The following is a 72,089-nucleotide window of genomic DNA, read 5'->3' on the forward strand; positions in this document are numbered from 1 at the left end:
TCAGCACTGTATAAAGTGATACCTTACAGATTGAATATTCCAAGAGTATGATGAGGAAAGAGGAAAAAGCAAATATTCCACAAAGAAAATATTTCAAGTAAAATTATTAGCAATTTTATCAAGTGATTAAACTTGTTTTAATGAGTTTAAATTCAAATTTTTTAGATTCATAAGTGAAAAATCTCAGCATTATTCCTTCATGTTATTAAGTTATGGTTATCACTGATGAAGGAAAGAGGCTGCTTTCTCATCTCCCTCTTAGTTGTATCTTCCTTTCCTCACCACTCAGTCCCAATACCATGGTCCTATTAACAATCTTTAGGCTCCCTCCCAGCAATATTAACCTGTGCTCCCTTCTAGATTATGAAAAGGATACTGATAACCTGTGGTCATTTGGTAAAGAATTTCTTCCAAATGATAGCATATAGTGATGCAAATTTAGAAGTAGATCTTACAAAAAATGTCAGGGTCTTACAGTAAGAACACAGACATGTGGAAATAAAATGTCAATAAGTGTAAAAGGTGATTTATAACTTGAAGGAACCAGAATTTTCAAAGTGTAAAAACCAATAGGAGAAACACAATAAGAAACAGTGATAGATTGGACCAGGGAAAATTTATTATAAAGACTCATTCATTCTAATTAGATACATCTATACAGATATTCGCAAAAATAGCAAACAAATAACAAAGTTGGAAACAACAAATCTACAGGAGATTCTTTGAAAGAATGCAGTCAAAATTAAGAATAAAAATGATCCAATCCCAGTATGTGAAATCACAGGCTTGAAAAAAAGCAATTTGCAATAGAGAATGTCAATGACTAGAAAATGAAAATTAACTTCACCAGTGTAAGTATGATTGTGTTATGATTTTATGATATTCTTTTCCATTTATTAAATAATTTTTTTCATGTGTGTATTGTGAAAATCATGTGTCATGAACTGCTACTCCAAGCTAAAATCTAATTCCCTTTTAATGGATCTTTCCAAGCAATAGAGAAACATGCTCAAATTTGCCTCTCCTTCTCCTTCACCTTTCCTTTCCCTTCCTTTCTTTCCCCCTTCGCCTTCTCCTTTTCCTTCTCTTCCTCATCCTACTTCATAAAAACCCTCAAAAAACTGAAAAAATTAAAAAATGTAAATAAACACCCTGAGTTCACTGCACATCCATCCACTTTTAGCACCCCTTTTACTCTGACTTCCCAAATCAGTTCCCTACACATCCATTCACTTTTATTACCTCATTTTCTCTGACTTCCCAAATCAGCAAATCTACTTGAACAGATTTTCTGCTTTTCCTGGTACCACTTTATCCCTCACACCATCTTCCAATTGTCTTCATATTCCCATCAATTAACTCTCAATAATGGCCCTGCATTGATAATTCCAATGGATATATTCTTTTTAAAATCATGAATTAATCCTTTCTTTAACTCAGCAAATGGGAAAATAAGCACTGATCTCTCAGTTCATGACCAGTCTGTATTGGCTCTGAGATGACCACAGGTAAAATTCTTGTCTTCAAATCTCATTGCCCCTTTTTGCAGCACCTACTGGGCTCTTTGACTTACCTAGCTGCTATCTTTGACAGAAAGGTCTCTGAATGGAACTTCTGAAATTCTCTTGGAGAGGTTGATGATTGAGACTGAAATTTTGTCCCAGAAAAGACAGTAAGATTTGAGTCAGGCATTGATTTCCCAGCCAGACTTGGATTCCAGATGATATAACCATGTTCTGTCCAACCAATATTATGTAAATTGAGGAGGGCAGCAGAAAAGACATTTATCACTTTCCTATCAATGCTCATTTATTGTTTTCCTATCTATTAGCACAGTTGCCTATTATTTCTACAACCATTGGGCCACTGTTTACTTGTGGGACACCACTGTGGGCAGAATGGAATTTTTTCTGGCTGATATTCTGTTCCCAAGGGTACAATGTGTTATGAAGTCAGATGAACCCAGTTTTATTATTCCTTCTCCATGAACTAATTTCTCTTCCACAGGTCTAACCTCCTGGAATTTTTTCCCACCTACTGTCTTAATTTTTACTCCAAAGTTTAACAAAGTTTAGCTCCATAAACTCACCAAGACTAAGTCTCATATCTCCAGAGCATTGAATAGAAGGAAGAAACAGTCTTGAATATCTTTGGGTAATTTCTACTTTCCATTTCAACAAAATGGAGAACTGTGTTCATCAGTAGTCAAATAATGACCACTACACTACTTTGATTGAAGAAACTTGCAAAAACAATTAAGAATGTCATGTTTGTTACACAATGAATATTTGTATTAGTCAGCAAAAAGGGTGTTGATGCAAAGTACCAGATATTCATTGGCTTTCATAATGGGTACATATTTGGGGTAAATGCTTACAGTTACAAGGTCCTAAAGAGTCCAACTCAAGGTACCATAAGAGGTACTTTCTCACCAAAGTCTTTTGCCACATAGTGAAGCAAGATAGTTGATGATCTCTGTGAAGGTTTGGTCTCTTTCTTCCTTTTAAGGTTTCATTGGCCCAGCTTCTTCCAATCTCAGCTGTAAGCTGGAGGGCTCATTTCTTTCCCAGCTTTCTAAGCTGCTCAGGGCTCTGGTCTCTTCAGCTGCAAACTATCGGATGAATGGCTCAATTCTTTTGTGACTTTAGCTGTTTGAACCACATGGCAGGACCAAAATAACCAAGTTCTCTCCTCTACCATGTCTTCTCCTGTGTATCTTATTGAGTGAGTGTCCATTTACATCATCCCAACAGGGAGCAGGAACACAAATCTGAGTCATGCCCTACTGATGTGGTCTACCCAAAGTCCTAATCTTAAAGGTAATTTAATCAACAAATGTCAGCTGAATCTAATACAACCAAAGGGTGTCATGCCCAGCATGACACAAACATAATTGGTATATATTTTGAAATTCATGAATAAGCACAAACTGTTGCAAAAATCATTTAAAAATGTTTACTAATAGAAGAAATATATTAAGAACATTTTATGCACCCTGGCCTTAAGCTAGTGCCCTTTAGGAATTATCTCATTTATTTTCCTTCATCATGTTAACTATTGCTCAAATTATTAAGTTTTTCATATTTCTATACATTTAAAGACTAAACAAGGAAAATAAACTTTGTATATATATATATATTTAAAGTTTTATTGTATTAATATAAATATTCTTTGTAATGTCTAAGAACCCAATGTAGGCATCAGTAAAGCAAAAGTTGATAAGTACTGACTTAAATTCATGGAGAGATGTGAGTCATAGGTGAGGTAAAAATCTCATAAGAGAGAGAAACATAAGGAAAGAGTATACTATTTACTAATAATCATATATCATTCAAGCTGCTAGCTTTAGATGGGGTTTCTGCATTCAGAGCACTCCAATCTGTATGAAATAATGTGTACTTTGCGCATTCACAAATTCAATGTCAAGAATTCTCCTCATCATCAGCTAGTTCTTCCAGACCCCATCATGTTTGTCTTTATTTTGCCAGCTTTGGACAGCTTCCCTTTCCCTCTTTTCATAGAACATATTTACAAGGACGCTCACTGTAATATTTTGGTGCTAGCTGCCAAATGGATACACAAATTCCTGTCAACTCTAAAATTAGAAACATAAGGTGAAGAATATTCACACAATGGAATGCAGTACACATATTAACATGGTTATCTTACAACCACATAAAACACTAGCCATATGCAATATAATATGTGGTAGTTTACATTATAGTTCACGCTTTGCACCACAGAATTTTTTGGCAAAATGTATAATGTACTCTATACATCATTGTAATGTCATGCAGAACAATTCCAATGTCCCCAAATTGCCCCATGTTACCCATATTCTTCCTTCTCCATCTTGTCTGAATCCCTGGTGACCACTGCCTTTGTATCAATGTTATAAGGTCTTCTATTGCTGGAATAATAATTAGTATACTTTAGTATATATTTTGATTATTCCCTTACATTTGTTCATTTCTCAAACTTAAGGATTTTGGGAATCTGATGCCCACTCTATTTCTGAATGAAATTGGTTTAGATCCCATGGGGCAGATGGATGGAACTGTCTAACTTGGAGTTGTAGATATTTTCTGTTTTTTCAAATAAACATTATCCATCATCATCCTTTTCATAATAGCCTTTGGAGAGTCCAATTAAATGAACAGTAAGTGTTGCAAATCTGCTGAGATTCAGGGCTGAAATGACATATATAAAGACTAAAGTCTAAGTCTCTGGGACATATATTTAATAAGTATTCTGCTAATTATAGGTCCAAATAAAAGGGACAGAAGAGCCATGTGTAAGGGAATTATAGACGAGTCTAACTCTGTTACAGATTTGAAGGACAGTTCTACAGGTTATAGACTTATTGAAAGGCAGATTTTCTCTTTTCAAAGTTTAAGTACATCATACCACTGCATTCTCTCCTCTGTGGAATATATATTCCAAGATAAGACCCACTTCAGGGTGCTGAATTTCTGAGATTGTCTGCCCTGACTTTAGGGTCTAGATGTCTCTGGAGCTTTCAGGAGCACCCCTGCCTGAGGCACAGTTTACTATGGTAGTCAATAAGATCCTCCGGAGATGTGCATAATTTTAAGCTCAGTAATGACCTCCTGACTCATTTTGAAAGTTCTTAACCAAAAAATTAATTTGTATTTAATATTTACCCCTTTAGCATTGCTTCAATATATATCCATCAACTGTAACAAATGTGCTACAATAATGAAAGATATTGTTAATGGGGAAAAGAGTGGGAGGGGAAAGTGTGGGGTATATGGGAATCCCTTATATTACTGATGTAACATTAACATAATCTATAACTTCTTTAAAAATAAAAGTAATAAAAGTAATACAGTTTATGATTTATTTGTATAACATACATGACCCAGTAAAAGTAATCTATAGTGTTATATGATCAGGACAGATGTATCCCACAAGTGAGGAAACTGTCTAGAAAAATCAGAGTTCAGGGTGACTGTATGATGTTTATTATGCAGGCATAATCAGTTTGCCAACTTCATTGAGCTATATACTTATAAATACATTTCTATGCAAGTATTGTATTTAAATTATTCTCAATATGAACAAGACTAAGAATGCCACCAATGAAATAATAGTAAATGACACAATGATGAGAATCATAATGTATAACAAATATCAGTTATACGGTAGGAAAACCCAGATAAAGAATTAAAAATAACTAAAACTTGAACCTAGGAGAGAGAATTTAGAGCAGAGTTAGACTGAGAATGAATGAATGGAAGGAAACTCAAAGGCCCTTCCTTAAATTAACATTTCAGAATGTACTGTTGGAAGCCATGCCTATACACGTCCTTCTCTGCACCTCTGGAATTACTGCAGATAAATCCATCCTTCTGTCTACCCAGATTTCCAAGCACTGCCTGGATTATCTGGATTCCCAGCATTATGCCAGTGAAACAACAGTTCTCTAAATCTATTATTCTGTGAATGGACATTAAGCCTGGACTCAGTGAGCTTTCTAGAAGGAAAAAAATGTTTATTTTTTCCTGCCTAAGAATGGTATCTTGGAGATCAAGGTCAGCAGAAGAGAGTTTATATTAACTGGAACTGAATTTATCAAATAGGATTTCCATAATTGTTTATTAAGTGTATGTACTGACTCACTCCTCCCAGAAATTCATTCGATTGTTGTGATTGAAAGAGGAAAGCATCATCATTCTAGCTTCATTCTTCAGGTATCTGAATATAAGCTTATTGTGTAGAAATATATTCATTGAATAGAATGTTTACAGAGATGAACCCAAATATCCACATTTCTCTGAAGTCATGTCTCTTCAGTATGGCTTTAAATCTCCAATGATCATGAGGTTAATTGTCTTTTTCCATTTGGTTCTGGTCTGGAATTAAAGTGTCTTTTCTGCTTTGTTTAAAAGAATATGGAGGAAGTGAAAATTTCCTACATATTCTGCTGCTCTCTCTAAGTACACTGTGTCTACCATTTGAATGATTCCATACTCACCTGATGCAGGATGAGAGAACATGTGGCACAAAGGCCAGGTTTATCAATTGAGCCTCTTTAATCAAGCCAAAACCCCAATGTGCAAGCGAGTCTAGCCAAGATTAGCAGACCTCACCAGCTGACTCATATTGGTGACACATTCTTAAGACCCAGCAGAGATAAAAACAACTCTCCACCATAGACTTGTGGTAAAAAAAAGTTTGTCTTTTATTTTCTAAAAGAAGTTTTAGATTACATAAATGGTACATAGAAAATATAGGATAGGAGAACAGATGTGGCTCAAGAAGTTGAGCACCTGTCTCCCACATGGGGGCCTCAGGTTCTGACATACTAGGTCCCATGTTCAATCCCTAGCCCCAGATACCTCAAAAAATATATATAGGGGATTCTCATGTGCCCCAAACCCTGTCATACTGGATAATTTGTTATACTACAATTTTTAAATGATACAGTAATCTATGTGAGCAAAAGTCAGGGAATTCAACATGGAGTCCTCAATATACTTTAGCTATTATTCTTCTCATATATTGACTATTTGTAGGTTTCTATAGATCTCCTGTTCCAGGGGTATTATATTTTTGCTTGTTTTTAAAATGACTGTCTTCCCTCCTCTAGAAGGCTATAACAGTACATAAGAATGCTGCTGTCCTTCACATATAGATTTGTATGTATCAAGTGCCTTACTAAAATCTTACATTTAAAATAAATAATAACCTGCCAATCTATAATTTGAACTAATATTCTGTTTTTAAAGGAGTTTGATTAACATATATTCACAAACCATATAATCCATTGAAAGGGTACTTTCTTTTTTTTTTCCTTTGCCATGTGTTTATTTTATTTTTTTCTATTTTCCAAATAGGTATTTTTATTTTTTATTTATTTTATTTTATTTTTTTCCAAATTCTACTTAATTTATTCATTATTTTAAAAAATATTACATTAAAAAAATATGAGGTCCCCATTCACCCCCACCACCCCACCACTCCCCCCACAGTAACACTCTCCCCCATCATCATGACACATCCACTGCATCTGGTGAGTACATCTCTGGACATCGCTGCACCCCATGACCAATGGTCCACACCATAGCCCACACTCTCCCACATTCCATCCAATGGGCCATGGGAGGACATACAATGTCTGGCAATTGTCCCTGGAGCACCACCCAGGACAACTCCAAGTCCCGAAAATGCCTCCACATCTCATCTCTTCCTCCCATTCCCCGCACCAAGCAGCCACCTGGCCACTTTTTCCACACGAATGCCACATTTTCTCCATTATTAACCACAATAGTTCATGAATAGAATATCATTAAGTCCACTCTAATCCTTACTATATTCCTCCTTCCTGTGGACCTTGGCTTGGTTGTGTCCGTTCCACATCTATGTCAAGAGGGGGCTTAGATTCCACATGGATACTGGATGCAATCCTCCTGCTTTCAGTGGTAGGCAATCTAGGCTCCATAGTATGGTGGTTGACATTCTTCAACTCCATGTTAGCTGAGTGGGGTAAGTCCAATAAATCAGAGTGTAGGAGCTGAAGTCTGTTGGGGCTCAGGGCCTGGCTATCATATTGTCAGTCCAGAGATTCAAATCCCCTAGATATATCTTAAGACCCAGCACCAACTACAATTCCAGTAAAGTAGCATGAAAGGCTTGTGAAAAGAGATCACATCTGAGTCCAGCTCCATCATGCAGAAACACCAGCTCCAAAGAAGGGCCAACTGACATGGCAGTGAACCCCATCTGCCATGACCATAGAACCTGTGGGTCTCTTTAGCCCTCAAAAGAACCAATACCGGGAAATGGACTTTGGCCCAGTGGTTAGGGCGCCCGTCTACCATATGGGAGGTCCGCGGTTCAAACCCCGGGCCTCCTTGACCCATGTGGAGCTGGCCATGCGCAGTGCTGATGCGCGCAAAGGAGTGCCGTGCCACACAAGGGTGTCTCCTGCGTGGGAGAGCCCCATGCGCAAGGAGTGCGCCCGTGAGGAAAGCCGCCCAGTGTGAAAAAGAAAGAGCAGCCTGCCCAGGAATGGCGCCGCCCACACTTCCCGTGCCGCTGACGACAACAGAAGTGGACAAAGAAACAAGACGCAGCAAATAGACACCGAGAACAGACAACCAGGGGAGGGGGGAAAATTAAATAAATCTTTAAAAAAAAAAAAAAAAAGAACCAATACCTGGGTTGTATCTACTTTATCTGTCTCTGAGACTCTGCTCAGGTGTACATAAGGGCAATCCTTCTGACAACCTCCAGACTCTTTTTTAGAGACTCATAGCCAAATAAACTCATTTGTTCTTTCCATTTCCCCCTTACATTAGGTCAAACAGCATTTTTAACTCCTGTTATTATATGTAGACAGGGATATTCTGCTGGCCCACATTGAACCTTTTATTCAAGGTCATTTTCTAGTTACATCATCAGCTGGTACTTGGTAGTGATCCCTCGGTGCCAGGGAGGCTCATCCCCAGGTGTCATGTCCCACGCTGGGGGGAAGGCATTGCATTTACATGCTGAGTTTGGCTTTGAGACTGGCCACATTTGAGTAACACGGAGGCTGTCAGGAGGGAACTCCTAGGCAGAGTGCTGCTCTAGACCTTGTTCTTATTTCAGGTGTACAGGCTCACAAGCATAGTCATTAGTATCAGGGGCTCACTGTTGGACCCTCATTCCTTCCTGGTCCTTGCCATTGCACCCAGGGGACTGCTGCTGCTCCCCTAGGGACCATGACAGAACCCACCCTGGCCAGGAACCCAGTAACCCCCCAGCTGTTGTTTTTAATTGTTTCCACTATGAGTATATCCAAACATTTCCATGCACCCTGGACACATGCCCTGTATAACTCCCTGTCAACCATATGTCCCCTGTCAATAACATCCCATACCAGTAGTCCTCTGCTGCCATTGTTGAACCACTCTGTGATCCAAAACTTCCTGAAAAGTGAAGCCCAATATAATGTCAGGTTCCCTTAATAGTAAAATGGAATATAGCAATGAGTTTAAAGGGTAGATGTAGAATACATATTGATTTGGAAAAATTCTACATCCTATCTTTTTCTTTTCTTTTATTTTTTCCTAATTATTGAGCTTCTCTTCATAAGAGCCATAGATCACAGCAATTCATATATACAATATACAGTACTCCCACATATCCATTATAAAACCTTTTCCCTTCCACAGGGATTATCTTTTAATTATTCATATCATATTTACTTAAACTGATGTACAGATATTGAGACAATAGCTTTCAAACAAGATAACATTTGTGTTTACATTGTGGTTTATACTTTAGACTATACAGTTTTCTAAATATTTTAGTTATCCTATGTTTTACATTATGGTTTACATTATTAGTCTGTCATCCCCTATATGTTTTTGGTGTAATATTACATGTTTTATATCCATCCTTGTGTACTCTTGTGAAACACTTCTTTTACCCTCACAGTTACTTTGGTTCCATCTATTCAATACCTATTTCCCCCTCCCCTTGGGGCCCACGGTGACAGTCAATCTTCATTTCTTGAGGAGCCATGTTCAGAAATACTTGCAACAGTGTTGAGGGCTTGACTTGCTCAACTGCCCTAATGCCCTGGGAGCCACCATTTCTCTTGAGAGATACAGTTCCCTCTATTTGATGGCATTAGTCCTCCCCAGGATGTGGGTCTACCTTCACTCTCATTATATGGGTCTCTACCCAATGGTATAACCCACTCTGGCAAAATGAGCATTCAGATATTCCCTAGGAGTCTGTCCTGCGTCAGATTATCCCCTTTGAGTATCTTAAACAGGTAACTTTCCTAATTATATTTTGAAAAGGTTTTCTCAGCATTATACTCTCAACCAACACCTGACAATCTCCTATGTTTGTATGTTGCCCCTCCCTCCCCCCAATTTATTGGGCAATATTACCCATCTGCCCATCCCTAGCCCCCCTCAAACACCCAAAGCCCCACCCAAAGGTAACCTTATGCCCCCATTTTATCCCTTCCTTGTACACATACTTATCTCCAGCTTATCATAGATTTCACCCATGTAGATGTCAGCTTACATCCTTCCTCTACCCCCCAGTTTCCTGTAAGCCTATCTTCCAGTCTCTAGGTCTCTGAGGCAGCTTGCTTATTTCATATCATTGAGGTCATGTAGTACTTGTCCTTCAATGCCTGGGTTGCTTCACTCGACATAAGGTTCTCAAGATTCATCCATGTTATCACGTGTGTTTGTAGTGTATTTGTTCTTACAGCCGAGTAGTATTCCATTGTATGTATATACCCATTCATTGGTTTATGAACACTTGGGTTGCTTCTATCTTTGGCAACAGTGAAAAATGCAGCTGAAAACATTAGTGCACAATAAATGTTGAATGCTTGTTTTCAGTTCTTCTTGGTATATGCCTCCTAATGAGATTGTTGGGTCATATGGTAATTCTATATTTACCTTCCTGAAGAACTGCCCAACAATCTTCCAAAGTGCACAATTTTACAACCCCACCAGCAAGGAATGACTGTCCCAACTCTTGTCCACAATCCCTCCAACTCTAGTAATTTTTTCCCTAATAATAGCCATTCTAATGGGTGTGTAATATCACCTTTTAAGTATTTTATTAGAGAAGTTAAATGACAGTATAGCCAGGTTAAAAAAAAATAGAATTGCTTCTATTCTCATTCAGTATCTTAAATATATCCTACCACTACTTTATTCCTCCATGGTTTCTAATGTGGCATCAGCGTTAACCCTGATGCATTTCCCTTCTTTGGGATGAATCACTTTTCTCTTGCTGCTTTCAGGATTCTGTCTTTATCTTTGCCATTTGACATTCTGATAGTATGTGTCTTGGGATATACCTAGTAGGATTATTTTCTGTTTGGACACATTGCACTGCTTGACTATGTGCATTTATGTCATTTGTAAGAATTTGGAAATTTTCAGCCATTATTTCCTCAAATATTCTTTCTGTTCCTTTTCCCATCTCTTCCATTTCTCAGGCACCCGTGACACTTATGTCTGTGTGTTGTATTGGCATTCAAATCCCTGAGGCACTCCTCAATTTTCCCCATTTAAAAAAATCTGTTCTGTCCGTAAAACTTAAGCTGTTGTTTCTTTTAGCTTACTAATTCTTTCTTCTGCTCATTCAAACCTATTGTTGCATGTCTCTAGTATATTTAATCTCTTCTATTTTTTTCATTCTTTCTGAACATTTCTGTTGTTTACTTTGATTTTCAAATTCTTCTTTCTGATCATGGTGTCTTCTTAATATCCTTTATCTTTTTAAAATTTGTTTTTTTATTTGCTTATTTTTTATTTTTGCATATTTTGTTGTCTTTTATTAAAGATACATAGATCACAAAAAACGTTACATTAAAAAGTATAAGAGGTTCCCATATACCCCACACCCCACTCCACCACTCTTCTTTTTTTTTTTTAGGCTTATTTTCCTTCAACTCCTTGTATTGACTGTTTGAATATATTTGATCATTTTTTCCAAAGTCTGTGTCTCTAATGGAGTTTTAATTCGTTCCTTTTAGCACTTCAAATATATCCTACCACTGTTTTCTCACTTCCATGGTTTCTGATGAAAAATTGGTACTTAATCTCATTGAAGATTCCTTGTAAGTGAAGAATGGCTAGTCCCTCACAGCTTTCCCAATGCACTCTTTGCCTTTGGCATTTGGTGCTATGAATAGTAATTTTCTTGGAGTAGATCTATTAGGATTTATTCTCTTTAGAGTATCTTGTGACTCTCGGGCATGTGTAGATACATATGTCTTTCATCAGAATGAGGAAGTTTTCAGTCATTATTTCCTCAAATATTATTTCTGCCCCCTTTTCCTTTCTTTCTCCATCTAAGACACCTATAACATGTATATTTGTGTGCTTTTTCCTGCAGTTCAAATCCCAGAGACATTGTTCAATTTTTTCTATTGCTTTCTTTATATGTTGTTTTGTTTCATTTTAATTGTCCTGCCTTCTAGTTCCCTGATTCTTTCTTCTACATTTTCATATGTGCTGCTTTAAGCCTCTAGTATATTTTAAATATCCTCTATTGTGCTTTCATTCCCATCATTTCTCTTATGTTTCCTCTTCTACTTTCAACTTCTTATTTATGCGCAGACATTGTTTTCTGTTTTATTCTCTTTTTTAAAAAATACACAAACCACACAAAATGTTACATTAAAAAATATAAGAGGTTTTAATATACCCCACTCCCCACACATTCCCACCGTGACAACTTCTTTCATTAGTGTGGTACATTCATTGCATTTGATGAGTATATTTTGAAGCATTGCTATACAGCATGGATTATAGTTTATGTTGTAGTTTGCACTCTCTCCCAGTCCATTCAGTGGATTATGGCAGGATATATAATGCCCTGCTTCCATCCCTGCAATATCACTGAAGACAACTCCAAGTCCCAAAAATGTCCCAATATCACACCTCTTAAAAGCCTTTTACTTTGTATCCATATTTTCCTCCTCCTTGAATTGATTTAATTTTTGAAATTCTTCAATTAGTTGTTCCAAATTATATGTTGACTCTGAATTTTTATTTCATCACTTGAGTGAGTCATTTATTTCACTTTCTTAGTATGATGTCTAGGCATCTGATTATCTTGATGAGTTAATTCTGAAGGTCACTTTCTCCCTCTTGTTTGGGGTTTTATTGTTGATTGGTTTTGTGTTAAGGCTCTTCTTTGACACTTGGTCCAACTTATTCTAGACATTTAAAATAACCTGCATTTAACAGATCAGGTTTTCTAAGTTCTTCTTCCTCTTATTATTGTCCAGATATGCAGTAAAATTATTAATATTTCAACTGTTGTATAATTGTCTCATCTCAAGGAGAATACTTCATTTACTTTCTTCCTTCTCTGGAAATCTTTATCTCTTCTGTTTGTTTCTTGCTATTTTCCAACAGTGCCTATGATTTGCTTAAATTCTCTCCCATACTTGTCACAATTTTCCTTACATGTTTCACTTTTTGGAGATTCCTGTCTTATGCTAGTTCTGTTTACCTGTCTTTTGAAAGAAATTAGGAGGCTTTTCTGCTACTTTTTTCTTTCCAGTTAGGGTTTCCTGGCACAGAAATATGAAATGGGTCAATCCACAAAAGTGGACCACTCCAGAAAAGTCAGCTTTCACTTAAAGCATCTATGCAACTATAACTGGTTTGATTGCTTTCAGTCCTTCACCACAGAACTCCTGTGGTTTCACCCACAACCATCCTTCCGTATGTTGCACTCTTCAGTAGCTTGCATTCTGTTCATTTTCTCTATGGAGCTGGGTCTCTCCATATGTATGTGATTCTAACTCACTGCTGGGAATTTCTTTATTGTCTATGTGGCTGGTTTCAGAGATGCTGGCTGCTGCCCTGGAGAACTCTATGATGCACAGGACTGAGTCAGGTCAAGCAGAGAGGACCGGCTAGTGCAGGACAGAAGTTATCTCCCAGATATTTGTCTTTTGTTTAAAATCAGACTTTGTGGAGTCCTCCATTCTCTACCATCTAGCAAGTGAAATTTGCATTTCTCTTCACTGAATTCTGTGGAGATTTTTACAGGGGATGTTTTATGTCACCATGTTGATGATGTCCCTGGCAAATTGATCTTTGACAAAGTTCCTAAGTCTGTTCAATTGAGAAATAATCTCCTCAAAAAATGGTGCCTGGGGAACATGAGATCTGTATGCAAAAAAATGAAAGAGGATGTCTATCTTACACCATTTACAAAATTAAATAAAAATGAATCAAAGACTTAGATATTATAAATACAGTCATAAATCTCTTACTATAAAATGCAGGGAAGCACCTACAGGGTTTTATGCTAGGCAATGCTTTCTTAGACTTTACGCCCCAAGCAAAAGCAATCAAAAAAATAAATAAATGGAAACTCCTCAAAATTAAAAACTCTTTGTCAAAAAGACTGTCACAAAAGTGAAAAGTCAACATACTTAATGAGAGAAAATATTTGAAAACCACATATACAATAAGAGTTTAATATCCAGAATATGTATCTCCACAACAGTGAAAAGGAAACCAAGAACACTAAAATGGGCATAAAGACAAGAATAGACATTCTCCAAGAGAATATAAAAATACAAAAATGAGTAAAAGCATTACTACTATTAGGAAATACAAATCAAAGTCCTCTCTCAATTAGATGTGGAATAGGCTTCACCATCCCAGGATCCTCAGGATTTGGGAATGAACTACAAACTAAAGCTGAATAGCTGGTATTGTACTATAGAATTAGTTTGATTCTAGCAATAGAAGAAGTTATACCATTGATGTGATGACCATGGCCCTGGAGGTTCTGAGGATAGGGAAAGGGGAAAATAGGTGTAATGTGGGGGTATCTTTGGGATGTGGGAATTGTCCTGAATGACATTATAATGACATATACAGGCCATCATATACCTTGCCATAGCCTACAAATTTGTGCAAGAGATATTGTAAACTACAGTGTAAACTGTAACCCATGCTTACTGGCAATGCTCCAAAATGTGTTCAACAATTGCAGTGAATGTGCCACACTAAAGAAGGATGCTACTGTGGGAAAATGTGGAAGGTGTAGGGAGTGGGACATGTGGAATCCCTGATATTTTTATACATTGATGTAATCAAAGCATGTTTTAAAAGTTAAAATAAAAGAAAATAAATGATAGTTATCATTTTTAATACCCCAATTATTTTCACTTTATTTTAGTTTTTCTAAATTAGTATGTATTCTATTTCTAATATTTAAACCTATCATTTCTATTTCATTTTCCTACTAATTGAATTTGACAACATATTAGCCTTCATTTTTGAAGAAGTTTTGGACCACAGAGGGGTTCATCCATGGCAGGGAAGGAACACTAGTGTGGAGTATTATTGATGGGGGACACATGGTGGGCAGGGAGTTCTCCAGGCATGTACATAGGGTATATAAAAATGTTTGGGTATTTGTTGGGTATTTTCATAGTAGTTAGAATTACAAATGACAACTGAGGGAGTGCTGAGTTCCTAGCCAGGGGAGCTCTGTCACATTCCCCAATGGAACAGCAACAATCCCCCAAGTGCAAGGGCAAAGACCAGTGAAGAAGGATGGTCCAATCATGGAGCCCTTGATACTGATGATGATGTTTATGAACCTGTGTGCCTGAAATTTAAACTAGACCTAGAGCTGCAAGGTGCCTAAGAGTTACCTCCTGGAGCCTCCATGTTGCTCAAATATGGCCACTTTCTAAGCTAAATATAGCATGTAAATACATTACCTTCCCCCCAGCATGGGACAGGACTCCCAGGGATGAGTCTCCTTGGTGCTGAGGGATTGCTACCAAGCACCAGCTGGTGATGCAACCAGAAGAAACCTGCCATAAAAGGGGGGAATGATAGAGACAAAAGAGTTTATATGGCTCAGAGACCTTAGAAAGAGTCAGGAGATCATCAGAGGGATTGCTTATATGCATGTCTCAGCAGGATCCCAGAGACAGCCAAAGTAGATACAACCCAAGTACTGGTGCTCCTGAGGACTACAGAGACACACAGGTTCAATAGCCATGGCAAATGGCTTTGGAGTTCAGTGCTTGTCAGTGGGCCTTACTTTGATATTCGTGCTCCTGAGTGTGATGGAGTTTGACTCAGATGTGAAATTTCTACACATGCCTCTTCTGTCACTTTTACAGAACCTGTGGTTGGCACTGGATTTGGTATGTACTCAGGAGACCTGAGTCTCTGAACTGGCCAAGTGCCAGCTGGGCTCTGAGCCTCAGCAGAGTTGCAAGTCTTACTCTCCAGTTCATTGGGCTTACCCAGGTCATCTAACAGGGAGGTGAAGATGGTCAACCACCACACCAGGGACCTAAGAGTACCTACAACTGCAAGCAGGAGACTCAGTCCATCAACCATGTGGGATCTAAGCCCCCTCTTAAGAGGTGGAGAGGACATCATCATCTCAGCATCTATAGTATGGAGGAATAAAATATGGATTAAAGTGGATTTACTGGCATTCTACTGTAGAACTGATGTGACTCTAGCAATGGAAGAAATTGTATCATTGATGTGGAGACAGTGGCCATAGTAGTTGTTGAGGGCAGGGAGAGGGAAGAAGAGATGTGACATGGGGCATTTTCAGGACTTGGAGTTTGTCTTAAATGATATTGCAGGGACAGATGCTGGACATTACATATCCTGCCATAATGTACTAGGTGAGAGTATTAACTACAATGTAAACTATAATATATGCAGTGCAGCAGTTCTCCAAAATGAATTCACCAAATGCAATGAATGTGCCACAGTTTTGATAGAGGTTGTTGATGTGGGAAGAGTGGCGGGTGGAGGGTGAGGTATATGAGAACCTCTTGTATTTTTTAATGTAATGTTTTTTGTGATCTATGTATCTTTTTTTAAAGAAAAGAAATTAAGAAAAAAAATCCCTAGGAGTAAGGGGAAAAAATTAAAAATTAAAAAAAACTTTAATGAGATATTTCATAGCCACTAGAATGACTGCTATTAAAAATAAACCAAAAATCTACAAATATTGGGAAGGATTTGAAGAAATAGTAATATTGTGAGAATATGAAATGATACAGCTTTTGTGGGAGACAGTTTAGCAGTTTCTGAGGAAGAAAATTATAGAGTAACCATATGACCCAGCAATCTTGCTACTAGGTATATAATTACAAGAATTGAGAGCTGGGATTTGAATTGATAATTGTACCCCAAAATTTATAGAGACATTATTTACCATTACCAAAAGATGGAAGAAACCAAGTATCCATAACCCAATGAATGGATAAAAGGTGGTATTATACATACAATGTATACAATGTAACATTATTTAGCCATAAAAAGAAATGAAGTCATGATTCATGTCACAACATGGATGAACTTCAAGGATATTATTCCACGTGAAATAAACCAGACAGAAGAGAATAAATATTGGGTGGTCTCACTGGTATGATCTAAGTATAATAAACAAATTCATAGAGTTAGAGTCTAGAATGTTTTTTTCCCAGGAAGTAGAGTGGTGTTAAGCAATGAAGAGTTGGTGCTTAATTTGTTTAAAATTTCTATGTAGGTTGATTGTAAAGATTTGGAAATGGAAAGCAGTAATGGTAGCACTTTACTGTGAGTGTAATTAATTATAGAGTTGAGCATGTTTAAAATGACAAACTTAGGTCATATATGATACTGTAAGAAATGGAGATTAGTTTAGTTTCCACATATAGGAAGAAAATATTAATTAATGTAGACTGGCAGCCTACTATCTCAATCTCTCACTCCCGGGTTAAGCAGGAACAAAGGGGACCAGCTTAAGCCAGTCCTATAGCCAATAAAATGAATGTACAAGAAAGAGCTAAGTCAATACCAATTCAGCACTAAATTCTATTCTTTATTTGGCAAAAGGAGCAGGTAAAAGCTAAAATGGTTGGAATGTGATGGGGGAATCAGTTAATAAAAACCTGAAAAACTTGCATGGGAAAGTTAGACTCCTAGATAGGCTGTAACGGCTGAAGTACCCAATCTATGGAGAAACAGAAGAAGGGCTTGTGTGCAATACTTAGGGGCATAAATTGTGTCATTTTTCTTTGTTCAGAGAGCCAGCCACTTTTTCTGGTGGTGCACCCCTTCTTGCAGGATTGAGAATAAATTATTTTCTTCTCCACAATCAAGTGACCCTTATTTTCTTCCAGAAGATTTCTTTCTTACAATACTAGAATAAAAATTAAAAGATAAAACAAAGGACTGTATAACACAGTGAATCCTGTTGTAGATGGTGTACTATAGTTAATAGTAAAAGTAAAATAAAAATGTTCTATCATGAATTATACCAAATGTACAACACTAATACAAGTTATTAAGATAGATCAGGAGATATGTGGAATTTAAAAAAACTGATATAAAAATCAATAATTGTAAATAGTACTATTTTAATAATCTTTCATCAAAGATAACAAAGGTAAGTACTGTTAAAAATAGTACAGTTACTAAAAAGTGTCATCATCAATTTTAAAAATTGTTCCACAATAATGTAAAGTGATTGTGGTGGACTGGTATATAAGAACTATGTTTTTATGCATGAGTCTTTGGTAAATCAACATCTCTTCTGATAAAAAAATTTAAAAATAATTATTGAAAGACAGAAAAGAAAAAAATACATAACACAGATATAGTACATGCCAAGGAGGTATAGGAAAAATTTTGTACTTTTTGGGGCATAATGAATCTTGCTGGCCAATATTTGAAGAACCTAAAGAGAAACATAGATGGAAAATTGGAGAAGTGATTTGAAAATTCCAACCTGGTATCACAAATTATACAAGGGTGTTTTAGGGGCAAAGAGAAAATAACCAATATCTGCTGAAGTGCATGGTGTAAAAGGAGATGAAAAGTGAAATGATTTTCAGGAATAGTCAAAATGCCTGTCACTGCAGTTAACTCTTCCATATATTCATTTTATGATGTCTTATCACTTCATGATCTTCATCATCTGCACATGAGCAATTAAGGATCCAATGGCAATTAATCATTTTTGAAAAATTGTTTGACTTATTAATTTTCAACCACAACCACACAAAAGAAACACCTTTGGTACTTTAAGAAATCTTCCTGCCCGGTCCACATCAGTCTGGATAAATTAAATTCTCTGATTGTAGGGCTTGTTCAGCAGTATTTTTAACATGCAACATATGATTGATAAATATACTCAATTTTTGCAGTCAGTGATAGGCATCCTCGTATTTACCTGCATAAATAGATATGACAGATATAAATGTATATGGTCAATAGGTATGAACTTTGAAAAGGGTTGGGAAATGTGTATTTTTTTAAATGTTGTGTATCTAGTAAAAAGTGTAGTTAGAGAAGATGAATCAAAAAGTCTCCATAGGTGTTATCAGACTAAATCATGCAGTGATTATGACTTACTTTGGTTCCCAGAATGCTCCCACATCCAACAAGATGTGCCCATAGGGCGATATTCAGATATTAGTAAAGAAAACCACGAGGACTAGAAAAAATGTTATTCCCAAGAGGCATTTCTAGATGTCTGGTTTTGATGTCTTTTTAATACACTATCAAAATATTTGGCACAGTAATTTAAATTAGGTGCTCTCCTTGCCTTTCACCAAATTTATTTAGCCAATCCTATCCTTCTATTAAAAGGCTTAGATAAAACCCCTGCCTTCAGTGAGTATGTCCTAAACTTCCTCACAACCATCCCTATTCACATATCCTAGCTCTCCTAATGAGACTGTGAAGATCTTTTAAAAAAGCTATAGCCTGAGGCTATTTGGACCTTCTAAAGAGATTTAAGAAATACCTTGTATGCTGAGAAGGAGCTTAATAAGGGAAAATAAAAACACTCTAAAAATCCATGCTATGGACACACACAAACTTATTTTCTAAAATTGCGTTAAGATCTATGGGACATTCCTGGAAATGATGAAAACACAGAAAGTAAAGTACCCAAGGTGTGGAAACCATCTTGCTTCTCCTTTGTTCTTGTGAAGGAAGAAAGGGTAATCAAGAATTAATGGAGATTTTTTCTTACTAGAGAAGTTGTTGTTCATAGAATGCAGGATTCCTATATACCACCCCACCAACAACACCTTGCATTGTTCTGGAACATTTGTTATAATTCATAACAAACATTTTTATAATTGTATTGGTAAAATCCATGGATTAACCTAGGTTTCACTATTTGTATATGTACTACAAAACAACATTTTAAAAATCCTAATAACTTCAGGGAACCCTAAGTTAAAGATTTTTTGACTGATTTGCTACAATCTATCAAGTATTGTATAGCTCTGGGAATCAGAAATGATTGAGATGAGTTCGTTCCCTTCAAGCACTTGATCTGGAGTGACCAAGGAAGTTAAATGACACATTGGAATGATCTGGTGCCTTGTGTCTAGAGTCTTACACCTAGATTCAACCTGGCCTTTCTAATTTCTTTCCAGGACCTGTTAAAAATTAGATTTAAACAGTATACTCTTTCCTCAACAATTAAATTAAGATAATATGCATTCCTCTTGCTTGGGGATGCTTATGAATATGAAATGATACAAGTTTCATAGATTAATTAGCTCAAAGCCTAGAACTAGGAAAGTCCTCAATATGGGTCATGATATCATGGTTACAGTCATCCCCCTTTTCCTCCTTACTACCTTCATGATCATTTTGTTTCTTTTTTTTTAAAGATTTATTTATTTAATCCCCCCCCCATGTTGTCTGTTCTCTGTGTCCATTTGCTGCGTCTTGTTTCTTTGTCCACTTCTGTTGTCATCAGTGGCACGTGCAGTGTGGGCGGTGCCATTGCTGGGCAGGCTGCACTTTCTTTCATGCTGGGCGACTCTCCTTATGGGCACACTCCTTGCGCGTGGGGCTCCCCTATGCGGGGGACACCCCTGCGTGGCACGGCACTCCTTGCGTGCATCAGCACTGTGCATGGGCCAGCTCCACATGAGTCAAGGAGGCCCGGGGTTTGAACCACGGACCTCCCATGTGGTAGATGGATGCCCTAACCACTGGGCCAAGTCTGTTTCCCCTTCATGATCATTTTGGTGTGCACATGGACTGGGTTAGAGGGACCTATTTCTTGCTAGGGAGTGGAACTTGGTACAGGAAGCAAAATTCTGGATGAGACTTCTGAATTTCTAACTTGAACTATGAACATAATTCCATAGTCCTCAGAGCTGAGACATTACATTAGAGGGATTTCCAATATAGGTAAATCAATGACCACCATAAATGTACTCATGTTTAGGAAATATTCCCAAAAGTCCCCTCTAACTCATATATCTCCCATGACACTCATTATGGTGCATCTTGTTCCTGCTGGTACATGGCAAGGAGTGTGGTTGTGATGCCAATATTTGACAGGATGAGATAAAAGGCTGAGGCTCTGGCCTTAGGAGTAGCAGAAAGACTGACTCAAACCTGGGCATCCTGAGACAGATGATGAGTCTTGGAGGAGAGAACAACCGTGGAGCACATTTTCCCATGACCAGGAATCTCTAGTGTTGTAGAACACAGGTTAATTATTTATTATTATTGAATGGCTTAAGTTCTCAATTCCCAAAGATCTTCATTAGCCAAATTGTCTGTTTCATCCATTCTTGAGGATTTGTACTGTTAATAGAATAGGAGGAGGAAATGTCAATGACCTTGATAGAGCTGGGCCTGCCCTTTTCTCATGAAGAAGTTGGCCTGTACTCCTCAGATCTGACTTCCAAGCAGAAAACATATTAAGATACAATTTAAACTCTAAAAGATTCAATCTATGTTTTGATATCTGAAAATGCAGCAAATTGTACAAGTAATTTAGGAAGAATAAAGACTTTGATACCAACAATATTATAGTATTTACACTTTCTTATTTACAATTTTTTGTCTCTAAGGACGAGAACATATTTTCCTTTCTATATACCTTTGTTGTGGTTTGGGGTTTCATGCTTTTAGAAAATTTCCTAATTTGAATTACAGCTGAAGTTATTGTTCTTTTCCATTTTAGAAAACAATTGAATTTTGTACTTATTTGATAACTTGGTATTTTACTTAAATATTGCAGGGATTTCACAAAGTTGTAAATAACCTATCAGGTTCAATTACACTCATATCAATATTGTAGCAGGAGAGGTTATGCTTCTAATCTCCCTATCATGTAGGTTTTCAGAATTCAGTTTCTTGTGGGTTGTTAGACAGAGGATTTCTTCATATATTTGCCCTCTAGGTATCTCTGGGGAGGGGGTGGAAATGACAACATTGCAGCTGGTGCTATTGTACAATGATCAGATTCTGAGTTTCTGAAAGTTTAGTGCAGAGAAATTCACATGAAAACCGAATACAGGGGATTTTGTGGGAAGATTACATCAAACTAAGAAGACAGGTTTCAATTTTCACAAAAACCATGGAGAAAGAACCAAAAGCTCTCAGGGTCAACAGACCAGGACAGTATTATACAACTCCAAGGTGGGTGTGGGTCAGAGAGAAAAAGACCCTGAAACAACAGTTACAAAATGCCCAGAATACCCAGATAGAAAAATTCTCCCCCACTCATAAGATATTAAGTTGGGGTAAAACTCATGGCTCAGCACACCTGACTGAGAAGGGAATAGTGCTCCGAAATGTATTCACCAGATGCAATGAATGTGCCACAATGATTACAGAGGTTGTTGATGTGGGAGAAGAGGGGTGGGGGTGTATGGAGTATATGGGAACCTCTTATATTTTGTAATGTAACATTTTTTGTGATCTATGTATCTTCAATTTAAAAAAATGAATGGGGTGGAGATGGAAAGTGGGGTATTTGAGAACCTCTTATGTTTTTTAATGTAATATTTTATGTGATCTATTAACTTTAAAAAATAGATAATATAAAATTAAACAAACAAACCAAGAGTGAGAAATTGGCCTTCAGAGAAAATTCACCAACATACACAGATGCCTAGACATCAGCAAAACATTACAAGCCATACTAGAAAACAGGAAGAGCTAGACCAGCAAAAGGGACAAACCAAATATCCTCAAGAGATACAGGATTTAAGACTGTTTATCAATGATATTCTCAGGGAATTGAATGGCATTGTGAAATACAAAAGCTTAGGCATTATAAGTGCCTGAGAAGGAGAAAAAAATGTGAAAAGGACAGAAAAATATTGGGGGAAATTATGACTGAAATCTTACCTACCTTTATGAAGCATATATATATCAATATTCAAGGACAACATGCCACAAACAGAATAAACATGAATAGATCTACCCCAAGACACATATTATTCAGAATTATAAATATCAGAGATAAAGACAGGTATCTGAAAACAGCAAGAGAAAAGCAAAGCATCACATACAAGGGAAACTCAATGAAATTGAGTGCCAACCTCCCGTAAGAAACCTGGAAGAGAGAAGAAAGTGGTACAAAGTTACTGAAAGAAAAAAATGACAACATAGAATTTTGTATCAAGCAAAACTGTCCTTTACCATGAGAGTGAGTTCAAATCTTCACAGTCAAACAACTAACTGAGAGTATACATTACCAAAAAGACCAGAATTACTAGAAATATTATAGGGAGTGTTGAAGCCTGAAAGGAATAAAACAAGCAAGAGAGGCTTGGAGAAGAATCAAGTGATGAAGATTATAGGATGGTAAATTAAAAGGTAAAAAGGATTGATGATAGGAAAAGTGAAAGCCAAAGGACAAAATGGATGAAGGAAATAATATCATTAAAGTAATAACATTGAATGTTAATGACTTGAATTCCCCAATTAAATGACATAGGCTGATAGAATGGATAAAAATTATTAACCATCTATATGCTGTATACAATGGCCTCACCTCAGATGTAAGGACTCAACTTTGTAAAAATGAAAAGTTGGAAAAATATATTACATGCAAATAGTAATAAAAAATGAGTCAAAGTAGAAATACTAATATCAGAGAAAGTAGATTTCAAATGCAAAGTTGTTATAAGCAATTCAAAGGGGCAATGCACCAAGAAAAAATAACTAACCTATTTAATCAACTAACCTGAGTGTACCAAGATACATGTGGCACACACTGATAAATGTAAAGGAAGAAATAGTTGCATGTACAATAATAGTTGAATACTTCAATACACCATTCAAATTATTGAATAGGACATTTAGAAAGAGAATAAATAAGCATAACAACTGAATAACATGATAAATGAACTAGACCTAACAGACATTATAGAGTGTTGCATACCCAAACCACAGGATATATTTTCTTTTCAAGTGCTCATGTATCTTTCTCCAAGATAGACCATATTTTAAGTCACAAGACAAATCTCAATAAATTTAAAAATATTTAAATTATGCAAACACTTTGATCATAATTTAATGAAGCTGGAAATCAATAATGGGTGGGAAAAGGGAAAATTCATCAATATATTGGGATCAAAGAGCACACTTAAATAACCAGTAGGTCAAAGAAGATTTTGCAAGAAAATTCAGCAATCATCCTGAGATTGAATGAAAATGAAAATACAGCATATCTAAAGATATGGGACACTGTAGAGCCAGTGTTGAGAGGGAAATTTACTAGCCCTCAAACCTTACATTAAAACAGAAGGAAGAAATACTTTTTTCCTTTTTTCTTTTATCCTCATATTATTTCTTTTATTTTTATATTTTTATTGTGGTGACACATATACAACATAAAATTCCCATTTTAACCACTTCCAAGTATACAATAAAGTGATGTTAATTACATTTACAATATTGTGCTATCATTACCACCATCCATCACCAGAACTTTTCCATCATCCCATCAGAAACAAACAGAAAGAAAATGAACTGATACATTTATTGGAGAAAGACAGCATTTACTTAAAGGAATTAAATTCCCCTTGGAGGTTTCCTTAGATTGAACTGGACTTCCTTTTTGCAATGAATTTTGATCTTGAACTTTTAAAAATGGTATCTCATTTGTAGCTTTAATTTGCATTCCCCTAATAACTAATGATGTTGGTCAACATTTAATGTTAATTAGCCATTCATTTATCTTCTTTGATGAAAAGTCTATTCAAATCTTTTGCCCATTTTTAAATATTGGGTTGCTTATCCTCTTATTGTGTTGTAAGAGTTCATTTTTTATTTTCTTATTTTTTTCTTTATTTTCTTTTAAATGTTACATTCAAAAAATATGAGGTCCCCATATACCCCCCACCCCACCCACGCCACACCTCCCCCATCAACAAACTCTTCCATCATTGTGGCACATCCACTGCACCTGGTGAATACATTCTGGAGAACCGCTGCAGCATATGGACAGTGAACATCATAAATTACATTATCTTTTATGTACAATGACAATTTCTTCTGTATGTTCCCACAGTGTCTTACTTTTTTTCACTTTTTACAAAGAAGCTTTTGTTTAAAGAAATGTTACATAGAAAATATAACAGATCCCCTTTTCACATTCTCATCTATAGATAACATCTTACACAAATATGACACATCTGCCACAAATGGTGAACAAATATTGAAACATTGCACCAACCACGGTCAATGGTTTATATTATATACTACATTTTGCATCATACACTTTTATAGGTTTTCATGAAATTTATGAAAATTTATATCCATTATTTCAAGATCATGCAGAACAATTCCAATGTCCTAAAAATTCCTATATTTGATCTATTCTATTTTTCACTCCCCCTCCCCTCAGGATCTATTGTAACAACAACATTTCAATTTTTTAAGAATATCATTCATAGTTACATGCATTAATAGTGAGAGTTTGACACACGGTTCTGTTCCCTTTTTTATGCACTGACTGTTTTCAAGATATACTTGCTGTTCTAATTGAGAATGTAGCAGGGCCCACAAGATGGGAGTTTAATAATTTCTCGCTTATTGTGTGGGTCTCCACCTACTATGATGACAGACTATGACAGGATGGACATTTTCATATTCCATAGAAACCTGCCCCTGGTGAACCCTATACCATATATCACCTCTCCTCCACCACCCTGCACCGGTAACACTCCCCTGCCATATTTACCAGAAGAATATCCCCACCATTGCAGTTTTAAACACACAGCTACAAATCTCAAGAGTTCATCTGTTGCTTCCTCCAACCCTATACCAAATTCCAGGGATAACCCAACCCTACCCATACCTTACTCCCCCTCACATTCCAGCACCACTAATTCCCTCACATCCTTGCACCAACATCATTGTCATCCACTGTTAAACCACCCCCTTCTGCCTTGCTGTTGGTTTTGCCCATATTGAGCATCAGCTTACCACATTCTGCTCATTTTCTGTTTCCTGATAACCTGTCTTCCAGATTAGCTCAATGTGTCTTTGCAATTTGTTTAAGTCATAATAGTGAAACTATGTAATATTTATCCTTCAGTGACTTACTTCATTCAATATAAGGTCTTCAACATTTATCCATTCTGTCCTATGTGATAATAATGAAATCCTTCTTACCTAAAATCCATTTTAGGTATATACCACATTTTGCTTATATAGTCTTCTCTTGATGCACACTAATGTTTCCACCTATTGGGGATAGTGAATAATAATTTCTTGAATGTTGGTGGGCATATATCTGTTCATGTCACTGTTTGCAATTCTTCTGTGTATATATTCAACCATGGGATTATTGAATCACATGTCAGTACTATAATTATTTTCCTGAGGAATTGCCAAACTGCCCTTCACAATGGCTGAACAATTCTACTTCCCAACCAGAAGTGGATGAGAGTTCCCTTTCCTACAAATCCTCTCAAACTTTGTAGTTCTCTATTTTTTAACAGACACCAGTCAAATAGTTGTAAGATCAAATATCATTGAAATTCTGATTTGAATTTCCCGAAGTGCTGGTGATGTTGAGCATCTTTTCATGTGCTTTTAAAAAAAATTAACTATACTTTTATTTATTTTTAAAAGATACATAGATTTCATAAACTGTTACATTAAAAATATATAGGGGATTCCCATATGCCCTACTACCCACACCTTTCACTTTTCCCACATTAAAAACTTCTTCCATTAGTGTGGTACATTCATTGAAATTGATGAACACATTTTAGAGTCATTTTTTATTTCTTCTTTGGAAAAGGGTCTATTCAAATCTCTTGCACAATTTTTAAATGGATGGTTTGTGCTTTTATTTTCAACATGTAGGTTTTGGTTTAATATATGCTGCATATTACATGCTTATCAGATAAATGCTCACAACATATTTTATACCATTGACTAGGCTGCCTTTTTACTTGCTTGACAAAATTCCTTTGAAGCACAAAAAAGTTTAAACAGATCAATTTCAATGAAACATCATAAAGCATAAAATTCATCCAAATTGTACAATCAGTGGCATTTGGCATAATTACATAGTTGTGTGTTTATCACTTCTATCGTTATTAAAGCATCATTATTTCAATTATAATAATAAACATAAAAAGACAAACAAACAAGAAAATTCCTCAACTCTGAATCTCTTTCCCAAGCTGTACATAGCTGCTATTTCTGGCTATTCTTGCACAAATCATTTTTGTTTATTAAACAGTTTAATTGGGATAGATTTACATACCATATGATCTATCCAGAGTGCAAAATCAATGCCTTTTTTGGCTGTTAAAATTCTGTTATTATAGAATATATAGAAAAATAAATTGAAATAGATTACAAATTTTAAAAGTAACTTCAAGGTCTGGTTGAATTTAATATAATCCATTACTTAAAAAAAGGATAACATAAAAACAAATCTTTATAAATATAAATGATTCAAATATAATAGAAAATAATCTAATTCTAATTTTTATGTTGCAGTTTATTTGACAATCTCTAAGAATGAAAAAATATTGGTTTGAATATTTGTTGCATCATCTTGCTGTGTCAGCTCTCTATGGGCGTGGGCCCTCAGCTCTCTGTGGGTGTGGGGTAGCTTGCCTTCATTGGGAGGCCCTGGGTTCACTTCCCCTGTGGATGGGAGCCACATCTGCTCACCCCAGCAGTGATATCTTTATACATTGTCTGAATCATACAGAATGCACAGCCCAAGAGTAAAATGAGCAAAGGTAATATACCAATATTTTACAAAAGAAAATACAAGTATCACAAATGATGGGGTTTTTTTTTTTGCAATAGAGTTTTTAAAGATATTTAATGTAAAAATACTGTAATCAGGTAAACCTGTTTTAGAATCTCTGATAACCACATATTACTTGATGAACTGTTATAGGAAGCAAAATATTATGTCTTTTTAAATTTTAAGACACATTTATTTCACATTTTTTACTCTGAAATCTAGGATACATATTTCACAGGCTGTGGTGTCACACAGGCACCATCAGAGAGGTTTAGCTGACATGGACAGAGCTGTTCATTTTGCCACCAACTGACTTCTGTGCATTATGTTAAATGTATGGAGTTTAACGGTTGTTTAAAAAGTCTTCAAATGATGCCCTGTTATATGGTATGGCAGGAAAATTTAAGATTAGCAAAACAAATATTCATCACTGTAAGAAAGAGCACAATTTCATGTTTCTTGCAAACAAGAGCTTTCTCAACCTAAAACAGGAGATACCCACAAGTACATGACACTGTGTTACACTTTATTTCTGAGATATGTGCAGTGTAAAACAGAAGAGATTGCCCAATCTATTGGAACAGATGAAATAAATTTCAAAGCATAGAGAGGTGGGTGTAATTGATCTCTGTACTTCACAGGGTACTGTTAAGGTGTTATACCATGGTTTAAATAGTGGTTTCTCTTTCTTATTGGTCCAAAAAACTAAGTCTTAAAAGCTTGTCCAACATAGTAGGTTTTATGGCTTCCATCATCCTGTGAAGGTTGGCAGACTTAAACAACACATGCAGAAACTTAGTATAGTTCTTTCCTGTAAGTAAATGAATGGTTTTCACTGGTGATGAGATGAGGTTGTTTTTTCTTATGCTTCAAATTTATCATTCTTTCTGCACATTACTGTCTCCAATTACATGTTCCTATTTCATTTCCTTATCATAACTCCCAGAAATTGCAAAGTGAGCAACCCTCTAGCTCAGGGGTTCTTAACCAGGAGGCCATGAGTTTGAATTGAAATCCAAAAAAATAAAATAAAATGTATTTCTTGTGAGGGTGTGTTGGTGCTGGTGTGTCGTATTTATAAATAATAGGTAGCATAATGTGGACTTAGTGAGGGGTCCATTGTATTTTTCTGACTGGCAAATGGGCCCACGGAAAAAAAAAATTAAGAACTCCTGGTCTAACCGATATTCATATTGATCCAGAGGGATGTTTCTACATGAAAAAGGAATCTTCAAATTCCACATTGTACAATGACTGTGATTCCCTACTGGACAGTGAAGTAAAACATCACAGTTACCATGCAAACATGGGCCTCTCTGGTGAATCTACTACCACCCCCTCATCCTGTAGGCTGCTGTCAGGGTCACTGATCTCCAAGATCTTGAACCTGCCTAGCACCCTCAGCAGATAACTATATTTTCCATACTATGAGAATTTATATAGATTCTTTCCTCTGTATAGGTCTCTGTGACAGTTCCATTAGGGATTTTTTCAATCCCTTTCCTTCTAGAAACTTCAACATCCATTCTGGCTAGCCTGGAGTTATCATCTTTCTGAAACTTATCCTTAACATCCTATTATTAATATGACATCCTTGCACCCACCTAATTTGTGTTGTGGAGATTGTCCCTTTGTGTTACTTTTATTAAACTCTAAGCATTTTCTCCCTGCTAGATTGAGTACATGAGGGATGTACAAATGTTCTATATACCCTTTATTCTGGTGACCCTGATCAGGTGGTACCTGGTTTATAAAAGAAACAGAATAAATATGTGGTGTGTTAATAAATGATAGAGGTATTTTCACAGTTATTAGAAATAATGAAAGAGAAAAAGCAGGGAAATATTAAATACCATGAAGACTTAGTATGGATACACTTTGCACTTTTGGAAATGAGAAACTGTATGTAGTACCAAACTACAATTTTCAAGAATTATAGAAGAGAATAAATGAGACACCATAAGAATTGGTGTGCCTCAAACGTAGTATGGGTACATTCATTGTCCTCTCTGATCAGCTGTCTGTGTATGCACTAGGGATCACAAGGTTAAATGTATTTTAATGACATTATTTATATTATTATCCTTTTTAAAATACATAAATCACACAAAATATTACATTAAAAAATATAAGAGGTTCCCAAATACCCTACTCCCCACACTCCACATTCCACCTACATCAACATCTTATTTCATTTGTGTGGTACATTCATTGCATTTGGTGAATACATTTTGTAGCACTGCTACACAGCATGGATGATAGTTTACACTGTAGTTTACACTCTCTCCCAGTTCATTCTATGGTTTATGGCAGGATATATAATGTCCTGCATGTGTCCCTGCAATATCATTCAGAACAACTCCAAGTCCCCAAAATGCCCATATATCACACCTCTTTTTCTACTCTTCCTGCCTTCAGCAACTTCCATGGCCACTGTCTCCACATCAATGATATAATTTCTTCCATTTCTAAAGTATAAATAATTCTATAGTAGAATATCAGTATTTCCACTCCAGTCCATTCTGGGTTCATTCTGAGGACCTAGAAATGGCCATGCCTACTCCACCTCTAAATTGAGAGGGAGCTTCAGTCCCACATGGTTGATGGATGGGATTCTCCTGTTTGCAGTTGTAGACCCTTTCAGTTCCTTGGTGTGTGACCATTTCACCTCCTTGTTAGCTGACCTGTGTAAGACCAATGAAATTGAGTGTAGATGCTGAAACTCTATTGAGGCTCAGGGCCCAGCTGGCACATGGACAGTCCAGAGATTCAAGTCTCCTGGGAATATACCAACCCCAGCATCAACAACAGGTTCAGTAAAAGTGACAATAGAGGCATGTATAGAAAAGACACATCTGAGTCCAAATCTATCACAATCAGGTGCACAAATTCCACGATAGGGCCCATTAGCCAGGCGCTGAACTCCAGCCATCTGTCATGATTGTAGAACATGGGTGTCTCCACAGCCCTCAGGAGAACCATTACCTGGGGTATATATATTTTGGCTTTCTGAGATTCAGCTGGAATGTACGTAAGTGCAACCCATCTGAAGGCCTCCCAACTCATTTTGAAGTCTCTTAGCCATCTAAATACGTTTTTGTCTTTACTATTTCCCCCTTTTATTCAAGGTTGCATTTTAGTTTCATCAACAGCTGGTTCTTGGTAGTAATCTCTCAGCAAAAAGGAGGCTCATCCCTGGGAGTCATGTCCCATGCTTGGGAGAAGGTAATGCATTTTTTTCTTTGTTAGTCTAGCTGAGGATTTGTCAATTTTATTGATCTTCTCAAAGAATCACCTCATGGTTTTGTTTATCTTTTCAAGTGCTTTCTTATTTTCTATTTCATTTAGTTCTGCTCTTATCTTTGTTATTTCTTTCTTTCGTCTTCCTATGGGGTTACTTTGTTGGTTTTTTTACTAATTCCTCCAAATGTGCAATTAATTCTTCAATTTTTGTTCTTTCTTCTTTTTTGATGTATGAATATATGGTATTAATTCCCCTCTCAAACTGCAAAAGCAGTTTGTGGCATCCCATAAGTTTTGGTATGTTGTGTTATCATTTTCATTAGTTTCCAGGTAGTTATTAATTTCCTTTGAGATTTCCTCTTTGACCCAATGTTTTTCTAAGAGTGTGCTGTTTAATTTCCATATCTTGGTGTGAAATCTGGCCCTCTGGCCCTTGCAGATTCCCAGTTTCACTCCACTGTGGTCAGAGATATTATTTTGTATGATTTTGATCTTTCTGAATTCATTGAGACTTTCTTTGTGGCCTAGCATATGGTCTATCTTGGAGAATGATCCATGTGCATTTGAGAAAAATGTATATTCTGCTGTATTCAGGTGTAATGATCTGTAAATGTCTATTAGATCCATCTCCTTTAATATACTGTTCAAAGTTTTTGTTTCTTTAGTGATTCTCTTTTGAGATATTCTGTCTAAAGTTGATAGTAGTGTATTAAAGTCTCCCACTATAATTGTAGCAGCATCTATTCTTCCACTTAGTTTTTCCAGTGTTTGCCTCATGTATTTGGAGGCTCCCTTGTTAGGGGCGTAAATATTTATGATTGTTCGTTCTTCTTGACATATTGTCCCTTTCACTAATATGTAGTATCCTTCTTTGACTCTCACAATTGTTTCTCATTTAAAGTCTATTTTGTCTGATATTAATATAGCTACTCCTGCCTTTTTTTTTGTTTATTGTTTGCTTCTAAGATTGTTTTCCAGCCATTCACTTTCAATCTCCATGAATCCCTGAGTCTATGATATGTGTCTTGTAGACTGCATATAGATGGGTCATATTTCCTTATCCAATCTTCCAGTCTGAATCTTTTGATAGGTGAGTTTAATCCGTTGACATTCAGTGTTATTACTTCCAAGGAATTATTTATGTTAGCCATATTTTGTTTGGATTTGTGTTTGTCATATTGTTTTTGTTTTTTTCCTTCTTTTTATCTTTTTTGTTGCTCTTACACTGTCCTCCAACTCTGCCTCTCCTATTATTTTCTTTCTTCCTGCAAAACTCCCTTTAGTATTTCTTGAAGGGCAGGGTTCTTGTTGGCATACTCTTTTAATTTCTGTTTCTCTGTGAATATTTTGAACTCTCCATCATTTCTGAATGCTAGCTTAGCTGGGTAGAGTATTCTTGGTTTGAAATTTTTTTTCTTTTAGTACCTTGACTATATCAAACCACTGCCTTCTTGCCTCCATGGTTTCAAATGAGAAATCAGCACTTAATCTTCCTCCCTTGTATGTGATGGTACTCTTTTTTCTTGTTGCTTTTAGAATTTTCTCTTTGTCTTGAGCAATATTTGCATCCAACCAATAAATGTTGTGATTGTATTTGACTTATATGTAAGATATATTATTGCCTTAAAAAAACAGAGACAGGGACAGAAACAGATTTTTTTAAAGAGTGTAGTGCTCCTTTTTAAGAATAAATACATAATACATAATACATCAGTTAAGTAGGCAAATGGGAGAAGAAGCATGAGTTTTTGCTCTGGCCTATTCTGGAATCACTCTTAAATGACCTTTAATATCTCAAACCTTAGATTCTCCCTCACACTTTGCTTCAGTATCTTCTGGGCTTTCTGACTCCCCTGGATTTCATCTCTGAGTGGAAAGTGTCTAAGTGGAAGTCCACACTTTTCCTTGGATGGATTATGGTACTGAAGCTGGTCCCCATACAGGACAGCTGGAAGGGTTCAGGAATTAGTCCTCTAGCAGGACTTGGAACCTCAAGAGAAACAAATATGAACCGGCCAGCCAAAGGTTGCACAAGTTGAGGGACAACAGCCAAGGATATAGTAAAACCTTCCCTATAGCATCTCATTAAGCAAGTTCCTCCTGTTTCTCCAAAAATTGTACCATAATTTCCTTATAGGATATTAGTCTCAACAGAAAGAAATGTTTCTCCTGATTCTGTGTTCCCAAAAGACCATATTATGAATCAGGTCAATCTAGTTTCTGTGAATCCTCCTCTGGGACTCTCCTGCTTTCCATAGGTCTAAACTCTTTGGATATTATAGCATCATTCAAATTAAAGGTTACTCCAATGTTTAAGACTGAGGAACATGACCTGACCAGGACCTTGGATATCAAAGCATTGACTTGGTGTGAAAATATTCCATTTATAATAGCATCTAAAAAAATCAGATATCTAGGAGTGAATTCAACTAGGGAATTAAAGTACTTATACTCAGAAAACTAAATGGCACTGTTGAAAATTCAGAGGAGACCTAAATACACGGAAGGATACTCTATGTTCATGGATTAAAAGGATAAATATCATTAATATGTCAGTGCTACCCAACTTTAATTACAGATTCAATGCAATTCCTATAAAAAGTTCAACAGCCTAATTTGCAGAAATGGAAAAGCCAATTATCAAATTTATTTAGATGGGGAAAAGACCCCAAATAACCATGGACATCTTGAAAAAGAAGAGCAAGGATGGAGGACTCATGCTTTCTAACGTTAAAGCATTCTACAAAGCTACTGTGCACAAAAGAGAATGTTATTGGCACAGAAGTAGATTTATTGACCAATGGAATCAAACTGAGATATCAGAAATAGACACTAACATCTCAGCAAGTTGATATGTGACAAGCCTACAAAGTCCACTCAAATGGGACAAAACAGTGTCTTCCACAAATGGTTTTGGTAGTACTGGATATCCACAACCAAAAGAATGAAAGAGGACCACTACCTTAGACCCTATACAAAAATTAACTCAAACTGTATCAGTGACAAACTGTAAGAGCCATGACCATTAAAATCCTAGAAGATAATTTAGGGAAGCATCTTCAAGGACTTGGGGTAGCCAGTGATTTCTTAGAATTTACATGCAAACCATAAGCAATAAAATAAAATATAGATAAATGAGACTTCAAAAGTAAATACTTTTTATTCAAGTGAATTATTCAAGAAAGTAAAACTGGGAGAAAAATTTGGAATACATTTCCCATGTCCAATAAGCATTTAATTTCTAAGATTTATTTAGAGATCATATAACTCATTGACAAAAAAACAAGAAGCCCAATTTAAAATTGGGCAAAAGTCTTGAACAGATATTTATCTAAAAGGAAATAAAAATGGCAAAAGAGCACATGAAAAGATGCACAAAATCACTAGTTATCTGGGAAATACAAATCAAAAATGCTATGAGATGTCACTTCACACCTACTGGAATGGCCACTATTAAAAAAAATAAAACAGAAAACTGCAAGAATTAGGAAAGATGTGGGGAACTAAGAACACTTATACACTGCTAGGGAAATGTGGAATTGTAGTCAATGTGGAAGACATTTTGCCTGTTCCTCAAGAAGATAAGTATAGAATTGGCATGTAATCTGGCCATCTTGCTACCAAGTATAAACTCAGGAGAATTGAAAGCACGGATGTGCACAGACATCTGCACATGAGTGTTCATAGCGGCTTTATTCATAATTGCCAAAGATGGAGAGAACCTAAGTGTCCATCAACCAAAGAATGGATAAATGAAAATTTGCATTTATAAAGGATGTAATATTATTCAGATGTGAGAAGGAATGAAATCTTGATGAACGAGGCAACTTGGATGAACGTTGAGTACATTGTTTTGAGTGAAATAAGCCGATTACAAAAGGACAAATATTGAATGATCTCACTAATATTAACTAATTATAATAATCCAATTAATAGACAATATCTAGAATATAGATTACCAGGAGATAGAATGAGGGTAGAGAATGGGAAACTTATGCTTAATGTGTGCTGAATTTGTAATAAACTTGATTGTAAATGTTCAGAAATGGATAGAGGTGATGGGAGCACATTATAATGAGTGTAAGCCACAGTGCTAAATTGTGTGTATGATTGTGGTTGAAAGGGAAGGGATGTATGGGATCCTTTTATATATTTTAAGGTAACATCTTGTATGCTCTATATATCTTTTAAAAATTCCAAAAAAATATAAAAGAAGATTGAGGCCAATCTAGCCAATTTAAGGTATTATTTTTGTTTATTCAATATTATACTAAAAGAAAAATTGAAAAAAAATGCATCTATACAACTACTCATTAATCATAAACTTTTGTTAATTCTGAATTCCTGGTTACCAAGTTACAGGTCCAAGAAAGTTTAAAGCAGAGTGAAGAGGACTTATGTCACATTTGACATAAAACAAATGTTGCAGTTTGATCCAAGGAGACTTGTGATGGTTAGGCTAATGCCCTAATAAACATTTGGGACAAGAAAGAAGTTTGTCATGGGTAGAACAATGGGGTTCCTTGCAATATGCATAGATCAGGGTTTATGGTGACAAACCCAACAGTCTGTGATGTTACCTTCCTTTGAAATGTCCTTGGAGAAGAATAAAATGACATTGTCTTTCCAGGCCAGTGAAAGGACAAATCATAGGAAAATATGAGCAGTATAAGTGTTAGGTAAAGTCTTTTTGAGGACTTGTTTATGACAGCACTTGATCTACCACCTTGGGAAACATAGTTTACCACATGACATTATGTATTTAACCTCCTTGCTACTTTGTTTTTATGTCTCTGGAGTTGGAACAAGTCCAGGAGTCTGATGGAACTTTTTTTAGTTGAGTGATGTGGACCCATGGCTCAACACCTTGTAATTAAGATGCATTGTCAGAAGTTAAGAGTACTTGGCAGTATTCACTTTAATGAGGATCTAGGGCTGCCTTTTGTCTGACATTTCCAGTAGACCCATTATCCTGGTGTCAGATTATGATTAAGGGGAGTCAGGTGGAACAGGAAAGGTGTCCTTTACCTGTTGAAGATAATCTTGGCATAATGCATTAAGCCTTGACAAACTGGGTCATACCGTGGTGTGACAATAAGTTATCAGTTCTCAATTTTATTCACAAGGACAGGTATGTTAGTAACAATTTCATGTGGGAAGAATTTGTGTTCATCAAAGGGAATGGTATGAATACACTTGAAGGCCAAAGGTAAAATTTTGGCCTAAGGAAGCCCATGTTCTTCTGTTAATTTAGACAGTTTTAATTTGAGTTTATACTAGCAACTCTTTCAGCAGTGACTGTTTTCACTTGAAAAATATGCAAGAGCATTTTTTTAAAAATCTATGCTCAGTTCTTTTTGTATGTGCATCTAAATGATGACAACCATAGATGGGAATTAAATGGCAGAAAGGATATAATTGTCTACAATTTTCAAGTGGCATTCCAGAAAAAGTTAGGAACCCTCTTTGTTTCCATTGCATGCTAAAGTCATGAATTGAAGCAAAAGCATATTTGCTATCACTATAGATGTTAGAATTTCCTTCACATAGAAGGGAGGTTTGGGTAAGAACATAGACTTCCTCCTCTTTGGCAGAAGAAAATTGTGGACGCCTACATTATTTGATCAGTAAGTGGTAACCACATACCCTGCTTGGAATGTACCATGAAATATCTAGCATAAGAAAGCATTAACAAACAGAATGACATCTGAAACAAAATTTGTTAATTTTGAAGTTACCAGCTCACACTCATGGGGAAACCCTCATCAAATAAAGATAACAGTGTAGCAGGGTTCAGAACATTGCAACATTTTAGATGAAGTTTACGAGGTAAGCTAAAAGGATCTTTTAAGTCCGTTTTATTGAGTAAAAATGTTAGGGAGGCTCAGAGTTTAGTTTGCTGAACTTTAACTAATTTGGCAGTATCTGCTATAGCTTTAACTCAGTTTGTGTAAGCACAGGGAACTGCATCAAGGTGCAGGCTCTAAAAAGTAATAGATTTGGAATTTCCTCTGAGTTCTTGAGTTAACATTCTTAAGACTTGGTTATATAACAATTGACTCCAATTAATTCCTGTTAACAAGGAGGACATATCCTGATTGAACTATGTAAATAATTGTTTTACCATAATACAATTATTATTATGTATTACATAATACCATTCATATAATAATATTCCATAAGAGTTTTCAAAATCTGGTGGGATCAGGCAAGAAGACAAAATAAAAGATGAATATTTTATGAGTTATAGAGTGCTTAATTCAGTGAGGTATGTAGTAAATAGATAAAATATTAGCAATAATCCAAGCAAACTGTAATCATTCTTTATCTGTTCATTTAACCTTAGGTAATTAATACTTTCATTTGATCTGTTATCAATCTCATGAACCTATCCACTTCTCCACTAGGATACTGGAGATCTTGAATCAGTACAGTGGTATGGTCTCAAAGTTATTTAAAAATGTCATTAGAATCTGGTACCCCAGAGAAGTTGACAGCCTTTTCCATAGGTCTCTGAGACAGTCTTTTTTGCTCATAGCACACTGGCTTGTAGCTGATTGTGTTTCCATGGATGCACCAGAGCAAAAACTACTTGAGATGACAAAAATCCTAAAATGTCCATAGTCAATTTATTGCTGTTTTACAAAGGTAAACAATCAGATGGGAAAGAGAGTTCATGAAATATCATTTTAAGAACAACTGAAACTTGACCAATAATACTGTCGTCAATATCAAATATATCAGTACTTGGACAACTCATGGACAGTGAGGTTACTGACAAGTACCTAAGAACTTTATATAATTTCTGAAATGTTTATATTACATTTTATCTTATAAATATAACCAACAGAAAGTTACAAAATTCTTTTTAATTTGATAACACTTCCTATACAACTAACATATCAAATAAAACTAGTTTTAGCACTTCTATTTTTACAACATAGATTACATCATTTTGTCATATTCCAAAGGGTCGCTGGAAAATCCCAGGAGTTTGAGATCAAGAAAGTATCATTTATGGTTCAATTTTTGGAAGGAACACATCAAAATTTGTCAGATTTTAACACTTTGTTAAACAGGATGAAGGGAAATTGTGAAACAATATTTAGTTCCCTACTTAATGAAAGTGGCAACAAAAGATTTTAAAAGTTAAGAGAGGATATAGCATGATGGTAAAAACTATAATTATTTCAAAAGTAAGAAGATTTGTTCTCTTATAGAGTAAAGGATAAGATCAATATAAAGCACAGAAGATTTTTTAAATAAATACAAAATCTTTCTTTCTAAACAAATTACTCAGATATTTTAGAAAAACATTTTCTTTAATTCTTATTAAGAGCAGAAGAATAATCCAAGAATACTTTGTCACTTTATTTTGTTTTATTTTTTAAAAGATTTATTTATTTATTTATTTCTCTCCCCTTCAACACCCCCCTCCCCCGTTGTCTGTTCTCTGTGTGTATTCGCTGCCTGTTCTTCGTTGTCCACATCTGTTGTTGTCAGGGGCACGGGAATCTGTGTTTCTTTTTGTTGTGTCGTCTTGTGTCAGCTCTCCATGTGTGCAGCGCCATTCCTGGGCAGGCTGCACTTCCTTTTGTGCTGGGCAGCTCTCCTTATGGGGCGCACTCCTTGGGTGTGGGGCTCCCCTCTGCGGGGGACACCCCTGCATGGCATGGCATTCCTTGCACGCATCAGCACTGTGCATAGGCCAGCTCCACAAGGGTCAAGGAGGCCCAGGGTTTGAACCGTGGACCTCCCATGTAGTAGATGGATGCCCTAACCACTGGGCCAAGTCTGCTTCCCTACTTTGTCATTTTAACAGAAAGAAAACCTAATGCCAGTTTTGCATGGAGATACAGTCTGATAAGAAAACCCTTTAAAATTATATAAACTTATCAAATCATAATCAAACTAGACCATGACATATAATATCCCTTTTCTGTAAACCTTCTTCAACTTTCTATATTCAGGATTGTACTACATATTATTGTTTCTCATTTTGCAACAACATGTCATTTTACTTTATGACAAAGCCCTTTTCCTTTTAATAAAACACATTTTGCTTACTTTATGTTTTTAAGTTATCAAAAGCTCTTGCATGACAGGAGAAATGTTCTCAGGAAGCATATGCTGAAATATTTTTGCTTGGAATTCACCTGACGGTAAAAAATTCATGAATTGGAAACTAAAGTTTGTGAAGTGGGTCCAATGGTTTCCCTGGGAGTGGAGAACCAGTGCATGGGGTTTAATTGTAACAAACTATATGAAGAGAAAGTTTTGATAACAGGGTGAGGATCTGATTATTGAAATGAGAGGTGGCATTCCAGGTAATACCTAGGTATAGCATGCAACCCCTAACATATTGAAATTGGAAGATAGGAAGAAAAAAAATTTTTTTTAAGTTCTCGTAAACTGTCTTTAACCCAACATCCTTCTGAACACAATTTGCATTTTTTGATCATTTTAAGGATTGAATAGGTATAATCCTTTATTATCTGATTAGAAAATTATAAATTTAGGAAGAACAAACCCAAGTAAAATAAAATTATGCTTATATTGTACTTACTGTTGATAATTCCAAAGACATGGCTATTTTTATTTAACTAACAATATTAAAGCAGTTCTCTTTGTCTAGGTTCTACTTGTATTGCACAAACTTTAATTTTTCAGAAATTTGAATTCACTTGTATGAATACTCTGTGTTCTCTGGAAATATTAGAAGTTTGTTTTCCTTAATTTCTGGAACTATAGGAGCATTAATTTATATGTATAAGTGCTTATTTTTATCTTTGTTCCAACTTGAACAGAGTTCTTTTAAGGAATTTCAGAAGTTATTTTGGTAATACCATTCAGAGGTAGGGAAATATCATATACCAAACCTATGTACAGACATAAATAGAGAGCTTATAGCATCAATTAAAATAAGTTAGCTATTTGTCAAACAAAAAAATCATAGAAATAAAGAAATATAGAAATCCCATGAGCTTAGAATTTCTCATTTGCCTTTTGCAAAGAATCTTTAATGAAACTATTTTCAATTCCTGTGATATCTTAGTAAACTCTGGTTACTAATTAAAGTGGGCATTCCATTCAGCTGTTCAATTTTAGAGCTCCTCTTCTGGAGTGATGAGCAATTTTGTCTAATTGGATGATCCCCAGAACAGGCACTGAAATTCCAGGTTGTCTTTGGAGAGATTTTGCCTCTTTGTGAGTTCAGCACAGCTTCCAGCCCCATAAATTTTGAACATGTAATATGCCAGGGTGTAGGGAATAAATTTTTCAGATAAAGGTAAGCACCCCTCTTTTTCATTTACTTCTTGTGTACAGGAAAAATAAACCAGTACTAGCAGAAATGATACTGGTGTACCAACATGTTAGGGACGTAGTCCAAGCTCAAAATTTGGACTCTCATCAATAAGATTGACCAATTAACCTTTGGACTGAGAGCTAGCAAGATCAGAGAGCTCAAATGCATAAAAGTGGAGCCCCCATCTGAGAGGGTCTCATCCATGAACCTTGGAATTGGGAGAGATGGAAAGCAACGGGTTCAGCAGGCACTTTTTTCGGTCTTGTCTCCAGAGTCATTAGCAGTCACCATTGGATCCTGTCCTCATCTCCAAACTGCCAAAAATAAAACCACAAAAAAAAATCCAAAGGAAAATAATTTTTTTTTGTTTTGCACAGCCTTTTAAAGCTCTTGATGAATCAGATAGCATACAATTCTTAAACTGGAAAGGGCTCTAAAGAATGAGAGAAAGAAGCATTCTATAGGCAGAAAAAGTTAGTCTTAAGGAAATTAATCTTATTGATGGGCACAGGATAGTTTTCCTACCTTTACTTAGCCCTGACTAAGAGGAACAAACCGATAGAAGAAGTAGGGAGCTGTTCCTTTATGATTGGTTGTTCCCAAATTCAGGCTCTGGGACAGAAGCACTTACAGAGAAAGGAACTTAGTTAAGCTTTGGTTGCTGACATGGGTTTAGCATGGGGGGCTTGATCTCAGTCCAAAGTACTCTATTTAACATTAGTTAGGGCTGTATCTCTTCTTGTTTTGACAATAAAAATCCATACTGCTTTCTCAAAAGTAGAATAATTTCCACAATTATTCAACAAACTATACATTAAGGAATACACACCAAAAGAAAAAAAAATACCTTGAAAGAACTCATGGACCCATGACATAAATGTTTCATAAATTAGGATGGTTGCAAACCTCAAAAATTTGAAAGGAATCACCAATATTCCTTATTCAAAAGGAAATAAAATCAGAAAATAATGGTAAACATGGAAAATATAATATATGAACTGAAAATTAAGGGTAAAATTCTTCTAAATAACTTTGGCACAAATGATAACATATGCGGCGGCTTGCTCGGTCGGTAGAGGTGGGGTCTGCCTGCAGACGAGGGGTCGGTCCAGCTCTGGACGAGGGATTGGTCCCGCTTGGGACGAGGGGTCGGTCCCACTTGAGACGAGGGGTCGGTCCGGCAGCAGACGAGGGATCGGTCTCACAAGGGGTTGCGCGGTTCGGCTGACGGGGTCGCCCGGCGAAGCCGGCGATGAAGGGGTCGCCCGGAGAAGCAGGCGATGAACTGGGGACAAGGGAGGCCAGGCCCTAGTCGGGGGCTCTCAGGACTGGAGGGCGCACGGCAGAAGAACTACCGCGGAGACAAGGTAAACACGCAAGTCCACTTTACTGAGGGAGAGGCAACAGTTTTATAGGGGCTGGGGAAGGCTGATTGGTCGAAGCCATGCCCTGTTCTGATTGGTTGCCAGCGAAAGGCCAGTGGGCAGTACTGGATGGGGGAGGGGTGGTGGTTAGGGATTGGCTGTCGCTGTTGCTGGGGGAAGGGGCAGGGTTTAGGGATTGGTGGCTGCTGTTGCTGGGGTGGAGGGCAGACTGGATTTTTCCGCCCACACCTGGCTGTTGCTGCTGTTGGGGGAAGGGAAAAAGGGCAGACTGGATTTTTCCGCCCACGCCTGGCTGTTGCTGTTGTCGGGGGAGGGGAAAAGGGCAGACTGGAATTTTCCGCCCTGCGCCTGCGCAGGGAGAAAGAAGAAGAAGGGTGCCGCCCCACAAGGCATCGTGTGGTGCCATCCGGGAGGAGGGGCGGCCGTGGAAGCATGGCTGCCGAGAAGGGGAGACCCGAGGGCACTCTGCGCCCATGCCGAGCTTCCTTCAGGGGTGGCGGTGGGTCCGACCAGCCACCCTATTATGGGGGCAGTGGCTTGGCCTGCCGTGGCCGCTCCCCCTCCAGGCCAGCAAACCACACTTCAGCCCGAGGGGTGACCGCATTTCCCCCTTCTTTTCAAATAAGGACCAGGATGGCAGCAGCAACAAGTAGCTGAGGCCCAAGAGGCAGTAAGCAATGAGGGAAGTGGGGCTGAAGAGGGAGGTGAGTATGACGGGGATATAAATGTACAATTTAGGGGGCGGTATCTTGCCGTTGCAAGCAAGGGTGGCCAATGTCCAATTCTTGTTGATCTCAGTGGCTATAAAGTCCATCTGTTGTTAAAAGTCCAGGATGACAGCGCGTTGCAGGTAGTTGATCTCTCCTTGGCAGCGAAGACATTGTAGGAGAGGATTACTTTTTCCTGCCAGAGGCTTACTGTCCAATTAAAAGGCTGATGGCTGGGGTTGGTGAGTGCAATGGGGAGTGTGAGGAAAAGAAGGGTGACAGTTTTGGACAAGAGGAGGCTTGGTGAAGTCATTATGGGAGGAAGATAAGGAGTAAAGCATAAAAGAGGATAATAAACAGAAAGGCGATGGAGAGTAGAATTCGTTGGCCGAGGTTCCAATCTTCTGGGGCAGTAGCGGCTAGACAGATGGTGGAAAATATTATCAAGAAAGCAAAGGTTATGAGGAAGAAATAAAGTATTAAAGGCCGTGGGGGAAGTGAGAAGATCATTTAGAGGATAGGGTTGAGAATGGTATGTTTAAGACAGAAGCTTTGTGGTTTGTAGGAGACTGCTTTATAAACGAAGGAGAATGAGGGCAGTAAATACAGTAACAATAGATAGGAAGATGACAGTGAGGAGGAGTCTTTGTTTAAGGTTCCAATCGTCCGGCGCAACAGTGGCTAGGCCGATAGCGAGGGGTGTTGCTAAATAGACAATGGCTGCAAAGACAAAATCATCTTCTGTTTCCTTAAGAATAACGTTTCTTTAAATACTTAGTAGCATGCAATATTAGAAACCATTTCCTAAAAGCAAGTTGGCAGGGGAGCTAGGTTGCTGTTAACCTTTCCTGTTATAAAATTACCTTTTATTATTATTATCATCAATTCAGTTTTATATATATATATTTAAGAATGACCTTTTGGAATTAGCCATTTAATACCTTAATGTAAACAATGCTTTATTAAACCTTTTATTATTATTTATAACCATATAGACTATTGAAGATAAATTTTATCTTTACAGAACACATTCCCTTACGTAAAGTTATCACAATACCTTTTACACTTGACACATGCAAATTAAGTTTCAAGAGTTTATGAAAAATTAGCCATCCTACTTTAGGACAAAATACGTCTTTTTGCAAAACTTATTACATTTCCGTTAGCATTTTTACAAACTTTTAACCTTTTTAATATTCATATAAGTTTTAGATTCTTTTTTTTTTTTTAATTTTTTTATTTTTTATTGACTTTGTAATAATATTACATTAAAAATATATATGTGAGGTCCCATTCAACCCCACCCCCCCACCCCCCCTCTCCCCCCCCCCCACAACACTCGTTCCCATCATCATGACACATCCATTGGATTTGGTAAGTACATCTTTGGGCACCTCTGCACCTCATATACATTAGTTCACATCATGGCCCATACTCTCCTCTATTCCATCAAGTAGGCCCTGTGAGGATTTACAATGTCCGGTGATTACCTCTGAAGCACCATCCAGGGCAGCTCCATGTCCCGAAGACGCCTCCACCTCTCATCTCTTCCTGCCTTTCCCCATACCCTTTGTCCATTATGTCCACTTTTCCCAATCCAATGCCACCTCTTCTATGTGGACACTGGATTGGTTGTGTCCATTGCACCTTTATGTCAAGAGGAGGCTCAGATTCCACCTGGATGCTGGATGCAATCCTCCCATTTTCAGTTGTAATCACTCTAGGCTCCATGGTGTGGTGGTTGTCCTTCTTCACCTCCATCTTAGCTGAGTGTGGTAAGTCCAATAAATCAGATTGTAGGTGCTGGAGTCTGTTGAGGCTCAGGATCTGGCTATCACATTGTCAGTCCAGAGATTCAAATCCCCTAAATATATCTTAAACCCCAACATTAACTGCACCTCCAGCACATTAGCATGAAAGTCTTATGAAGGGAGATCCCATCTGAGTCCAGATTCAACACACATAAACACCATTTCCAAAGAGGGGCCATCTGCCCTGGTAGTTAACCCCATCGGCCATGACCATAACTCCCATGGGTCTCTTTAGCCCTCAAAGGAGCCAATATCTGGGGGTTGTATCTGCTTTATCTGTCTCTCTGACTCTGCTCAGTTGTGCATGAGGGCAAACCTTCTGTAAAGTTTTAGATTCTTTATATTATCCTGTGAAGAAAAATAAGTTATTCATTTTAATCTAGGCAAGAACAACTTTTTATGAAGACGTACAGTTAATTTTGTTAATTAAGACTTACAATTTTTTTTTAAATTGTAGATATCTTATTAACATTTAAACTTATGTATTAATATAATAAACTTAAGTATTAATATAAGCGCTTATTTAATTTTTGGCCATTTGAAAAGAGCTCTTTTAAAGATTTCTAGTAATTTATATTTACCATCCGGAGGTATCACAATATACGTTGACATTGAACGAACAGACAGACAAACACAGAACAATTACAACACATTAACAGAAATATATAATTTATTTACAGTTGACTCATAATTCTTACTTTCTTGGTATAGCTGCTTTTAAATCCTTTTTTATATAGCATATCATAGATTATACCCTTCAAGATTTCTTCTGGACTTCATGTTGCCTGTAATAAGCCAGGAGGGAATCTTTTACCTTCCTGCTCCACAGCAAAAGTGACCCTATCTATAAGGCGAGTATAGGTGTCCGGGTCCCAAAGCTGACACGTGGTAAGCCACGGATTAAAGGGGAGAAGAAGGTCCCAATATACTTGAAGCTGTTTGAAAGAGATATTACACTGGTGAGTGTCTAGGAGACCGGTGAAGGCCCGAACTTGTGGGGCTTGCTTAGCAGATAGGATGTTACCCATTGCTAATGGCCTTTTGGAGCCGATAAGAAAAGGGGCCCTTACCTTGAGAGCGCGGCGATGGGAGCCGAGGTGCGCGGTGAGACGAGGGGTCGGAGCCGATGGGACTCCGACAGTGGTCGCGGGCCAAGAGAAGGCCCCGACGAGGGGAGGGTGGGATGACAAGCAGTGGAGCAAGGCAAAGGGGAGCAAGCACAGAGGGGAGGAGGCAGAGGTGAAGGCAGGGGTGGAGGTGCTCAGGCACATGCTCCTGAGAGTTTTATTGGTGCCTTTTAATCATAGCGGGTCGGTATAAGCCCCCGACATGGAAGGAGAAAGCCATCCAGTGATTCTCCCAGACCGCTGTGGATCGTATGAGGTCACCAAGGTTCAGGAGCAGCAATGCAGAGCAAAAAGATAGGGGTGAGAAGAGAGGAGAGCGTAGGGCTATGGTAGGATTACTTCAGACGTGCAAGCGCACGCTCCCGAGAAATCCAAGGCTCCTCTTAATCATAGCGGGTTGGTATAAGCCCCCGACATGGAAGGAGAAAGCCATCCAGCGATTCTCCCAGACCGCCGTGGATCGTATGAGGTAGCCAAGGCTCAGGTAGCAGCAATGTTGCACGAGAGAAGTCCCAAGGTGAGAAGAGAGGAGGGCGTAGGGCTGTGGTAGGATTACTTCAGACGTGAAAGCACGCGCTCCCGAGAAATCCAAGGCTCCTCTTAATCATAGCGGGTCAGTATAAGCCCCCAACATGGAAGGAGAAAGCCATCCAGTGATTCTCCCAGACCGCCGTGGATCATATGAGGTAGCCAAGGCTCAGGTAGCAGCAATGTTGCACGAGAGAAGTCCCAAGGTGAGAAGAGAGGAGGGGGGGGTCGCCAGGTTATGGAGTGAGGCTGTGGTGGAGTTGCCTTGCCCCACGTTGGGCGCCAACTGCGGCGGCTTGCTCGGTCGGTAGAGGTGGGGTCTGGCTGCAGACGAGGGGTCGGTCCAGCTCTGGATGAGGGGTCGGTCCCGCTTGGGACGAGGGGTCGGTCCCACTTGGGACGAGGGGTCAGTCCGGCAGCAGACGAGGGATCGGTCTCACAAGGGGTTGCGCGGTTCGGCTGACGGGGTCGCCCGGTGAAGCCGGCGATGAAGGGGTCGCCCGGAGAAGCAGGCGATGAAGGGGTCGCCCGGAGAAGCAGGCGATGAACTGGGGACAAGGGAGGCCAGGCCCTTGTCGGGGGCTCTCAGGACTGGAGGGCGCACGGCAGAAGAACTACTGCGGAGACAAGGTAAACACGCAAGTCCACTTTACTGAGGGAGAGGCAACAGTTTTATAGGGGCTGGGGAAGGCTGATTGGTCGAAGCCATGCCCTGTTCTGATTGGTTGCCGGCGAAAGGCCAGTGGGCGGTACTGGACAGGGGAGGGGTGGTGGTTAGGGATTGGCTGTCGCTGTTGCTGGGGGAAGGGGCAGGGTTTAGGGATTGGTGGCTGCTGTTGCTGGGGTGGAGGGCAGACTGGATTTTTCCGCCCACGCCTGGCTGTTGCTGCTGTTGGGGGAAGGGAAAAAGGGCAGACTGGATTTTTCCGCCCATGCCTGGCTGTTGCTGTTGTCGGGGGAGGGGAAAAGGGCAGACTGGAATTTTCCGCCCTGCGCCTGTGCAGGGAGAAAGAAGAAGAAGGGTGCCGCCCCACAAGGCATCGTGTGGTGCCATCCGGGAGGAGGGGCGGCCGTGGAAGCATGGCTGCCGAGAAGGGGAGACCCGAGGGCACTCTGCACCCATGCCGAGCTTCCTTCAGGGGTGGCGGTGGGTCCGACCAGCCACCCTATTATGGGGGCAGCAGCTTGGCCTGCCGTGGCCGCTCCCCCTCCAGGCCAGCAAACCACACTTCAGCCCGAGGGGTGACCGCAAACATACATTATGAAAAATAATAATTACTGAATATTTTACATAAAATTAGCAGGGTCACAAATCTAGACCAATACTCCTGAAATAATTATTGGTCTTGTATTGAGTCAAATACTTATATAAATTTAATTAAATAATCAAATAATGTTAACAACTACCTTAAAAAGTTAAAAATAAATAAATAACCATTACTGGAGTGTAGGCATGGGAAGAGAATTAATAGAGACAAAAAATAAATCATTTATAAATGGAAAAGATGGAACAAGTATTTAGGTCCAGATCAATGTGCCTGTTAGTTATTTCTGCAAGGAAGATAGTGTTCTATATCTGTACACTCTGTTACAGCAGCTGATAGCCACATACAGCTATTGAGCACTTGAAATTTGGTTAGTGCTATTAAGCCTTGAATTTTTAGGTTTTGTTTAAATTTAATTAACTTAAATTTAATAGTCATGTATGCATATTGCTTAAAGTATTGAAAAGCAAAGACTAGAATCTTGGGACAATGTAATTTAAAGTTGTGAAATAGATTTAAAACAAACTAAATAAAAGATACAAGTAATCAAAAACAGGCAATACATCTTTTGTCAGGCAAAAGATGATGCAATAAAATGGAAGATAGTTCTTTGAGTATAAAATTCTGAATATAGTCAGGACTTATAAAGTTGTAAGTAATTAGTCCTGCTCACATTTATTGTTTGGTGAATTCACCAGAACCCCGAAATTGGAAGACATGGTGAAGTCAGCTAGATTCCAAGACATGTTCCAAAATAAAGCAGCCCTTTGTTCACTTCCCCAAGTACTGCCCTGTCCAGTTTCTTCTCAAGGTGAATATAACCTCTATTTTTCCATACTCTTTTAAAAGTGTCAATAAATCACATAAGGGCTATATTCCATGTCTCGCACTCTAATTACACAGGTGATAAAATGTAGTTTTGATACCTTTATCTGGCTTTCACAAGAGGAGAAGTCTGGATTCAAAGAATTATGATGTATCCCCTTCTATTTTTTGTGAGAGCTTGAGAAGGATTTGTTCTATTTCTTCTTTAACTGTTACATAGATTTCAACAGTGAAACCATCCTGTCCTGAATATTTCTTTGGAGATTTTTTAAATTTCTGATTCACACTTGTTGCTTATTATTGCTCTAAGATATGCTATTTCAGTTTTTGTATTTTCCATGTGTCTAGGATTGTTTACATTTCATCTAAATTAGGTAATTTTTTGATGTTTAATTGTTCATTGTATCATCTTGCAATCTTTTAATTTCTATAGTCAGTTGTTATGTACAACTTCATTTCTGACTTTGGTTACTCATGTTTTCTCTTTTCCTTGTCAGGAAAGCCAAAGGCTTGTCCATTTTATTGTCAAAGAACCAACTTTTGGTTTTGTTGATGTTTTTGTATTATTTTCTCTCCTCCTTATTCCATGTGTGTCCATTATAATCCTTATTATTTCCTTCCATCTCATAACAGAGGGTTTAGTTTCCTTTTCTTATAGTTCCTTAAGATATAGGGGTAGATTTTTGGTTATTGATTTAAGTTTTTTTCTCTTTATTAAAGTAACTGTTTATGCATATAAATTATCCTCTGAACACTCCATTAATTTCATCCCATAAGTTTTAGTATATAGTTTTATGGTTTTAGTTCATCTCAAAGCATTTTCTAGTTTCCTCATGATTTTTTTTGATCCACAGGTTGCTAAAAAATGTGTTGTTAATCTTCATATATTTGTGAGTTTTCCAGGTTTCTTTCTGGAATTGTATTTTATTTTCATTTCATTATTGTTCAAGAATATATTTTAATCTTTAAAAATTGTTTAGACTTTTTTGTAACCTGATACATTTTCTACCCTGTAAACTATCCCAGGTGCACTTGAGAAGCATGTATACTCTGCTACTGTTGTTTGGCGTGACTTGTATAGATCTTCCAGGGTCAAAGCGGTTTATACTGTTGTTCAATTCCAATGCTTTAGGGTTTGTGATGAAACATAGGAGTTTCTTTCCTTTAAACGTTCATTAGTGACTTGTCTATGAAGTCCTTTATTGGCAGTACACCTTACAACAAATCCAGGATGGCCTTCTTTCAAATTCTGACCTAAATAGAACAACTTGTAAAACTTCCTTGAATATTCAAGTCCAATGCTGATATTTATTTAAAGCTTACCAGAACCTCTGTGTTTCTACCAAAGTCTGTAAACTACATGAACTACTACAATGAACTCCAAGTGGTCGTGTCTAGACTACCTGTCTTATCTTTCAGAATCAGAGTTTGGTATATAAAGAGGCTCAGAAATGTTGATGACAGAATGATAGACATTCTGGGTATTTGTTATTTATTAAAGTCCAAATTTTGGGATTAACATTGATGGAAACTACTTGTGTGGGAAGTAATTTAAGAGCTGTGAGGAATTCAGTCACCAACCAGGGAATGCTGGGGATTCATTTGGATGTATACTGGGGCTACTTGAGTCAGTTTCAGGGATGATTGAACAAAAGCAACAATGTTCATGTGATGGTTAGGCTAATGTGTCAGCTTGGCCAGGTAATTGTGCCCAATTGTTTTGGTCAAGCAAACACTGGGTTAACTTTAATACAAGGGCATTATGGACTTTACTCACCATTGACTTTACTGCAGTGGTAAATCATAGATAGCTGGTTACAATTATAACAATCAGGGAGGTTGCCATCAGCAATGAGTGATGCTTTATCCAATAAGTTGAATGCCTTAAAGGGGAAGAGATTCCAACATTGAGTGAGAATTTCCCAGCTCATCTTTGGACAGGCAACATCTCCCAGAACTCATCAAGGATCTTCATTAGACTTTCATTGGAGCCCCTGGTTGCAGCCTGCTGCAAAACCTGGACTTGTGCATCCCCGTGAAGACTCTGATAAAATCTCTTAGTATTGACAGATATCTCTTGTTGATTTTGTTTCCCTAGAAACCCTGTTTAATAAAGCTTTGGTACCTGGAGTGGTGCTTGAAGAACAGAGTCTTAAACATGGCATGTCTAAGGTGGTTCTGGGAGTTTTGCAGTTGGCTCTCTACTCTAATTGTACTCAAAGGTACTAATGGCTCCCTTTCCAATAATGAAGAGGCTGCTAACAGTCTGTAATGCAAGTTGTCAATCAAAATATCCAAAATATCACTCCTGGATTCACCTACTTCCACACTGACAAGAGTAAGGATCTGGGAGAGTGTGCTTTGGACATCTTAATGAATGCAGGATAGTAAGATAAGGAATTAATAGATGGATCTGTAACCTGGCAGGAAGTCCACATGAACATCAGTAACCCCAAGATGGCTGCTAGAAGACTCTCCACCAAGATTCTGCCACCCAGAAGAAGACTTCCTCTGGAACCAAGAGTAGCCTGGGAAATTCCCCCAAGGACTTTATCATTGGGCCCTCTGGGAAGATTGATGGAGGAAATAAGCAATCAAAGTAGTGAACAGCTGGAACTCCTCCCCTGCCATTAGCAAAGGGATGGAATAATTAGCAATTTAAAAGGTGGCACCGGGACTGAGTTCTCTCTCTCATGCTCTCTTGCCTCTGGACCCAGGCTCCAGCTGCTTCTCCCCCACTTGGATCACCACGCAAGTAAAACCTGGGCATTTATAACCTATAATGGGAAATTGTAGCCTATAAATCAGTCCTCTTTATCACTTTTCAGCCCCTTCCTCTACTGGGGACCCCTGCTCTGTTATTTTCTCCCATTTCTCTTTCCTCCCTACCTGAATAAATTACTGACCTGACTCAATCAACATGCTCTTGAAATTCATTTCTCCAGCAGAGTCAAAGAACCTAAATGAAATCCGGTAACATTAACAGAGTTTAGTGGAGTTAAAAGATAAAATTATGTTGACTGGCTCCTCCTAGATACTCTGGATACTGTTCCAAAAGAAAGAGATGAGTTAAAGACATCAAATTTGAAACTTAAACATTAACACTGCATGAATGATGTGAAAGTTTCTATGTGTGTTCTGAAAGAAAATCTTGTCTCCTGTAGCCATAGGCTCTAAATATCTAAGAACTAAACTCAGACTCTCATTGTATAAGTGGCAGAGTTACAAAGGAAACTTAAACGTCAACCCCACAGGGTTTCTGCAGTTAAAGTGAAGGCATAGATTGGAAAAGAGTGGAACCCAGAGAATTGGGATGGAGACATATGACATGATGATAATATTGTTGGAGACATTGGAACCTTAAATTCTCTTGAGACTTTACCAGATAAATCTGTGATGGCCTGCCCTGTTTGACCTCAACTTGCCAACCTTGTATCATCAAGCCATTGGCCTGCCCCATGGAATCTGAAATTCCTTTCAGCCCTGAGGCAAGTTTCAGGCAAACGCCAGCATATGCAGTCAAGCCTCCAGTCTGCCCTGAGGAAACTACCTTCCAAACCCTTCCTGAAGAGATTAATTCTGTCTGCCAGAAGAAAATGAAAGGGAATGCCCTGAGGTCAGTATCTTGCAAGGCATTTCTAGTCCTTCTCCTTACCCACCCCCACCACCTCTCTTGTCTTGCAGAACTATTATTAGACTAAAATCACAACAAGCCCCCAAAGGTGAAATACAAATTGTGACACATGAGGAAATAAGATATACTCAGAAAGAACTGTATGAGTTTTCCAACTTATATAGACAGAAACCAGGGAAATGTGTGTGGGAATGTATATTACAGGTATGGGATAATGGTGGAAGGAATATATAGTTGGATCAGGTCGAATTTATTGATATTCTGGATTCAACACTGTAGAGGTGTTAGAAAGAGCTCTACAAGTTTGGGTGGCTGACTGAAACATGGACCAAAAGATGGCCCAGCATGTCAGTTGAGATGTCCGATTTGCCCTGATATACAGTAGAAGAGGGAATTCAAAGGTTTAGAGAAATTGGAATGCTAGAACAGATTTACCATTTGAGACCTGCCCTCACCCCAGGAATGTCCAGAGGACACACCTCTAACCAGGATTGTGAGGAATAAATTTGTAAGACTAACTCCATATTCCCTGAAGAGCTCTGTGGTTGCTCTTCTCTGTAGTCTAGCTATTACTGTAGGAAGGGCTGTAATGAAATTAGAATCCTTAAACATTGTGGGGATGATCAGATGTCAGTTTGGTAAAAGTCAAGTATTGCAACTGAAAGCAGGAGGATTGCATCCAGTATCCATGTGGAATCTGAGCCTCCTCTTGACATAGAGATGCCACAGACATAATCAATCCAAGGTCCACAGAGAAAAGGTGGCATTGGAGTGGAGTGGGAAAAGTGGACAAGGTGGCTGATATGGGTATGGGGAATAGCAGGAAGAGATGAGATGTGGAGGCACCTTTGGGACTTAGAGTTGCCCTGGATGGTGCTGCAGGGGCAATCACCGGGCATTGTAAATCCTCCCAGGACCCACTGGATGGAATGTGGGAGAGTATGGGCCATGATATGGACCATTGACCATGAGATGAAGAGATGCCCAGAGATGTACTTACCAAATGCAATGGATGTATCATGATGATGGGAGTGAGTGTTGCTGGGGGGGGAGTTGTGGGATGGGGGTGGTGGGGTTGAATGGGACCTCATATTGTTTTTTTAATGTAATATTTTTACAAAATCAATTAAAAAAAACAAAATAAAATATCAGTAAACAAACAAACAAACAAAAAAGTCAAGTATTGGCAGTTAATCGCCAAAGACAAGGTGGACATGGCTACCACAATTAAAGGCAGATTAAAAAAGCACACAAAATATTCTGAGTTGCATAGAGTTATGGCACTGGTTAATGCATCATGGGGTACCCAGGAGTGAAATAGATGGGGAGTCTACTAAATTTCTTTTGAATTTGTGTGAAGAGAAGAGTTTTAAGTCAAGTGATCAAAGCCCTAATATAAATTACAGATGCAGAGAATCATGGCCCCTTAATCAATTCCCCAACTTGAGACAGTTTACAGACCCAGAACCCCTTGAATAGGGAGGTTGTCAGGTCACCGTGGGGGAGGACTTTGTTAAACTGTCCAAAATTTATACTGTTAATTTTCCTCCCACCTTTCCCCAAGGAGACCTACAGCCTTTTACCAGAGAAGCTGTGCATTGGGGAAAAGGAAATGATCAGACATTTTGAGGATTATTAGATGCTGGCCCAGAAGTGACATCAATTCCAGGAGACCCAAAACATCACTGTGGTCCACTAGTCAGAATAGGGGCTTATGGAGTTCAGGTGATTAATGGCGTTTTAGCTCAGATCCATCACACAGTTGGCCCAGTGTGTCCCCAGACCAATTCTGTAATATTTCCCCAGTTCCAGAATGCTTAATTGGAATAGACATACTCAATATCTGGCAGAATCCCCACCCTGGATCTCTGACTTTTGGAGTGAGGACCACTATGGTTGGAAAGGCCACGTGGAAGCCACTAGAACTGCCTCTACTTCCAAAAATAGTAACTAAAAGCAATAGCAGATCCCTGGAGGGATTGCAGAAATTAGTGTCACCATCAAGGATCTGAAGAATGCAGGGGTGGTGATTCCCACCACATTCCTACTCAACTCTCCTATTTGGCCTGTGTAGGAAACAGATGGATCTTGGAGAATGACAGTAGATTATCATAAACTTAACCAGGTGGTGACTCCAATTGCAGCTGCTGTCCCAGATGTAGTAGCATTGCTTAAGCAAATCAACACATCCCTGGTACCTGGTATACAGCTGTGGATTTGGCAAATGCTTTTTTCTCAATTGCTCTTAGTAAAGACCACCAGAAACAGTTTGCTTTTACCTGGAAATGCCAGCAGTATACCTTCACTGTCCTGCCTCAGGGGTATATCAACTCTCCGGCCCTATCTCATAATATTGTCCACAGGGATCTTGCTCATCTCTCACTCCCACAAGACATCACACTGGTCCATTATATTGATTGTTACATGTTGATAGAACCTAGTGAGCAAGAAGTAGCAAAGACTCTAGACTTATTAAGTCGTTTGCATGAGAAAGGATGGGAAATAAATTCAACTAAAATACAGAGTCCTTCCACCTCAACAAAGTTTCTAGGTGTCCAGTGGTGTGGGGTATGTTAAGATACCCCTTCTAAAATGAAGGATAAGCTGTTTCATCTGGCCCCTTCCATGACCCAAAAAGAGGCACAATGCTTAGGTGGTCTGTCTGGATTTTGGAGACAATACATTTCCTCATTTGGGTGCATTATTCCAGCCCACTTATGGGGTGCCCAGAAAACCTGCTAGTTTTGATTGGGGACTGGAACAAGAGGAAGCTCTGTGACATGTCCAGGCTGCTGTGCAAGCTGCATTACCACTTGGGTCATACAATCCAGCAGATCCAATGATGCTGGAAGTTTCAGTTGCAAATAGAGATGCTGTCTGGAGCCTTTGGCAGACTCCTATAGGAGAATCAAAATGCATACCATTAGGATTTTGGAGCAAAGCCCTGCCATCATCTGCAGATAACTACTCTCCTTTTGAGAAACAGCTTTTGGCCTGCTACTGGGACTTAGTAGAGACTGAATGCTTAACCATGGGTCATCAAGTTAGTGTGAGACCTGAGTTGCCTATCATGAGCTGGGTATTGTCTGACCCACCAAACCATAAATTTGGGCATGCACAGCATCAATCCATAATAAAATAGCAGTGGTATATACCAGATAGGGCTCAAGCAGGTCCTGAATGCACAAGTAATTTACATGAATAAGTAGCCCAAATGCCTATGGTCACCACCCCTGCCATGTTACCTTCTCTTTGTCAACTCATAGCTTTGGCCTCTTGGGGAGTCACAAATTGTTGATTGAGGAAGAGAAAACTCAGGTTTGATTTACAGATGGTTCTGTATGATGTTCAGGTACCACCCAAAAGTGGACATCTGCAGCACTGCAGCACATTTCTGGGATATCCCTGAAGGATAATGGTGAGAGCAAAACCTCCCGATGGGCAAAACTTCAAGCAGTACACTTGGTTGTTCATTTTGCTTGCATGAAGAAATGGCCAGATATATGTTTGTGCACTGATTCATGGTCTATTGCCAATGGTATGACTGGATGGTCAGAGAGTTGGAAGAAGCATGATTGGAAAAATGGTGACAAAGAGGTCTGTGGAAGAGGTATGTGGATAGACCTTTTTAAGTGGGCAAAAAAACATGAAAATACTTGTATCCCATGTGAATGCTCACCAGAGGGTGACTTCAGCAGAAGAGTTTAATAATCAAGTGGATATGATGACCCCCTCTGTGACTAATGCTCAGCTTCTTTTCCCAGTCACACCTGTCATTGCTCAATGGGCTCATTAACAGTGGCCATGGAGGTAGGGATGGAGGTTATGCATGGGCCCAGCAACATGGACTTCCCCTTACCAAGGCTGACTTGGCTACAACTACTGCTGAGGGCCCATTATGCCAGCAGCAGAGACCCACACTCAGCACCCAATATTGCACATTCCTTGAGGTGACCAGCCGGCTTCCTGCTGGCAGGTTGACTACATTGGACCACTTCCTCCATGGAAAGGGCAGTGATTTGTATTAACTGAAATAGGTATGCTCTGCATATGGGTTTGCATTTCCTGCATGCAATTTTTTCCCCAAAACTACCAACCATGGACTTACTGAGTGTCTTATCTACTGCAATGGCATTCCACACAGCATTGCTTCCAGTCAAGGAACCCATTTCACAACAAATGATGTGTGGGAATGTGCACATGCCCATGGAATTCACTGGTCTTACCATATTCCCCAACACCCTGAAGCAGCTAGATTGATAGAATGGTCGAATGGCCTTTTGAAGATTCAATTACAGAGCTAACTAGGTCGCAATACCTTGCAGGGCTGGTGCAGTGTTATCCAGGAGGCTGTGTGTGCTCTAAATCAGCATCCACTCTATCATGCTGTTTCTCCCATAACCAGGATCCATGGGTCCATGAATCAAGTGGTGGAAATGGGAGTGGCCAACTCTCACTATTACCTCTAGTGATGCACTAGGAAAATTTTTGCTTCTTGTCCATGCAACCTCAAAATCTGCTTGTCTACAGCTTTCAGTCCCAAAAGGAGGAGTGCTGTCACCAGGGAATACAACAATGATTCCTCTGAACTGGAAGTTGAAACTGCCACATGGCCACTTTGGGCTCCTCTTACCTCATACATCTGAATCAATAGTGAAAGAAGGGAATTACTATACTGGCTGGGGTGATTGATCCTGGCTATCAAGAGGAAATAGGACTGCATCTACATAATGGGGATAAAAAAGAGTTTGCCTGGATTGTGGGAGGTCCTCTAGAGCATCTCTAGTACTGCTGGACCCTGTGATTAAAGTCAATGGAAAATTGCAACAACCCAGTCCAAGTAGGAGGAACAATGGCCCAGAATCTTCAGAAACAAAAGTTCGGGTCACCCCACAGGCCAAGAACCATGGCCAGCAGAAGTGCTTGCTGAGGGTAATAGAACTATGGAATAGGTAGTGGAAGAAGGTAGGGATAAATATGAACTTCAACCATGTGACCAGTTACAGAAATGAGGATTGAAATGGTCATGATCTTTTTTCCTTGTTTCATTATGATTGTGATTGTATATGTACACAAAACAAATTTATTTGTCTTCTTTCCCAAACTTTTCCCTTATCATATAACAAGTATCAGTTTCATGTCATAATATTTGAGAATGTCAAGTTAAGAGTGAATATTACCCAAGAACTTGCACCCTATTCTGTAGGGAATTAATGCATTTCTGGTGGTATGCAGGAGAGTTGAACATCTTAGGTGGAAATATATATATATATATGCACATGTCTGTTATTGTTTTTACTTAGAGACTATGTATGGTTTAGGGTAATATGTATGGTTGCCAAGTTGGTAAGGGGTGGACTGTGATGGTTAGGCTATTGTGTCAACTCAGTCAGGTAATTGTGCCCAGTTGTTTGGTCAAGCAAGAACTAGGCTAAGTGTTATACAAGGGCATTTATGGTCTTTAGTCACCTTAGATTTTACTGCAGTGGTAAATCATAGATAGCTGATTACAATTACATCAATCAGGAAGATTGTCATCAGCAATGAGTGATGCTTTATCCAATCAGTTGAATGCCTTAAAAGGGGAAGTGATTTCAGCATTGTGTGAAAACTTCCCAGCTCATCTTTGGACAGCCAATGTTTCCCAGAACTCATCTAGGACCTTCATTGGACTTTCATTGGAGCCCCAGGTTGCAACCTACCTGCAGAACCTGGACTTGCACATCCCAATGTTCATGTGAGAGACTCTGATAAAATTTCTCCATATTGAAAGATATCTCTTGTTGATTCTGTTTCCCTAGAGAACCCTTACTAATACATTGACCCAAATGCTTTCACAGAAACCTGAATGTAATCCAAACTGTATAAATTTATGAATACTTAAACTCCTTGTTTTTAGGATAAAACTCATTTAATACAGAATTTCATCAATCACAATGACAGTAAATTTTCATCAGGAAGTCATTTATTTGTAGGTAAGTTTAAAAGGTATAGTTTTGCCTTATGCTCTTCAGGGACCTATTAGATTATTTCAAATGATTTCCATTTCAATTTTATCAAAATAATTTTCACATTTCATATCAAATTTATGATGAATTTTTTATTATTTTAAATTATTATATCTATTTTTATTTATCATAATAACAGATTTTCTAATACTGAAGATGGAAATATATCCTATTATAATCATTACTCAGCTGTTTCTATACAATTCTGTTCAACTTGCATATAAAATTTTATAAATTGATAAAATATCTTAGGATTCAAACTTCACAGTTCTCTTATAGAAGACATGATGGGACAGATCTTGGGCACATAAAGAGATTCAGCACCCGAAAAATAAAAAAAGGAATAATAGTAATAAAATATAATCATTATATATAACCACAAGGAAAATTATGAAAAATATATCCGGATAGAAATGGCCAAGTAGTACAATACAGAAAATCAAATAGATATGAAAGTAGAAATTAATGGAAGAATCAAGAGTTACAAAAATATATAATTATCACAAAGGTTAAATAACAAAATGGCAGAAGATAGTCCAACATTATCTGTAGTGGCTTTTAATTCCATTGGTCTTGGATGGGATCTTTTGATTCTGCTTTTCTGCTATCCTCCCAGACATGCTAGTGCTGTAGATCCACCTAACACACACTGTGAGCACCAAGGCCTCGTTTGGGGTCAAAGAATTTGTTCCTTAGAGAACATGTTTTTAAATGTTGATATCTATAGAAATCATACCTCAAGTTTTCAAAATTTCAACACACAGGCCACACATGGGAACAATGAATCATGATCTCTGATGCTAAGACCGCAGTATTAGAATTTGTTAAAATTTCCAAGATATTTCAATATGCTGAGACTTTTGAGACCTATGCCCTTATAGTACATGTTGTAATATGGGAAATGGGCACATTAATTTTGCAAATAGTCATAACCAAAATTGTGTATTTTTAATAAAAGGGAAATTATTTTCAAATATATATCAGTATAGGTTTATATATATTACAGTGTTTTTCTAGTGATATTTGTGACCATATTCAGAATTTAAAATCCACTAACTTAGGAAATTAATAAAAGTGAAATCCTTCAATTCCTTTCAAATACAAATTCAAATTCTTCATAAGAAAACCATAAATTTGCTTAGTATTCTGTGGTAGATACTTATTTTTTAATTTGTGACCTGCAAAAAGCAAAATTATAAAACAAGCTTCTCATTTTCCCTTAGAGTTATTGAGAATAAAATGTTCAAGAGACTGCTATGTGGCCTCTGCCTTAACATTCCTCTCCTCCATGTTCCATAACACTAACCTGTTGCATTTTTGCCACAAAATTAATGTCAATCACAAGTATTCATACTTCCTCATCTGCATCTTATTTATTTACTTCTTTATTTTATTTTGGGAGGTACTGGGGATTGAACTTAGGACCTGATACGTGGGAAGCAAGTGCTCCACTACTGAGCTACATTTCCTCTCTTTCATTTTATTTTTTTAAGGTACAAGATTAATTTTTATTACTTCCTGCTTAATGGCTATGGGTAAAACATTTAGTATAATATTGAAAGCAGGTAAAAACAAGTATCCTTCTCTCATTTCTTATCTTAGGGGGAGAGCTTTCAGTCTTTCCCCACTGGTCCTTGCTTTTCAAAATGTCCTTCATTATATTGAGGAAGTTTCCTTCTATCCTTATTTTTCTGAGTGTTTTTTAAAATATATTTTTATGTCTTTAAAAGATATTTAGATTACATAAATGTTACATTAAAATTATAGGGGATTCCCATACACCCCATTCCCTACCTCTCCCACATTTTTCCTCATTAACAACATCCTTCATTAATGTTGCATATTTGTTAATTTTATGTAAAGATTTATTTTATTTATTTATTTTTCCCCACCCCCTCATTGTTTGCATTTGCTGTGTCTTTTCATTATGTACTCACCTTCTTTAGGAAGCACCTTGGAACTGTACTCAGGATCCCCCAAATGGTGGATGGGAACTCAATCACTTGAGCCACATCTGCTTCCCAATTTTGTTAAAATTGATTAACAAATTTTGGAGCATTGTCACTAAGTGTAGATTAAGGTTTACATTGTAATTTACACTCACCCACACAATTTTATAAGTTATGGCAGTATAAATAATGGCCTGTAACTGTCATGGCAATGTAATTCAGGACAATTACCTAGCCCTGAAAATAACAGTTGGATATAGTTATGAATTCCAGAAATAGATATTGGATTATGTTTGTAAACTCTTCTGTACCTGGGTGTGATTAAATTATGACTAGGGCTTTGAATGGACCACATCAGTAGGGTGTTGAGTCCCCACCTATTGGTGGGTAGGGACGCACAGATAAAAGGCATGGCAAAGGACAAAGTTGGGGCTTTGAGATGCTGAGAGTTTTTAATACTGGAGTTTGATACTGAAGTCTTAAGCTGGAGCCCTGAGAAGTAAGCACACAGAAGAAAGAGGAGCAAGACCTGGGAAGAGAGGAACCCAGGAAGCCTGAACCCTCACTGACATTGGCAGCCATCTTGTTCCAGCATGTGAAAATAGACTTTGGTGAGGGAAGTAATTTATGCTTTATGACCTGGTATCTGTAAGTGCCTATCCCAAATAAATTCCCTTTATAAAAGCCAACAAGCTTCTGGTATTTTGCATCAGCACCCCTTTGGCTGATTAATACACCCCATATTATACCTGTTTTCCCCTTTCCCTCCAATCAGAACCTCCAGTGGCCACTGCCTCCAAATCAATGATATAATTTCTTCCCTTGCTAGAATCACAATAAGTCTATGTGAATACCAATAAGTCTATTCTAGTCCATCATTCATTTCCCATTCCTGAGCATTCTGGGATGGTGATACCCACTCAACCCCAATTGAGAAAGGACTTAGATTCCATACAGTAAATGAATGGGACTATCTACTTGAGGTTGCAGACTCTCTCTGTTCCTTGGGATGGTCATTGTCCATCATCGTCTCCTTGTTGTCTTGGGTGAGTCCAATGAACTGGAGAGTAGGTGTTGCAATTCAATTGAGATTAAGGGCCCAGCTGTCACATGGACAAACCAAAGATTTACTTCTCTTGGATATACACCTATCAACTCTAGTACTAAATATAGGTTTGAATAGATGAGGCAGGAGAGCCATGTGTAGGGAAAACACAAGTGAGTCCAACTCTGTCACACTGGGGAGCATAAATTCCAAAGAAGTGACCACAGTTGTCTTTTATGCACGGTGACATTTTCTTCCATTTATTCTCCCAAAGTCTTATTTTTTTCCTTTGGTCTTCAAAGAAGTTTTAGGTTACAGAAAAGTTATGTACAGAACATAGGAGATTCTCATAAACCCAGCAACCTCCTCCCTTACTCCTTTCCCCTATTAATATCATTTTACATGCAGATGGTACATTTGTTACAATTGGTATACACATATTGAAACACTGCTACTAGCCATGGTCAATGAATTACATTATGGTTTACTTTGTGGAACATACATTTTTATTAATTTTAATGAGATTTAACATGGACTGAGCCCATCATTGCAAGGTTATGTAGTACAATTCCATTGTCCCCAAAATGTCCTTCTTCCATCTATTCTATCACTCCCTCCCACTCCTGGCACCATTAAGCCTCATTCCTTGAAGAACAAGATTCATAGTTACATGCAAAAATATTGAGTGCTTAACATACAGGACTTTCTTCTCCTATTAGGCACTGCCTATGTTCTCAAGAGACTCCAGCCCCTCTATTTGAGAACACAGCCGCACTTCACAGGATGGGAATCCAACAACTTGCTGCTCATTGTGTGGGTCTTCACCCACTAATTTAAGTCATTATGACAAGATGAACACTCACATACTCCCTAGAGACCTGCCCCAGGTGCACCCAGTCCTGCATAACCACCACATCCAACACCCAACACCAGTAACCCTCCCCAACCATATTTGCCAAAAGAACATTCCCAACATTGTTGTTTCAACCACAAACACACAAATCCCCAATGTTCACCTATTTCCCCTAACAGTCTTTCCAGTTCCCTGGACAGATGAACCTTCCCTCCCAACCCTCTCCATCATAAAACATCACCCAACCCAATAGCATTGCTGCACCACTCATGGCCATCAACTGCACACTTCCACGTGATCATAGATTTTGCCCATATGGACAAGACTCACAACCTTCTTCTCCCTTTCTGTCTCCTGTAAACCTATATTCCAGACTCTAGCTCTGTGAGTCTGCTTAATTTGCTTAATTCATATCTGTGAGGTCATGTAATATTTATCTTTTCAGTGCCTGGATTGTGTCACTCAATATACAGTCTTCAAAGTTCATATGCATTATCCCATGTGTTACTACTGTATTCCTTCTTACAGCTGAATAATATTCCATTATATGTATATACCAGAATTTGTTTATCCATTCATCTGTTGAAGGGCATTTGGGCTGACTCCAACTTTTAGCAATAGTGAATAATGTGACAGTGAATATTGATGTGCATATATCTGTTCATAACCTTGCTTTTGATTCTTCTGGATATATACCAGGCAGTGGAATTGCTGGATCATATGGCAGTTCTATAGTTAGTTTTCTGAAGAACTGCCATGCTGTCCTCCATAATGGTTGCACCATTCTAAATTCCCACCAGCAGTGGATAAGGTTTCCCATTCCTCCACATCCTCTCCAACACTTGTAGTCCTCTGTTTTATAAGAACCATCAGTCTAATGGGTATAAGATGATATCTCATTGCAGTTTTTATTTGAATTTCTTTAATAGCTACTGATGTTGAGAATCTTTTCATGTTCTTTTAGCCATTGGTATTTTTTCTTTAGAGAAGCGTCTGTTAAAATCTCTTGTCCGTTTTTTAAAATGGGTTGCTTGTCTTTTTATTTTTGAGGTGTAAGATTTCTTTATATATACAGGATATTAGACTCCTATCAAATATATGGCTGCCAAATGTTTTCTCCCATTGAGTGGGCTGCCTTTTCACATTCTTGATAATGTCCTTTGAGGTGCAAAAGTTTTTAATTCTAAGGAGGTCCCACTTATCTATTTTTTCTTTCAGTGCTTGTGCACTGAACGAAACAAACCATTTCCTATTACAAGATCCTGTTGATGTTTCCTACATTATCTTACAAGTTCTTGACGGTCTTGACTCTTATATTTAATCTTTGATCCATCTTGAGTTACTTTTTTTTTGAAAGGTGTGAGATGGTGTTCCCCTCTCATTCTTTTGGATATAGACATCCACTTCTATAAGCACCATTTGTTGAAGAGGCCTTCTCTACCAGTTGAATGGGCTTTCTGTCTTGTCAAATATCAGCTGACTGTATATCCAAAGATCTATATCAGAACTCTAAATGTGGTTCCATTAGTCAGTATGTCTGTCCTTGTGCCAATACTATGTACTTTTGACCACTGTACCTTTGCAGTATGTTTTTTAAAGTTTATTTTCTATTTTGTTAAAAGATACTTGATTACCCAAAATGTTTCTCAAAAAATAAGCGAATCCCATATGCCCCACTCCCCACACCTCGCATCCTTCCCCGCATTAACAACTTCTTTCATTAGTGAGGTATATTCATTGCAATTGATGAACACTTTTGGGGCATTGCCGCTAAGCATGGATTATAGTTTACATTATAGTTTACACTCTCCCCTACTCAATTATGTAGATCATGGCAGGATATATAATGGTCTGTATCAATCATTGCAATGACCTTCAGAACAATTAAGTGTCCTGAAAATGCCTCCATATTACATCTCCTTTTCCCTCTCTGCCTTCAGCATCTCCAGTAGCCACTGTCTCCACGTCAATGATATAATTTCTTCCATTGCTAGAATCACAATAAGTCTGTAGTAGAATACCAGTAACTTCACTCTAGTTCATATTTTATTCCCTAAACCTGAGGATTCAAGGATGGTGATATACACTGCATCTCTAATTGAGAGGGGGCTTCAATCTCATATAGCTGATTGATGGGACTCTCTTGCTTGTAGTTGTAGATGCTCTCAGTTCCTTGGTATGGTGGCTGTCCATCTTCATCTCCTTGTGAGCTGTCCTGAGAGTAGGTGTTGCAACTCCACTGAATCTCAGGGCCCAGCTAGCACATGGACAGCCCAAAGATTCAAGTCTCTTGGATGTACACCTACTAACTCCAACACCAGCTATAGGTTCAAATAGAAGTGACATAAAAGGCACGGGTAGAGAAGTCAAGTTTTTTGACCACTGTAGCTTTGTAGTATGTTTTAAAGTCAGATAGTGTGATTCTTCTGATTTCATTTTTCTTTTTAATTATGTCTTTGGCTATTGAGGGTCTCTTGCCCTTCCAAATAAATTTCATAGTTAGCTTTCCCAATTCTATAAAGAATGCTGTGGTAATTTTTATTGGGATTCCATTAAATCTGTAAATCAGTTTGGATAGGATAGACATCTTAATGGGATTTAGTTTTCCTATCCATGAACAGGAAATATTCTTACATTAGTTAGGTCTTCTTCTATTTCCTTTAACATTATTGTGTAGTTTTCTGCATACAAGTTGTTTACATCTTTAAATTTATTCCAATGTATTTGATTCTTTTAGTTGCTATTGTAAATGGGATTTTTTTTCTTGATTTTCTTCTCAGATTATTCTTTATTGGTGTACAATAATGCTGCTGATTTTTGTTCACTGGCCTTTTAACCTGCCACGTTAGGGAACTCATTTTTCAGCTCTAGAAGCTTTGTTGTAGATTCCTCAGTGTTTTCTATGTAAGGATCATGTCATCTGCAGATAATGAAATTTTCTTATTCTTTAACAATTTGGTTGAATTTTATGTCTTTTTCTTGCCTAAGTGCTTGAGCAAGAATTTCATACACAGAGTTAAAAAAGAGTAACGAAAGTGGGCATCCTTTTTTTGGGAATGGGTGCCGTATTTTGCTGAATGCTTTTTATGAATCTATAGAAATGATTATGTGATTTTTTTCTTTTGAACTGCTTATATAGTGTATTGTATAAACTGATTTTCTTATTTTTTTTATTTATTTATTTAATTCCCTTCCCCTCCCCCGGTTGTCTGTTTTCTGTGTCTTTTTGCTGCGTCTTGTTTCTTTGTCCACTTCTGTTGTCATCAGCGGCACGGGAAGTGTGGACGGCGCCATTCCTCGGCAGGCTGCTCCCTCCTTCGCACTGGGCGGCTCTCCCTATGGGTGCACTCCTTGCGCGTGGGGCTCCCCTACGCGGGGGACACCCCTGTGTGGCATGGCACTCCTTGCGCGCATCAGCACTGCACATGGGCCAGCTCCACACGGGTCAAGGAGGCCCAGGGCTTGAATCGCGGACCTCCCATGTGGTAGACCGATGCCCTAACCACTGGGTGAAAGTCGGTTTCCCTGATTTTCTTATGTTGATTCATCCTTGCATGCCATTGAACCATGAAACCCATTTGGTCATGTTGTATAATTCTTTTGATGTGTTGGTGAATATGATTAGCAAGTATGTTGTTGAGGATTTTAGCTGTGGGTTCATTAGAGATGCTGGTATATAGTTTTCCTTACTTCTGGTGTCTTTGTTCTTTGTCTTTGGTATTAGGTTAATGTTGGCATCATAGAATGAGTTATGCAATGTGGCCTTCACTTCTAATTTTTGGAAGACTTTAAGCAGGATTGGTGTTAGTTCTTTCCAGGATGTTTGGTAGAATTCACCTGTGAAGCCATCTGGTCCTGGGCTCTTCTCTTCTTGGGAGTGTATGGATGACTATTTCTATGTTACTTGTGACTGGTCTGTTCAGTTCATCAATATCTTCTTTCATCAAAGTTGGCTGCTTGTGTGTTTCTAGGAATTTATCAATTTCCTCTAAATTACCCACCTCATTAGCATACAATTTTTTGAAATATTTTCTTATGCTACTCCTTGTTTCTGCAGGTTCAATGGTGATATCCTCTTCCTCGTTTCTTATTTTACATATTTGCATCTTCTCTCTTTTTATCTCTTAGCCTATCTAAGGGCTTGTAGATTTTATTAATCTACTCAAAGAACCAGCTTTTGATCTTGTTTATTTTTTCTACTGCTTTCTTATTTTCAATTTCATTTAACTTTGCTCTAATCTTCGTGATTTCCTTCTTTCTACTTTCTTTGGGATTAGTTTGTTGATATTTTCTAATTCTTCCAAATGCCCAGTTAGGTCTTTGATTTTAGCTCTTTCTTCTTTTTTTGTGTAGGCATTTACAGCTATGGATTTCCCTCTCAGCACTGCTTTTGCTGCATCCCATAGGTTTTGATATTTTGGGTTGTCTTTTTAATTCATTCCAAGGTATTAAAGATTTCTTTTGTAATTTCCTCCTTTACCTACTCTTTGTCTAAGAATGTGTTGTTTAACTTCCTTATCTTTGTACCTAAACTATTTCTCTGCCCTTACTGATTTCCAGCTTCATTCCATTGTGGTCAGAGAAATGACTTTTTATAATTTCAATCTTTCTGAATTTATTGAGAGTTGTTCTGTGTCCTAACATGGTCTATCCTGGAGAATGTTCAAACTGAACTCAAGAAAAATATGTATCTTGCTGTTTTGGGGTGTAATGTTCTGTATTTGTCTATTAGGCCCAGATCCTCTAATGTATTATTCAATGTTTCTGTTTCTTTATTGATCTTATCTTGAGATGTTCTGTCCAATGGTGATAATGGTGTATTAAAGTCTCTCACTATAATTGTAAAGACACCCATTTCTTCATTTAATTTTTCCAATGTTTGCTTCATGTATTTTGAGGCACCCTGATTAGTTGCATAAATGTTTATGATTGCACTTTATTCTTGATAGAATACTCATTTTATTAGTATATATTGTTCTTATTTTTCTGTTATAATAGTTTTGCATTTAAAGTGCATTTTGCCCAATATTATTATAGCTATGCCTGCTCTTTTTTGATTATTGTTTGCATGTAAAATTGTTTTCCTACCACTTTCAGCCTCCTTGCATTCTGGAGTCTAAGGTGAGTTTCCTGTAGACTGTAGATAGATGGGTCATACTTTCTTATCCATTCTGTCAATCTATCTTTTAATTGGAGAGTTTAATTCATTAACATTCAATGATATTATTGCCATGGAATTACTTACATTAGCCATATATTATTTAGGTTTATGTATGCCATATGTGGTTTTTTTTCCTCTTATTTTTTTAGTTATTACATTCTCCTCCAACTGTCTCCTGTTTGTTCCTCTTAACCTTTAGTATTCCTTAAATGTTAGGTTTCTTATTGACAAACTCTCTTAATTTCTCTTTATATGTGAACATTTTGAACTCTCCCTCATTTTTTTAAGTGCCACCTTTGCTGGATAGAGAATTCTTGGCTGGAAGTTTGTTTTGTTTTTGTTTTTCATTTTTCAACTTAACTATGTCATAAAACTTCCTTATTGCTTCCATGGTTTCAAATAAGACATCAGCACTTAATCTTATCAAGCTGCTCTTTTATGTGATGAATCTCTTTTCTATTGCTGTTTTCAGTATTCTGTCTTTGTCATGGGCATCAGATAATTTGACAAGTATATGTCTTGGGGTAGGCCTATTGATTTATTCTGTTTGTAGTGTGCTGTGTTTCCTGGACATATATGTCTATGTCCCTCAAAAGAGTTGGGAATTTTTCAGACATCATTTCCTCCAAGACTCCTTCTACCCCCTTTCCCTTCTCTTCTTCCTCTGGGATGCCTATAATGCATTTATTGTGAATTTTGTGTTATCATTCAAATCCCTAAGTCCCTGCTGGATTTTTCTATCTTTTTATCTATCTGTTCTACTATTAGATTTCAGATGTATTGTCTCTCACATTACTGATACTTTCCTCTGGTCAAATCTGCTCTTTTGTGTTTCCAGTGTGTTTTTTATTTCTTACATTCTGCCAAACATCACCATCATATCTATTATCTAATTTGTATTTTAACATTTTAACAGTATGTTCCCTCATGTCTTCTAAATTTCTCTTATCTCTTCTTTCATTTCATTAAGTTGATTCATGATATTTGTTTGGACATCCTTGATTAGTTGTTCCACATTCTGCATCTCCTTCTGTGTTTTAGTTTGTTCATTAGACTAAGCCATGTCTTCCTCTTTCTTAATATGGGATGCAATTTTCTTTTGGTGTCTGAGTGTCTGTTTGCCTTAATGGGCTTATTTAGTTCATTAGCTTCTCTTTATAATTTAGGGTTTTATTTTGTTCTTTCTTTTTGTGTGGTAAGGTTAATGTTTGATACTTGGTTCCTCTTATTCTATATCCTTGCAGTTATCTGTATTATCTTGAAAAAATATTAATACCAGAAAATAGGAAATGGATAACAGGAGAAAAATAGTAATAGTAGTAATAATACAAAAATGTATAAGAGGAACTGTGCAAGAGGAAGAAAACTAATTAATGTGATTAAAAATCATAAAAACACACAGGAATAAGAATAAAAAGGGGTGGAGTAGGAAAAAAACAAGAAACAAAATACAGAGAAAAATTAGAATGAATTACAAGACCAGACAGATGAATAGGAGAAAATAAAAGAAGAAACAATATAGAAGAGGTGGGGCAAGATGGTGTCTGAGAGAGCACCTTATAGTCTCTCCTGCAAAGAAGTGGCTGGGCAGCATTGGAAATTATTCAGGACCAGGCTGTTTCAGGATTTTGCAGTGTAGGTGTCTGGACACTGATTTGGTGGGACGGTGACAGAGAAGATTCATGAAAAAGGTAGAATTGAGGCTCTCTTACACAGAGATAGGGGCTGCGCACAGGACGCTCACCCCCTGGGGCAGGCAGCATGGCAGTGGTGATTCCTGGAGGCTCTGCGGTGCTGGGGAATTCATAACCCTTGAGTGGGCTATTCAGGGGCTTGCAGGGCAGGAGGTCTCTGGAAACCGATTTGATGAGACAGAGACAGAGTTTTTGTGAGGCATGGAATTTTGGGTTTCAGACACGGAGATCAGCACTTCTGGCTAGAGCCCTGCCCTCTAGGCCTGGCTGCTGATCTGCAGTGGTCCTTAAATCAGTCACAATAAAGAAGCATCACCAGCAGGCTGTTTTGGGGGCTTCAGGGAGGGAGGTGTCTGGAAGCCAATTAAGTGAAACAGAGACGGAGGAATCTTTTGCGAGGCGTGAAATTTTGGATTTCTGACATGGAGATCAGCGCTTCCAGCTGGAGCCCCACCCCCTAGGCCTGGCTGCTGATCTGCAGCGGTCCTTAAATCAGTTGCAATACAGAGGCACAACCAGCAGGCTGTTTCAGGGGCTTGCAGGTTGGGAGGTGGCTGGAAGCTGATTAGGTGAAACAGAGACAGAGGAGTTTTTTGTGAGGTGTGGAATTTTGGGTATCTGACACAGAGATCAGCACTTCCAGCTAGAACCCCATCCCATAGAGCTGGCTGCAGAACTGCAGTGTCCTTAAATTGGTTGCAATATAGAGGTGCCCCCAGCAGGATGTTTCGGGGGCTTGCAGGGTGGGAGGTGTTCTGAAGTTGAATTGGTGACACAGCGAAAGAAGAGACTCTTGTGAGAGGGGGAGTTTTGGGTTTCTGATACAGAGGTCAGAGTTTGCAGATGTGACCCACCCCCATAGGGCTGGCACCCAGCTGAGGGAATCCCTAAAGGCTGTGTTGCACTGCGGTGCTCCCAGGCTCCATGTAAACTGGATTTGAGGTTGCCAGGTCTGTGTCCCCTAAACCCTGGTGACCCACACCTCAGAGACTCACACCTCTTGAGTCTGCAATATCACAGACTTCCCATCCCTGAATCCACCATGCCCTGAGGTCCATCTGAGTTCCTTGATTGTACTAGAGCTCAATGTTTGCAGTTTTTTCCTTCGTTTGTTTGTTTTCTCTTTTGTTTTTCTCTTTTTCTTTTCTTTTCTTTTCTTTTCCTTTTTGATTGTCCTAGCTGCTAATATTGCATTATCTCCTAGTCTTTTCTCCCATTGTATCCCCCAAGGTCTTTTTTCATTTATTTAGGGTTTTTTTTTTCTCTTTCTCTTTCTTCTTTTCTTTTTCTAGCTTGTTTCCCTCCTTTTTCCTTGTCCACCCCCCCCTTTTTTATTTCTTCTCTATTTTTTCTTTTCCCTCTTTTTCTTCTTCTTTTATTTTATGTTAATTATACAATAGGTGCTCCAGGAAACACCTCACATTTGCTGGGTTTCTTCATCCTCCATTGCCTCGTTTCTGTGTGAATTGATTTTGGCCACCTGCACTATCCCTTTTCGCCCACATCTTGATATCCTCCATCATCTACTGTCTCTCCTATATTTCACCTCCCTTTCTTTGATCCCCAAATTATTTAAATTTTAATTTCTAATACCTTTGTTTTGTTTTCCTTCACCCACTCTAATACTATTGTCTTTCTTTTCTCTTTCCCTCTCTCATGAAAACACTGGCTTTTTAATTCATACTGTGTTCCTCCCATATTCATCAACTGCCTCATTGTAGGTACTCTACTTACTGCTATAACTCCACACAACTTACATGAATCTAATATCCATCCTCCCAGATCTCATATTGTTGCTCTGTTAACATTTATTACCAATACTACTTTACACATTTTCCTTTTTTACACAATTGCCTTTCCCTGGCCCTAATATTTTCCTTTAAAGTGAACTCAACCAGCAACAAGAAATTAAAATAAGAAGAACAAAGTGACAAAGAGAAGATATAACACTTATGCAAGAACAACAGCTAATTAACCCCCAAGAATAGTCAAAGAAGCTAAGGAACTGATTAAACCCATCAAGATAAAATGCTGGCCAAACACCAACAAAAAACTACAAACCAAACCAGTAATCAGGAAAACATGTCTGAATCCAATGAACAAACTAAAAACCAGGAAGGGGATCAGAACTTTGGACAAGTAATTAAAGATCTCAGAACATATATCAGAGACAAACTTAATGAAGTAAAGGAAGAGTTTCACAATATGAAGACAACACTCGGAGGCAAAATTGCAGACATACGCAAAAAGATAACAGATATGATGGGAATGAACACCACAGTTCAAGAAATCAGAAATATTCCCACAGCAAATAATAGCAGATTAGAAGAGGCAGAGGAGAGAATTAGCGATGTAGAAGACAGTACATCGGAAATCAAACAGATAGTAGAATTGATCGATAAAAAGATAGAAAAAATCCAGCTAGGATTTAGGGAACTGAATGACAATGCAAAATGCTCAAACATACGTATTATAGGCATCCCAGAAGGAGAAGAGAAGGGAAAGGGGTCAGAAGGGGTGTTGCAGGAAATAATGGCTGAAAACTTCCCAAATCTACTGAGAGAGACAGAAGAATATATCCAAGAACAAATCACCCCAAACATCATAAACCCCAACAGGCCACCCCAAGACATATACTTGTCAAATTATCCAATGATCAAGACAAAGAAAAAATTCTAAAAGCAGCAAGAGAAAAGAAAACCATCACATACAAGGGAGGCTCCATAAGATTAAGTGCTGATTTCTCATCTGACACCATGGAGGCAAAAAGGCAGTGGTATGATATAGCCAAGGTACTAAAAGAAAAAAATTTCCAACCAAGAATACGCTACCCAGCTAAACTAGCATTCAAACATGATGGAGAGTTCAAAATATTCACAGATAAACAGAAATTGAAAGAGAATGCCAACAAGAAACCTCCCCTTCCAGAAATACTGAAGGGAGTTCTGCAGGAAGAAAGGAAAAAACAGGACAGGCAGAGTTGGAGGAGAGTGTAAGAGCAACAAAAAAGACAAAAAGAGAAGAAAAACAAACAAACAAAATATGACAAACACAAGTCCAATCAAAATATGGCTAACATAAATAATTCCTTAATAGAAATAACACTGAATGTCAATGGATTAAACTCACCTATCAAAAGATTCAAACTGGAACACAGGATAAGGAAATATGACCCCTCTATATGCTGACTACAACAGACACATCTTAGACCCAGAGATTCATGGAGGATGAAAGTGAATGCTTGGAAAACAATCTTACAAGCAAACAATAACCAAAAAAAAGGCAGGAGTAGCTATATTAATATCAGAAAAAAATAGACTTTAAATGTGAAACAATTGTGAGAGACAAAGAAGGATACTACATGTTAGTGAAAGGGACAATCTCTCAAGAAGAATGAACAATCATAAATATTTATGCTCCCAACAAAGGTGCCTCTAAATACGTGAGGTGAACACTGGAAAAACTAAGTGAAAGAATAGATGCATCTACAAATATAGTGGGGGATTTTAATACATCACTATCAATTCTGAACAGAACATCTCAAAAGAGAATCACTAAAGAAATGAAATATTTGAACAGTATATTAGAGGAGCTGCATCTAATAGACATATATAGACCATTACACCCAAACACAGCAGCATATACATTTTTCTCAAGTGCACATGGATCATTCTCCAAGATAGACGATATGCTGGGCCACAAAGAAAGGCTTAATGAATTCAGAAAGATTGAAATCATATAAAATAATATCTCTGACCACAGCGGAGTGAAGCTGGAAATCTGCAAGGGTCAGAGGCTCAGATTTCACAGCAAGATATGGAAAGTAAACAGCACACTCTTAGAAAAACAGTGGGTCAAAGAGAAAATCACAAAAGAAATCAATAACTACCTTGAAACAAATAATATGATACCACAACATACCAAAACTTATGGGATGCAGCAAAAGCAGTACTGAGGGAAATTTATAGCCATAAATTCATACATCAAAAAAGAAGAAAGAG

The sequence above is a fragment of the Dasypus novemcinctus genome, chromosome 31, assembly GCF_030445035.2.
Source record: "Dasypus novemcinctus isolate mDasNov1 chromosome 31, mDasNov1.1.hap2, whole genome shotgun sequence".
NCBI classification, from domain to species: domain Eukaryota; kingdom Metazoa; phylum Chordata; class Mammalia; order Cingulata; family Dasypodidae; genus Dasypus; species Dasypus novemcinctus.